Genomic DNA, 60,948 nt, shown 5'->3' with positions numbered 1-60,948 from the left:
AAATATAAAACATGGAACTTAAAAGTACTGCCTTAAATTGCACTAATATTTCTTGGCTGCTTTATTTCTCCCTGCATATTCCTTTCTTTTCGAGTACTTATTACTTCCACGTATGTACAAGAACCACCGTCTGTAACATTTATTGTGAAACTCCAGACAGGAGGCGCTCCTCAGCAGTGCGCACTGGCTCTTCCCCGGTGCGCACTGGGCGCAGTCTCTGTGCGTCTGTCCGGAGATGAGCGCGCGCCGGTGCCGGCTGCTGCAGGCGTGAGGGGCGCCGAGTGCACCGTTTATCCCCTTTTATTCAAGTCTCCTTTAAAGATAATCATTAAAAGAAGAGTACCAATATGCTGAATAAAGTGGACTAATCCTCAAATAGTGCTTTAAATCGCGAAGATGCTGGCAGACATGATCGTGGAGGAGGAATTTGAAATGAAAGAGGAAGAACCGTGGTACGACAAGCAGGACCTTGAACATGGTACAGTTTCCTTCCACTCTTTGTCTCAGAAAGCTTCAAGAAACGTAACCAGGTTAAAGCTGCATTTGAGAACATGCTGCTCATGCATTAGGTTGCATTTATTATTCGTTATAATTCAACTCCTCAGCCTTGCTGTTTGTGCATTTATTAGTGAGGATTTAACGCAATTTAAATTCATGTATATTTCTCTGCAGCCTATAAATGGTTTCATAGTGAATCTTGGAGGGGGTTTAAAAAAAAAAAGGCAGGAGTCAGCAGGACAAACAGATATGCGGCAAAGTGTAGAAAAAAAACCTGTCAAGCTGTACTGCATGATTTTACTCTAATATCAATGAACATACATGTGTAAACTGCCTCTTTTATATTTTGGCTTTTCAAGCTCCATTGTTTCATTTTAATGTTGTGCTTTTATGACATGGTAGATAATTGAGGGTCACATGATGGAAAGATGGAGATTCAAAGGTGCAATCTAAATACCTGCATTCAAATGAAATGTTTGGGGTTTTTTTTTAAACGAGATTTAAAAGTGAGTTTCTGGCTGATTGCCAGTGTAAACCTCACAGAGCTGCTTGTAAGGTCCCGGTCTCTCCAATCAGTGGTGCCATAAGCAGTGAAGCACTTGTGGTTCTTCCATCTCTCCCCTGCAGACCTGCAGCTGGCGGCCGAGCTGGGGAAGACGCTCCTGGAGAGGAACCGGGAGCTGGAGCAGGGTCTCCAGCAGATGTACTCCACCAACCAGGAGCAGCTGCAGGAGATCGAGGTAAAAACACACGCCGGTCGTCAGCGTCAGACCTACGTTAGACCAGGGCGGGTTGGTTTTCTTCATGTTGAATTCAGTGTTTCCGTGGAGCTTCAGAGGATTTGTGCTTCAAAGCGATGCTGCTGTGTGATGACAGAGGTCCTACCTTCCTCTTTCCACACAATTTCAGTGGAATGATGAGTTCTTTTCTGACCTTCCATGAGAGAATATGTGGAGGCGAAAAGCTTTAAAATCGCTTTTCTTGTGATTTTGTTCTCTAAACTTCTTTTTCTCAAACATTTTGCTTCTCGATTTCCAGCTCATTCACTGCCAGAGCTTAGAAATTGAACTATTCAAGGTAAAACTGATTAAAAGGTGATTCAGCAACAGTCTCGGCAGTAAATGAAGGTTTAAAGTGTTTTTTCATTTCGTCTTTAGGTTTCATTGTTTTTAACATCAAAATAAATGTGGAAATGCAGTTTGGACTGTCAACATGATCACTTGTATGTACTTGGTTTTCTTTCTTTGGTGTTCTGCAATCAGACAGCTAAACAAAACCTATAGAAACAGGATCAGCTGGGGGGGTCAGACTCTAAATCTATTCTTGCATGTTGATGCTGACACACAGAATTAATCTCTTAAGAGCTGACGTGGACACTTGTGACGCCACTTGTGACTGTTACTGCTGATTGCTCAATATAACCAGTTTTTAAATAATTAAATATGAAATAGGCAAATAGAATAGTAAATATCAGCATATAACTAAACAGTAAATACTTACAGTATGATATGTACACAAAGAAGGGCTTGAGAGTAAAAAGTAAAAAGGACTATTTATAAAGAAAGGATAATGTTTGATGGCAACAAGAAGGAAGAATCTCCTGAGGCGTTCTATTTTGCATATCGGTGGGATTATCTGCTCCCTACCAGTGTGAAGGTCTTCCATTTGAGTAGAAACACAATAAAAAACATCTGTAGATACAGAACTGAACTGTTTGTACGGCTGGACACAGAGTTTAACCCTTTACACTTTTCAATGCTTGACTTTGGAGAAATCTCGCAAGTACCAGGAGTGTTTGACACGCCTCTTCCCTCGTGTCTTCTGTGACTCTCATTAACTCATGAGTGTGAGTTTGGTGGAGTGTGTGTGTGTGTGTGTGTGTGTCTGTATTTCCAGCTCACAGATTAGACGGCGAAAGGTTGCAACATGTCCCAACAGTTGATAAGATAAACTGTCCTCAAAGGAAGTGCTTGTTAAAGCAGTTCCATGAGGCGTTCAGGTGCCACTGCGACACACAAATGTTCTGTAGTCATAATCCCATAATATTCACAATACAGCAATAACAATAGCGCGGTGAGAATTCTGTTGACAGGGAAACATCCCAGGCTTGTTTCTTTCATTTATGATCTGTAATCTTGTGAGGAGGAACCAAAGGGGCAGTTTTCATGAGAAGGTCATTGTTCCTCCTCCCGGCTGGTCTCCCGGCATCACGTCTGTCTCTCTTCCAGTACCTGACGAAGCAGGTGGACCTCCTCCGGCAGGTCAACGACCAGCATGCCAAAGTGTACGAGCAGCTGGACGTGTCGGCCCGAGAGCTGGAGCAGAGCAACCGCAAGCTGGTGCAGGACAACAGGACGGCCCAGCAGAAGATCCAGGGGTGAGACGTGATTCATGGAACTCGTTTCTTTCAAAAAATAAAAAAATAAATCTACAAAGATATCACAGTTTGTTGTTGAGTGTTTATCTTTTCCCGTGCAGGCTGGCGGAAACTGTGGACCTGTTGCAGACGCAGGTGGAGGAGCTCCAGCAGCAGGTGGAGGACGTGAAGCTGACTCCTCGTCATCCTCACAAGCCTCCGCAGAGTCGCGGCACGCAGAGTGTGTCCTGTCTGCAGGAGCTGCAAAACACACTCAGGTGAAGAACCTCTTGCCACTGTTGGGCACATTGGTACAAACATAAGAAGTTATTTACGGCTTTTAGGCAGTCGGACGTGAGGATCTGCTGCAAAGACCTGGTTCAGTTCGAAACGCATTGTTCTTCACAATTTTGTAGACTAAATAATAACAAACTACTTGAATGTCACATCCAGAAAGTTGTGTAGTGGTTCGCTCTCCCCCTTCACTATGACAAAATGCCCGGTTCGAGTCTAGTGTACCTTCCTGTGCAGTTTGCATCTTCTCCTTATGCAAGAATGAGGAAGAGCTCATCAGGTTCCGTATTATTGTCCAAAACTATTTATTTCAGGTGAATTCATGACTCTGAATTGCCCGTAGCTGTGGCTGTGTTTGGACCGGTGCCTATCTTCCTATAGTCGGCTGGAAAACGGCTGGAGCCTTGGATGATTGAAGTTGAATATCTTTTGACTCTTTGGAGTGTTTCTTGGAGCTGTGGACGTTTAAAGGAATAGTTTGTGCATTTTAAGAAACAAAGCTTCTCATTTTGAATTTGCAGTTTCATTAACAGGTCCGTAGTGGCGCTCATGTCTGTGTCTTGATGCATGAAGACTCGACACAGCTTGTAATAACAATCTAATCTCTTTTAAACTGTGTGATGCAAGTCATAGCAACTCAAGGTCAGGGTCATGTTTATACTGCGACATTGACCGCCTTCAGATATTGACTGAATTACAGATAATAACAGTGTAAAATAAAGGAAAAAAGGAACCTTGTCGCCGAAGGTCAAGAAACTGTTACCTTCTCTTCTGAAAGAGCTCGCCACATAGGTGTGAAATTCACATTATTGAGTCAAAATGCATGAATTTAATCAGTGCCACCTTTGAAAAGCATTTAATTTACAGTTATTGTGATCTATATTTGGCTCAAGTGGAGTAAACTGGCCTTCTTTCTTCACCATGTTTAGAAATTATCTTGAAAAACAGCCGAAGGGAGGGTACAACTTACAAAAAGATGTTCCTGCATTCTGGGGAGGATGGCAGAAAATTACGCCCAAAAATATTTTTCAAAGTTTTGTTGTTTCTCCACTGCTTCAGAAGCTCTTTGTAACCTTCATTTAATCAGGCAGTAAATCCTCCTCAGCTTTATCTGGCCTCTCCTCATGAGCTAATCCTGCTCCTGCTGGCAGGAGTCCACCTCTTCAAGAACCTGCAGGTTACGTACGGCGGCTGTGGTTGTAACAGGCTCATTCATCATCTCGGTTTAATCTGAGCGGCGAGTTTAATCCCGTTTGGACGACTTCCTCAGTGCATCCAGGTCAGAAGCTGGGGGGGGGGGGGGGAGGATCGGGCTGATAAAGACTAGAGTGTGTCCTGAGGCGCAGTCAGAGTGCAGCGCGGACGGCGGGGTTGGAGGGAAAAAGGTCAAAGTCTGAGGAGAACGGCTCAAACACGCCTGGATATCTCTCTGAAGCCGATTGACTCTAATCCAATCACCTCTTTCTCCATGATAACTTTAGTTCCTCGGGCTGCCTTTCTTTTTATTTCTGTTTCTATCTGACGTTTGTTTTGGTTCAAGTCAAACGTGAACAAATCCAGCAGACAAAAGATACGTGCCAAATTTTTTCTTTCCTTTAATGTCATAAAATACTATTTTTAATTCGATTTATGGCCGTTCTGGCAAATTTTGAATGTAGGAAATCTGTTTATGCATTGCATTTTTCAGATATTTATTGTAATTTCACTAATTTTAACAGAATATAAAGATTTCTTGTCATTATATTTAAAAAAAATTCCAAAATCATTCTTGTACATAATCAATAATACCAGATGATTTGCTGAAAGCAGCGACATTTTGGAAAAAAATCTATTGATTTCCAAAACTGGCTGATGCCCTTTTCTCGTCGCTGGTGTCTGTTTGTTACTGCTGCTTCTTCTCGACACGTCACAGATAAGAAAATGAAGGCTGTGATGTTTGGTAACAGATTGGCAGTGAAAACAGACAAAACAACTGATTGGAAGTCTTCTTATGTTCTGAATCTCCAACGTTTGGGGGATATCAGCGGTTATCTTTCAGCCGCTGACGTTTCAAGGTTCAGCACGATATGACAAGATCCTGAACCGAATTTGACACAAAACAGTTTGTTGCAACAAATTTCAACATCTTTAGTGTTTTTCCGTCTTAAATATCGCAATCAGTCATACACACATTAAAAAAAAAGAAAACATGCCATTTTAAGCCATTAAATCAATAAATACATGTGGAAACTCGTGTCTTTGTCTTTGCAGGCATGACCGCGATGCTGCCGAACACCCGGACGACCTTGAGTCCGCTGCAGCGTCGTGGCGCGAGGAAGAGCAGGCGTCACTGCGACAGTCCCTCCGTGCCCTGCAGACCCAGTTCGCCACTGAGCGCGCTCGGAGGGAGGAGGCGGAGCGGGAGGCCGAGCTGCTCGCCGGAGAAAACGCCGCTCTGGAGCAGCAGCTGACGCAGATGGAGGGATGCCAGGTAGGGCCGACCGTCGCCTCGTGAGGCCTTGGATGTGAATGGAGAGAAAGGCCTGAAACACCCGCTCGAGAAGAGTTTCATTCACTGTAGCAGCTCAGAGAAGCGGTGTGGCCAAATATTAGTTTAAAATAAGAAAAAGAACTTTTATTTTGAGATTTCTCCAGACTAAGAGTGACATTTTTATTTTATTTTTTTCAGCCAGTCAAATCTCAGCCAGTGCTGGAAACAGGAAGTTGATGAAATCTGACCTTTACTTAACATGTAACCATCTTGGTGTCATAGACTAGATTAACTTCCCGCTACAGGATCTGATTAGTACAATAAAATCCCACAGTATCTCCAGTTTGATTCAACGTTCAGTAAAAATATAAAAAAGTCTGTTTATGGTGTTGCTCTAAAATATATAGTTGGTTTCTGGTTTAGAAAAATCTTTTGAATTCATTTCAATAGGCTCCAATCTGATCTAAAAATAAAACACGTCTTCAGACATGCTGTCGTTTCAGTTCCCTGAAAGTAGGACTGTCAAACAATCTTTGTCCTCCTGAAATCATCATCCGTTCGTCTTTTATCTTCAGGCCAGATTGTCTGAGCTGGAGTGTGAAGCCGAGGAGCTCCGTCAGCTCTGGAAATCCGAGTCCTCCGCCAGGTCGACCCGGCCGGACGTCATCCACGGCCTCCTGCCGGACTCCATGTTCCTCAACCCGGAGGAGGACAGCGGAGGAGAGGCGGCGGTGGCAGCGAGAAGCTCGGTCGCCCTCAAGCGCTGGGGCAGCGAGCAGATGATGAAGGCCATGAAGATGGCCGACTCCCCCGACAGGGTGTACGATCACGAGTGCTCCTGCGTGCGGCGGGCGGAGGTGGTGAAGTACCGCGGGATCTCGCTGCTGAACGAGGTGGACGCTCAGTACAGTGCCTTACAGGTGAAGTACGACGAGCTGCTGCGGCGCTGCCACCAGGGGCCGCCGCCGGAGGAGGAGGAGGAGGAAGAGCATGACGGCCAAAGCCACAAGTCGGTGCAGACTGCATCACTCGCCGCCGTCTGTCCCGTCCTCACGGACATGGGACACTTTGAGGCTGACTTTCACCAACCAGAATACAAGGAACTTTTCCGGGAGATTTTCTCGCGCATTCAGAAAACCAAAGAAGACCTGATTGAAAACAGGAGCGTGAAAAACGTACCGACTTCACATTAGAAGAAGAAACAAAGAGAACATTGTCTTCCACTTAGATATTGACATTTGGACTTTTATTTTCCCAGAAATGTTCACACAAGCGGTTCACACATTAAGAGTGACGTAGAAATCAGAAGTGCTCCATGTCTGGAATGTGGCTCATTTTGCACAGGAACAGCAGTGCCTGACGCCGCCGCCGTTGCCGCCGCCGCCGCCACCACTTTAGCCTCACTCTACCTCACTGTGCACAGACACGACGAGGACGACACATGGTCCCACTTTCACTCTCACAGGGTCCCTACTTTCTGTAAAGGCACAGACAATTTGACTGCAAATATAGAAGATATGCATTTTATTTGAAGTTACTTCAAGTAGCAGTTGGAGCAGTGGGTCTCTGGCTTTGTGTGCTGAGATCCTTCAAATTTCTTCAAGAAAACTTGAATAAGACATTTTTTACTATTTGTGGAGGACCTGAAAACCTGCACATTATGCTTTTTGTGTTTGGCCTCATTGTAATCTTTTGGCAAATCAGAGGTTAAAATAGTAAGTCCTGAGACTTTCTAACAGGCAATCTAGGGAAACCCAGAAAGTCTTCATATTGTGCACAGTGAACAAATATTGATCATGATGGAAACTTCCAAGCATCAAACTGCTTCATATCTGCAGCTGATAAAATCAGCAAATAAAGTGTCTTTTGCGTTTAAATATTGAAATAATGGAGGAAAACACTCCAAACAAAGTCCACAGAGAATAAGAGGAAGTATTTTAACATTCAGACGACCACCATAAAACCTTGTTGTGGGATTGACTCTCGTAGAAAATAAAGAAAACTCATTTTAGAGACGCTGAAGTTGGAGATTTTCATCAAAATATCTCTTAGAGGTAATGCAGTGGACTGGAATGGAGACTAAATATCGCTCCATCTACCTGCAGTAGTTAAACGTGTTCGTTCAAATCGATGCTTTGAACACAGTGAAGGACCTAAAGCAATAAGATGACTGATTTGTCCGCTCAACAATGATTTGAAAACGACTCCAAAGCGCCCAAAAGTTTAGAAAAGCCGCAAGTCACTATCATGAAAGTAAACCGGGATATAAAAAGAACAATTGCACCACTTGATATGCTTTTTGTGCTTCCCTCTTATGTAAATACTCGATAATTAATTTTATCTTTGAAACTATTAAGCAAACTAGTACATTTCTTAGTGATAGCGTTGCCTGCGCCCTTAAGAGCAACCAGTGAAGGTTGACTGATGTAGTATGCAATGTTATATTGGTGAAAACCAGTAATTCAAGGTGCTTAAATTCACAGATTTTCTTTTTAATTGTAACATATCTTTCTCAACAACAATACTTGACTGTGGTATGTTAGGTTAGATGGCGGGGAGTGAATGTCATAGTAAGAGGAAGGTCACCAATATAATAACTTATGTACTTTATAATGTCGATAATGAGTAGAAGCTTTTCTCAGCGGCAGTTGTGTTGCGATCGCTGCCTGACGTCCTGGTTTAAGGGAAACCGTGCACACACGCTGTTATTTATCTGTGAAATCACAATGAGATGCACTTTAGAGTCGCACATACATTATTAATGTTCCTCTGACACTTTACGTCGCTCCTGTATGGAGTCGATGTAAAGTGTGACGTGCTTACCTTTTCAAGTCTACTGAATAATCTGCAGTATGTATGTATGTATGTGTGTAATGGTTACGACGTGTTTTCACCTGTTTCATGACTGGACCTTGTGTTGTTGCTCTGCGCCATAAAACATGAAGCAAGATTAAACAGCAGTTCGTTGTCTTTTTCTTTCAGTCTGTCATCAATTTTAAGAGTCAAAAAGTGAATCTAATCGCATGTTTTTGGACCGTAGGAGGAACATGCAAACTCACAGAACAGAACCCCAAGTCTGGGAATACGACTAAGAGTGTTTTTGACTTTTAAAATTCTACAACACAAACAATAGATGATCTCACTGTGAGGCACCACTGTGTGGCCCTCAATCAAAGAAACAAACATCTCAACTTAACAGGGTATTTTAAGTGTATTACGGTAAAGGCCTGTAGATCATTTCCGGTTTAGTCAACAAACCTAGCCGATATATAGAAATATTATCATACCTGCTTAAGTCATATTTCATGGTGTTCATAAAAGATAAAACAATATATGACTCTATGAAGAGTTTACACCAAAATACTCGTTCGTATATTTCTACTCTTCAGAACAGGTTTAATTGTATAACACTGCTGGGGTATGAGATGAAGAGATGAATATTCATGAAAGTAGGATTTACTAGAGACATCATGGAAATGGAAATGTCATGTTACTGTTAGTTGTGGAGAAAAAAACCCATCAGAATACTGACAAAAACACAAAGATCCCCTCACTTTTTGAGATTATAGAATAGTTTTCAATTCACATGAAAAACATACAACTAAATATATTAAAGTAAAATATTTAAGTGAGCTTCATGTAGAAGTTATGGATGAATATTGGTATATCATGTGGGAAATACACTTGTCGACTGACAATTCATGAATTTGGAAAATTCTCCTGGACGAGTCTGGTTTGCGTCTTTATGACACCAAAAAAAAAGAAGAAAAGAAAGCAACTACATTGTCATCAAATCTTACCGACGAGACTGTGGAGAATTCACATTATTTAGTTCTATTATTTTGTAAAACCCCCAAAAGATTAACAAACATCGAATGAAATACAAAGAAAGCAATAGCAAGGAATTGGGGAAAGAAAACTTGTGATTGGTAAAACTAACACACACCCTGCCAACAAGCACAAGTGGAGGAATGTAGATTCTCAGGGTTCGATTGGGAATATATGTGCATGTTTGAGATTAACAAGGGGGAAAAGATGCCTTTAGTGGCTTAGAAAACTGGATCGCTGCATACTCCTTAATGTTTCAATTTAAACGTCGTCTTCGTGCCATTCTGGCTCTACAAGATGACAGAAAACTTCAGACCAGTCAACATTAAAGAGTTTATTGAGCAAAAATAAACAAACCAATGAAAAAGAAATTCACCTGCTGGTGTTTGTTGGGAGTCGTAGGAAACTTTTAAATTCAGCCTGCAGTGCAGAACACCTTCCTCTTAGTTCTACAATTCAACGTCTCGACGACGTGTTGAAAAGACGCATTCCGGGGGATTTCACAGCGTTTCGTTTGCGAGCGGGGCAGTTTGTCCTGAATGTCGTGGAAGACAGAGGCACTTTGACGGCGGCAGCATAATCACCAGCATCGGCTTCCCCTCACGCGGCGGCCGCCGGTGTTTGTCTACCTGAAGTTTAGAGATTAAATCCCAACAGATTCATGCGCAAACTGTAACAAGACTTTAATCCAAATGACTTTATTGGCTCTCATCAAAATCAGTCACTCCAAAGTTTCTCTCATAAAAGGAAAAAAAGAAAAATAAAGAACTCTACATTCAACCCAGACAAAAACCCAAACCTCAGCATCAACCATCGAATCCTCGCTCTTCTCAAAGAATTGAAGAAATGTGGGGAGAAAGTGGGAAACAAGCCACATTTGATGCAGCAGATTTCAAGTTTGTGATTGCCAAAATCATGAGAGCGAGTTAATACTTTTCCATACATTTTATCCCTTTTGGATGAGTTTGGCACTTCCTCAAGTGCCTCCACACATTAAATTCAAGCAACTGATTCCTTAAAGCTAACCTTGTCCAGAGGGCAGTATAAATATCGTACTCAGGTTTGATATCGAGTAACAAAAAAACGTCTTAAAATGAATGGGAGTGAAAGGAAATCGTGTAACAAGGCCTTTATCTTTGCTGTGTTGATCATGAAAGTAAAAAGGAGAAATGAGGAGCGCTCCGGTGCATCTGGTGGAAGTTCAATTCAAATGTAATCCAACATCATGTCATAAATGCAAGAATGGGACAAAAACGCCCGACTGATAAACCGTATACATCTTCTTACGTCTTCATTTTTGTTTACGTGATGTTTGCCTTCAGACTGTCCAGCTCAGAGTTTGTGGGGACTTCTCGTCCTCCGGTTGAGTCGGAGCGCTCACGTTAAGGTCAGATATGCTTCAGCTGAAACGAGGAACGCTTGTCGCTCTGAGCTCGGCAGACGTCTCCGTCCTCTCAGAGTTGGGGGTGGGGCTGGGCGGCGAGCTGCTGGGTCTGGCTCTCATCTCTCCGCTGCCCTCCCGCCGGTCACCTGGCAGAGGGGTGGACTGGCTGGCGGTGGCCGCGGGGGGCAGGGCTCTCTGGGTCAGGACTGTATCGTTCCTTTGAGGTACCACATCCCTCCGTGGCTGCTGCAGCACTCCTGAAACCACAGCAGACGTTAGATCGGTGGGGGAACAGCTGGACGGGGGGGGGGGGGTTTAGTCGATGTGACTCACAGCGAGGAGCCGGTCCACCTCGGCTTTGGGAACGTCTCCCAGCTCCTGTGCCAGTCGGGTTTGGATGACGTTCCTTCTGACCCGGTAGTTCCTGGTGAAGATGTCGTACAGCAGCTGGCGGTGCTGCGGGAGAACGACGGCAAAATATTTCAATAAACTGATGAAACATCGAGGATCCACGTGTCAATTAACAGCTAATATCAGACAAATGTAGACTACATATATTTATAAAACAGTGTAGACGAGAGGGAAAATGTGCATAAACTGTGCAAGGCTTACCTTTCTGGTTGATCATAGTTGATTTATAGTGTTTCTACATAATATTACATTTTAAAACAAAGGCTTTGGGCCACATTATAATTACACACCTGGCTTTAACTATACTAAGACTTTCCTGACGTTATACTCACATTACCCATGAGCCAGCACTGTATTCAGAGAGGCCAACAAGCTCCTCCTCGCATTAGGAGTAACAATCTGACCTACACTTGAGTTTTTGCAGACTAAATCTGATGTAATGAGCTTATTATTAGCCTGCTTGTTTCAGAGTGAATACAGAAGCTGCCGACTGCAGTTTCACAGCTAAACTAGAGAACATCGGAACAGACCGTCAGTGTATGTCTGAATATACATATTAACAAAAAAGTGACTCATTTTGTGTTTCCGTCACTGACGGCACCGTGTCCTACTTCTGATTCGCACAGTCGTGATGAAAGTAGTTTGAAGTTGTGATCGCTGGCTTGTGGTGTTTAGAGAGGAGCTTAGGGAGTGTTTACCTTGTCAAAGTCTTCTCCAGTTTCCCACAAGCCAAACACTTTCTGTTCATCGGAGGCGGCAGTGCTCTGAGCAGGAAACTGAGGTAGGAGTGAGAACAGAATCAGACCGGGTGACGTGAGCTTCAGTCTGCAATGTAGGCTTCCTTTCTGGATCGACCTTTTAATAACCAAGGAGTGAAATGAAATCTCTGCAGCGCACAACAATATGCCAATTGTGTTAAAAAACATTTCCACAAGTTACAAACAATCAAATTACAATTCTTCTCACTTCGGACACTTTCACTCTGCAACTTTATGTCAAACAAGCAAAATTCTAACCGTTTTATAATGTGCAGTATTAACTAATACTTCAAGCAAAACAGACACTCGCCACATATTTCATTCTTATTTACTGGTATTTTCACACCACACTGTTATGTGCAGTATTTTTTATTCATTTTCCATTTATTTTGCTCACTTACTTCCACATTCGTACTTCAGTCAAAGGTTTATTGTTAAAATGTTTTATAGTAGAGTGTTTATCGTTTCCTGTTTTTTGTATATTGTATATTCCGCTTCTTTTTTTTTTTTTTTTTTACCTTTTTAGCTGCTGAAACAAGTAAATATCCCCATTGAAGGATAAATAAAGTCTAAGTTAATATAATGTAATCAAATGAAGCAATGACTCCACAGATTATGAGAATATAAGTCACTTTTGTGCAGAAGCCTAAAAAACAGGCTCAATTTCAAACGGTAAGCCTAAAATCAAAATCATTTAAAGAGACTATAAATTTCTTGTATTGTAAATAAAATGGTTATTTCTTCCCCCGCAGTTTTTATGAATTCCAAAAGCATTACCAAACTGGCCTCAAACTGCAGCTTTTTGTTTTTTGAAACACCAAACCATCGGAAAGAAATGTTGAAAGACTAATTATTACACGTGGTGTTTTATTTATTTCATAAATGAGACATGGGGGGGGGGGGGGATCCACTAAAATCTGACCCGTCTGCAAAAAATAAATAAAATCAAAAAACACTCCTTCTGTGTGGCGTGAATGATAGGTACAGCACTTGTAAGTACTTTTGCAGTGTTTGAACATTTAAATAACAATACTGGGATATCACGGATCACTGTACTCCTTTTGGTCACGATGACATCAACGATTACAAGCCGTCATAACCACGCTGGCCAGACAGCGCGGGCAGTGAGGATCCTAGCTGACTGGGCAGTGACCGATGACCGGCTGGGAGGACGACTCCAGCAGATCTGGAATCAGCAGAGTTTTGTAAACAAGCTTGAGGCTTAACCCCTCGCTGAGCGGTAATGAGCTTAGCTTCCAGGCTAATAATCTGTTGCATAACGAAGATGGCATTGGCCCACGGCCTCCACCCAGGCGGGGGTGGGGGCCGCTCAGGGCAGGAGACGCTGTGGCACAGACCACGCCGCTACAGCACAGACCACGCCGCTACAGCACAGACCACGCCGCTACGGCGGGTTGAAAACAGACCACTCCTGTCTATATTAAGCACACAAACGGAAACACAAGCCTAAACACACAACAGTGCCACAGACGGAGGTATCAGGTGGCTCCGGAGACGATAGAGCAACCTGAGAGCCGGGTCGGCACCACTTCAGTGCACCGACTCCTTAGCAGGCGCTCACAAGCAAAACGACAGTTAAAGTCGTTATTCTGAGGAAGAAATCCGATAGCGAAGCCCGAGAAGAGAGAAACCCCCTTCACTCGGCACCGGATGGCCGTTTGAACGACGCGGTAAGAGGAGCGGCGAGATCGTCGTGTTACGATCTGAGCTCCTCTGACACACAATCAACCACCAACACTAGAAGTTGCCACGGTTCCTGTTGTGCGGCTGCATCGCTCTGCTTCATGTGCTTCTTCCTTCTGCTTTCAGTGATGTGGGAAATATCCTTTCAACATCCTGCTGCAGCAAATTTCAAAATCTGCCGCTTTCCTGGTTTCTCACAGAAAACTAGAGACGATTTCTTCACTAAATGGTCTGAAAGAAAGTAAATGTTTGTATCAGAGTAACTCATCATTTTAGATATTAATCCAGTTTTGGTTTCAGTTCTTGATTTGTAAACTTTCTTGTTTTTTCTTGTTAACCCAGCCCACTGTTACCTCTAATGGACTGGACCAGGAAAATAATAGATACTAAACTTTGAACGACTCCACATCTTCCCTTTGTTTTCCATAAGAGTACATCCTATAAAAAGTCAACACTGACTGAGCTTTCAACATGCCAGCTGTTACTTTTATGAAAAAGTTCATGTTTTACCATATTTATCTTATAAGATCTGCAGAATTTCACAAAAAATAATATATTTGATTTCATCTGGAAAGTAAATTTGGGGACGCTGAGCAACTGTATAATCTTTAGTTGTGGTTATATTTAATCGTCATTTCGACTTTAAGGATTGAGGGAAGTGAAAAGCATCAACTGATCAGAGCATCAGGAGATGATGTTCGGTAGCGAATACTCACAGGCACCATAATCTGTTTGCAGTGGCAGAGCAGCACGGCGTCCTGCAGCATGTGGTCGGAGATGGAGGGGAAGACGCTGCGTCCCGCCGGCATGGAGGCCAGGTGGAGGTTGAACAGCCTCTTCAGCTCGTTCAGCGTCACCACAAAATGCTTCCGGAAAGTCTTTAACACAAAGTCCTGCAGCTCCGCGGAGGCCGCGCTGGCGGGACTCCCGCCGTTGCCGTTAGTGTGATCGAAGCCGGGGGAGGCGGCGCTGGGGTAACCGTTCACAGAACCGTTGGGGATGATGGATAAGGAAGAGGAGGAGGAGGAGGTGTCCATCGGCTCCTCGTCGCCGTCGTTGACGGGCTCCTGCTTGACGTGAAAGCTGCTCTCGGCACGTCTGCCGTCGAGGTCCTTCTGTAGTGACGGTCGCTTCTCCTGAGCCCGCTGCTGAGCCATCTTCAGACGCTGCTCGCCGCTCACGTGGACGGGCTCTGGAACGACAGACGTCAACGAGTGAAGCCAAGTCACCGCAGCAAAGAGGTTAAAACTTTTAATGAAGGAATCTCACCTGGTTGAGGGGAATTCTTTGGCATGAAGTCTTCTTTAGAGAAATTAAACACTTTTTCCAACCTTCAGGAAAAAAAAAAAAAAAAAAAATGATTAAAACAGAAAACCCAGCATCTGTACTCCATTACATTAGCTGCTTCTAATTTCAGGGGTTATTGTTATTTGTACTTCTCTGAATCTGTACTTGTTGACTTTTATGCAAGTAATTTGTACTGTACATCTGCACTTTTTTACCATAACTAAAGGACACAAGTACTTTTGCAACTTTTGACCCACGAAAACACTCGGCGGGATTTAAACACGTTGGTAGGAAGTTCAATATGTAACCTACTTGCTCTGAATGCCGAGCCACAGCATGTTCTGCCTGTGGGCAACATCTGGGTGTTTCTTAATGAAGTCTCCGTCAGTAGGCAGCAGGAACTCCCAGCCGCGGTTGATGCGCGGCACTGCCACTTGCTCCAGGAACTCCTTCACGTCCTCTGGCGGAAGCTGAGGGAGCGAGATGTCAGCTGTGAAACAAAACGCTGCCTCGGCGGTGACGGGACGGCGGTGACGGGACGGCGGTGACGGGACGGCGCAGACGGGACGGCGCAGACGCTCCGGCCTCAGGGCGGAGATTACGAAACACTGTGTCGCGGTAGCGACATTAACAAGCAGGGATCATCACGACTGTACTAACATCCTCCGACTATGTGCTGTGTGTGTAACCTCCTTGAGGGACTAATTTAAAAAGCAACGAGCCTCTCCACTGTGTGCAGAAATAAAACCGTTTACGCAACGACTTCCTATTTAGAATCCTTCTTAATTAGCAAACTCGTGGGAAAATTCTCATCCATCCATTAATATTCTGTTTGGTCCTTACTTTGATGATGGATGTAATCTCCTTTCTCATCACAGAGCGTTCCAGAGTGAATCTCCACATCTAGATATAGAGAAAAAAAACCAGGACATATTTACAATAATGATCAAATCCTGAAGCGCACCATCAAAGATTAGATTCTGTGTTAAAAAGGTACAAAAACCTTTCCAGCTCACCACAAAGTCTCGGCCCCGACAGAGGACTTCAGCCGGGACGCCGCTGTGAGGACTGCACGTGTTTTTTGGATACAAGACGTCACTGTCGGTGTGAGAAATACAGAATTAGGCTCGTTTAACATAAAAGCACAAGTCAATTCAGCCGTTTCACAGGCGTCAACACAGCAAATCAGTTACTCTCACTGCTGCTTTTCACAAAGGACATCTTCCTGCCGGGATTCAAACCCGGACCCATCCCCACTCAAAAAAGAAAACTGGTGCATCACAGAAAATGTAAAACAATGGAACTTCTGATTTTAGAAATTATTCTAGTTTTTTTTTTATATTCCCTATGATTCTAGCATCTCAAAATATTAAAATGTGATGTTCTTCCTATTCTTAAAAAAAAAAAAAACAGACTTCCACAAAAACAATTAAAACTTAGGAGCATGAAGTCTTTACTTTTCATGCTGTGTGAGTGAAAAGACATTTTTCATAAACTTTTTATGAATTTCTTCTGAATTACATTTTTCCTTTCTAATCGTCTCTTAGACGTTGTGGTTAAGCTAAACATACCATACATCTGTAACGTCCAGGCTACTATACTTCTGAGTCATATGTCAAGTCTCACCTTTTCACAACCCAGTTCCCCTGAACCAGCAGCGCCACCTGCTGGATGCAGCGTAGTACTGAGGTCGAGTCGGTGCCCGAAGCGAGAAGGCCCATCAGGTTGGCAAAAGGCATTACCTTGACTGAGGACAGAGAGAGGTTTCGATAAAAAAAATAAAGGGGGGGCAGATTTTAATTAAGAAAAGGACAATCAAATGTGTTTAAAAGTAAGAAGATTTTGTGATATAAAACTAAAGTCTAAAGAAAAGCTTGTAAACAGACAAGGCCTCAACCAAAAGGCTGATTTCTGCTAAAAAGTGAAATAAATAAAAGATGCACCACAAACATTTGAATATTTATTCAAACGTTTCATCGGTTAGTTCTACACTGATACCAAATAAATTACGTTTCAGAGCTTTATTGATAACCCTAACCCTCTTTCTTGCTCAGGAAACCTAAGTAGTGACCTGCCAGCAGCAAGATTTGACCCCTGGATCCCAAGTCCACTTCTCTAACCTCCAACGCACAAAACAAAATTTAAAACAGCCAATACTAATAAACAAATATTCTGAGATTGTGTACGTTTGATTTTTGTGACTTAGTTCAATTAATCACAAACAGAACAAAAATACTTTGGCATATACAAGTGTATGTGTGATAAATAGAAATGTGGATTTGAACCTGTCGGATTAACATGATTGAAAAAAAATAAACATTTTAATCTAATTATTTTAGATGCATCTGTATGACTATCCTGGAATATAGCAGAAAAAATGTTGGAGCCTTTACTTGTTGAAAAGAGGGCCTGCTTTGACCCATACGTCATCACATGTGATGTCTATGTTATATCTGGTGCAATATAAATTGAATTTATGAGTAACGAGTGATCAGTCTTCGTCGATGACCCACCGTTCTTCATCAGGGCCTTGATTTGGTCCCCCAGTGGGAGGGTGCGGAGTTGAGCCATGGAGAAGACATTACTGGGCCCTACAGGCTTTATACTAAACGAGAAACGCAGAGTTAGTGACAAGCCTCATGAATACACACACTGGTTAAAAAGAGAGAGGGACTCTTACACTTTCTCTTCAGCAAGAGGAGGCATCAGCATTGTGAGGTATTCCCTGAGGAAGTGAGAGGAGACACCAGGTGTAATCAGCATAATTTTATAGTTAAATGTCATCACAACATTTTCAGTGGGTGGGTGGATAAAGTAAAGAGTGCAGCTCCAAGTCCATGTTCGTATCACAATGAGATAATTCAAATGTTTAAAGTGTCTTTCCTGGATACTCACTTTGGAGTTTTGACTAGTTCAGAGTTCTGCGATGCATCCGCTGACTGACAGAACAGGTACTGCCTTTCATGCTCTGAGCGGCTGTCCTGAATTCAAACACAAGACGATTCATGAACACGACGAACATCTCTGATAACGGTTACACAAGAGATACTTTCAGCCCGGTGAACACTTTCTGTACCTTCACGCCGTGGTAGTGCAGGTGAACCCAGGGCTCCTCCGCTTGCTTCTTCTGGAGGAATTCATACGACTGGATCCTCCTCTGTCGGGCCTGCTCCGACTCGGGCCGAGCAAACCTCACCTAGAAGAGTAGAAGAAGTGTGTTGGGATTGGCAGGCTGAGCTACGTTCACGAGGGGAGTTTGTAAGAGTCTTTACCGTGATGGCCTTGGCTTCTTCCTCAGCTTCGTCCTGAGAAGAGTCTCCACCTGCAGGCGGAAGAGTCTGGTCATATACAAGCAACCAACAACCTCAATATCCATCAACATCCAAAAAGAATTGAAATCAGTCATAAACATGATCAGAAATTGAGATCTGACGATGACACACATTGGATCGAGAAAGTTTCTTAGGGACAGAGATATCTGATCTTCATGACTGAGTGGGAAGAGGAAGTATGGATGGAAGAAGCGAAGCAGACAAACCTTCATTGGCTGCCTCTCGCTCTCTGGTCTTGTTGTCAGCTTTGTCCAGGTAAGAGAAGCTGGGCCGCATCTGAAGGATTCCTGTCAGAGGCGTGATGTGAAGCTCACCTGGTGATGTGAATCAGTGGAATTACTTTGCTGTGGTTGATCACCGGCATCGAGCAGGACGACTGTAATTTGTTTAGTGTATAAAAATCCCAATTTATTGTATGATAAGAAGGTACAGATAACAGAGGAGTTCAAAAACAAGCTGGTCATGGTAGACTTGGGCCTTTGTCTTTGAGAGTGAATGGCTGTACTAAAGTAATTCCTACAAGGCCTTCTGGACATGTGGTGGTCATAAAAGTTGAGTTTACAAGAGGCAAGGTAAAACCACCAACGCCTGTAAACCAAACCTTATAGTGTGGACTGGATCAACATTATCTGGCTAACAATGTAAACACACGGCGGGATGGCTGAATGCAGCTCAACGGTGGAAGATAAAGAGAGGACTCTGAACAGAGCAAAAGACCTTTGAGTATCTACAGCAGCACTGTCAGGCCAAACAAAAGCACTGCTGGACAACGTAAAGCAGCTCAGACCTTTGCGAAACACAGCAGCAGCATATCTGGAGGTGTTGGTAGTGGCCTGGATGGAGGAGAACGTCTGCTTATCCATCATTTTGCTGCAGAGGGAAAGTAAAAAGAAAAACTGTGAAATCAGCAGCCGGGCAGATAAACTGCATAACAATCCAGTCAAAAACTGGTTTCTGAACATAATTCAATCCTGAAAGGGGGATTAAAACTGAGACTAATTCTTACTTGATAAACGTTACAAAAGTTGCCTTCAACATTCGTTCAAGGATAAAAAAATATGTACGTACGCTGAGTAGGTGCTGTTCTCTTCGTACGTCGAGCCGTCCACATTCAGAGCGATCTGCTCGCCTTTACTACGACAGTAGTTTGGACTCACTGTGTTGATGGCCATGTCCAGCTCCACCTGTGTAACCAGGAAACAATGATGACAATAGGCCGAAGCTTATATTACCAACAAAAGTAACACCAAAGGACAAAACATAAATCCACATTCAGGGTTAAAACCGAATGAGAAAAGACGTGAGGGAGGCTTTTTACCCTCTGCTGCTTGGGTTTGATCTTCGCCGCTAAATGATTGATGTCGTCGTAGGTCATGATGGACGGTCGAACGGGATACTGCGTCAAGAAGCAAAAAAAATACAAACAAGAAGAAAACCTCAATCCCACCACTAGAAGGCCAGATATCTTTAAGTCTGAGAGAAGCAGTAATTAATCTGATTGTTTTGGTGACATTAACCTGAGTTTTGCTTTTCTAACAAAATGTTTAGGAAAAACAAATCTCTGGATTTCTTTGCACATTTAAAAAAAAAAAAAAGCTATTTAAAGACATATAAGCAGATGCAGGAAATAATCTCACCTGGAAGAGATACAGCTTTTCTGCAAGGCTTTTGGCAAGATACACATCAATCTAGAAGAAATTGAAACGGACATGAAAATGAATTCACAAATACATTTTTCAGATTAAAATTTTTTTTCCAACAAAGTTACAACTCAAGCACAGCATTTTAATTATCATTATTCTTATTACTATTACTGACAGTTGATCAGTTTTCTCATCCATTTTTACTCATGCACAGTGACTTCTTTTACCGAGATAAATTATACTCAGCGTTATATCCAAAAACTGTTTTACACCAACAGTTACTTTCTATCACTGAGTCCGTGTCACCCTCACTAAAAACGAACTGCGGGCAAAGATTATCTAGTTTATGACTGACTATCAAAAGTAATGCAAACAGTAAATCGACATGCTGTTGAATCATTGTCTTTAAAAATAGTTTGTGCTTTTATGTTTACTGCGTGTCTCCTGGTGGTTGTTTTGCGTCTCTTGATCTTCTATCAACTCCACCACTGACTTGAAATAACGTATTTTCAGACTATGTGACAAACATAACAAAGATCAGTCACACAGCATTTATCAGTCTCTATCTATATGAAAATGTGAGAAACTGAATTTTTAAAGATGTATATTTCTCCTTGATATCCCCTCCCTCCTCAACTGTTACACCAACCATCTCCATCTTCAATGCACCCATTGATCTTCTGGGATCCATCCATCCTTTGAATGATTAATCCACTGCCACTAGTCACCATTTCAATCTGGCCTCTTTAACTTCAGTCAGATCTCTTAAAGCAGTGTAAGTTAGGTAAAGACGCATCTATCCAAAGATTGCAGCTAATCTATTGAGTATTCCCTTTGACACAACCGTAGTTGAACCACATGTAACGTGTATTTTTGGATAGCGATGAGAGCTACAACAAGAATCTTTTTAACATGCTTCAGCTGTGAAAGATAGTCATTACAGATGGTAGGATTCTTCATACCTCCTCTATGATGGGGTCATCATCATCCCCGCTGGCCATACTGATGTGATCAGAGCTAGGGTGGGTGAGAGATCTCAGGGATCCAACCTACACACACACACACACACACACACACACACACACACACACACACACACACACACACACACACACACACACACACACACACACACACACACACACACACACACACACACACACACACACACACACACACACACACACACACACACACACACACACACACACACACACACACCAGTTACTGTAAGCTTGTGGCTACACCCAGACTGTTAACAAAGAACACAGATGACATGCAGCTGGTGCAGTAGGAAAATGATCCAGCTTCACATTTAGCTCATAATCCATTGCAGATCAGTCGAGGTGTGTTTAAATATCTCTTTGCAGAGGGTTTTGGCCGAGAATGACTCATTAAAACAGGCATGTGGCTCTTGAAAGCAGCCATGCAGCCTGTCAGTGATGCTTTCACTGACACAGGTAAAACTCACATGATGTAAGACTCAGCAATCCACATTAAAAACCAGTTTGACAGACAAACAATTTGTCATAAAGAGCGTGTACGTTGTACACATTAAACTGCGTAGTCAGACGGTCATGTCACAATTCACAGAGAAGTACTTTTAAAACAATTTCCTAGTTTGTCACAGCGTTAGCCTGGCTAGCATAGCTAGCCAAGCAACCTTTGCGCAGTGTGATAGAAACCTGAGCTTCAATGAAGGTTATCAGGACATCAAAGATAAACACGTGAAAAAGAAAGCTGCACCAAGGGCAACAACATGAGAGCCTCTAAATCTGCTGAATAAACGACGGTGTGAGCGAACGGGCTGTTAACCGGTGGCAGTTAGCCTAGCTTCGGCATGCCAGTCAAAATAACAGAGATGAGCCTGGCAGCGGGCCTCGATTAAACACGTCTGTTTGTCCACGACAGACACGCAGGAGTGCACTCCGTCCTCACCTGCACACTTCACCGGACACTTCTGGCTCTCTCATCCGTGTGTGGACAGTCCCGCAGCGTGAGGCACAGGCAGGACAAGTGAGACAGTCTCAGCTGAGGTCTGCCGCTGAGGGGACCATGTTGACTCCGCTCACACAGACACGTGGGGAGGAGCCCGGACCCACAATGCACAGCGAGTCCACCTAAACGATTGTCTTTTTTCTCAGTCATTTGATTCTTACAGTCGTCACGATGAAGGGAGGATGATGGTCTTCGATATTGTGAGGTGACCATTATTAAAGAGAAAATCAAAAGTTTCTGGCAGCGGTGGGATTCGAACCCACGCCCCCGAAGAGACTGGAGCCTTAATCCAGCGCCTTAGACCGCTCGGCCACGCTACCTTGGTGGAAGTGCATGCTGGGTAATTTGCTTCTTTAATAAATCACACATGTTTGGACGTGAGATATGATGAATATTGACGATTATTATACTGTACATCTAACTGGGATAAACGGGCAAAAAACATGCATTTTGTAGATATGCAACCCATGATACCAAGAGTTATTGAGAACACACATATACAAAATACAAACCTATTTATCTCCACCAGGTAGCGCCACTAAACTACAAACGTAGGCACAAGGAATCAGGTCAGCCGATTGACGCATGGATTAATGAACAAGTTGCATCTTCTATGGACAAGTTGGACCTACTAACCAACCATGTAATTCGCTTTGACGTTGGACCGATCGCAGCTCAATCAGAATGCAGATAAATCGGACCTGAGAAGGAGGGCGTGGCCTCTTACATGGTCATTATGCACAGAAGTTGCATTCAGGGGCCAGCAACTTCGAACGTTTTCTTCACCTTGATTTTAGTCTGTCGAAGTTCCTGTTGATTTAACTTTATTTTTTATTATCCCATCGAATGGATTTTAAATGAGCTTCTTGTATGCAATCTAGTCATCATGTGGTGTTAATATAAAACAAATAAGGTGCTAATTAAGATTAAGTGAGAATATGTCATAGATTCTTCAGTTTTCATTTGCGTCACATTTCTGTCTGTTTTTCATCTGTACCATGTGTACTGTCATGACACATTCTACAACACACATTGTGGGTTTCCAGACAACAAGCTGTTGTCAATATACTTTGTAAATCAGCCTGTGCCGTCCCGGAGACTTGACTGGCCGAATCCACTAAGGCGCCGGTACTTAAGGGGGGGAAGAATGACGTCACCCGTGGCAGAGTCGTTTAGAGGGGGGTGGCCATCCTTCTGCGTGTGTCAAGGTGCATAAATAAAGCATTGTGTTGCTTTGGCGTGAAGTGAGCAGCAACTTTCAAATCTTTTCTCTTGCTTATGTTTAGACAGGTAGGCAAGTACTTTGTATTTATTTTACTCGTTTGTTAGGCAAGTTAGACCCCTGAGATAAGAGGGTGATTTTGCATTTATCCCTGATTTATTTGTAGTTATGACGAGAGCACTTTGTAAATAAACTTTTAAACAGCCAGTTTTGGTCTGGCTGTTTGGACCAGTGAAGGATGGCATTTATGTTGCATTCCAGCAGCTCCAAGGTTGGGGCTTTTTTATTTTTATAGATCATATATTGATTCTGTGCTGAGCCTCTCTCTTCTCTGCTGGTTTAGTAACCTCAGCACTGGGCTGAAAGTGCACTAAGCAGTGCAACAAGGACCAGCAGTAAGTATGTGGAAGTTCAATAGTTCTGTGCCACCAACAAATAATCAGGAACGTTCCAATAGCTTACATGCTGCGTTTCAGCTTGAGTGCCTGTTGCTGTGGATTATATCAATGAGACACACTTATCCAGTTGATAGTTACCTGTAGAAAAATACTCACTGGAGGAATAAATGACTCAGTTGTAGACCTTTAATGTAAGAGCCCTTTCTTTGAAGAAAACAGGAATAAATATCAATACAAAGCACGCTTTATTTTACAATTTTGAACATTAGTTTCTCACATCCATTCTTCCAACATAAGTGCGTTAAACTCTGAGGCAAATTAAGAAAACATTTCTCTCATTTTGATTATTTAGACTTTTGTTTCATGCAGACACATTCACTTAGCAAAACAGAGGATTATGGGAGAATTAGGGGAAGAACAGTAAGAATGACTAGCACCACAGAGAGAAAGAAACCTGGGGATAGATGGGATGCAAATGTTTGAAAGTTGAATGCTCACGCTCACACTAAATAACTGCCAACAGCAAAAAAATTCTGTCGTAAATATGTAAACGGTCACCATTCAAGGTCGTACCCAGAATGTGTAGAAATCCACCTCACACATCGACGACTACGTCCTCAAATGGCTTCAATATTTATGTTCATGTTTTACTCCTCCATCAGCGCCCAGGCCTCTTCTGCTTTCATGTAGTACTGATTGGCCAGGCGACCTTTCATGGCTTCCATCGCTGCTTCTGCTGCTTCTGTGAACAGGTCACCTGCACAAACAGAGGATACCTTCTCATTACACAACTGCTGATGTTTAAAAGTTCTCTTCTCGATTGCGGTAAAAAAAAAGAATTGTCTGTGTATAAATAGTCTGATATCCTACTTTAAAATTTAATTTAAACCATTGTTGAATTCCATTGTTATTATGATCATGTTGAGATTGGAACTTTTACCACTTTTGACAAATAGTCTCTTAAATGCTCTTACTCCCATTACATCTACCTTTTCAGAAAGGTGTAGTAGTTTTCCATCTATCTACATCTTGAACCTCTTTTTGAGATTTGCAGATGACAGAACTTCATGTATTCTTCCTGGCATCCTCCAGTTGATGTACCATCACCACAAACAACTGTTGTCAAAATGTCAGGGTTGTATATGTTATGTACTACAAGTTTAGACCAATATTCAAAGCGCTTGTCGCTAAAATAAATGAAGAAAATAGGCATTGTTAATCATGCCGATGTCTCACCCGCTTTCTGTGGGTCTGCGGTGAGCTTGTGGCCTCCCTCTTGGTACATCTCGGCCTCCCGGGCCAGCAGGAGATAGCGAGGTTCATCCTGCGTTCCGTCGAACTCTCCCCCCTCGTCGTAGTCCGTCATGTTTAACACGGTGTCGTACCAGTGGATCGCTTCCTCCCAGTCCTGTTTTCTGTAGAGGCGAAGGGTGAAAGTATCATTAGTTGTGGAATAGAGGGAAAAGAAACAAAAATAAAGAAATGACGTCATTGGACATCAGTATGTCTTTGCCAGTTTCCATTGTAAGCTTCTGAGCTTTATACTGAGCCGTGGTCATGTGTTCTAATGTTACATCTCAAAGCAACTGCGCTGGTGCTGAGGTTACCAAACCCAGGTTGGGCTACGGGGAACATCTGCTGGGAGTTTGCATGTTTTCCTGTCACATACCGGTAATTATTTTCTGAGTGCTCCTTTTAGTCCCCAGAGTCGAGAAATGTGCATTTGAGACTAATGAGTGACTTTAGAGTACCTGTAGATGTGTATGTTGGGTGTGCCCCGTCTTTGCAATGTTCTAAAACCACCGGGGCCGGGTTGCAACATAAAACCATCACCAGTTAGACCAGGACAGGCGTGTCAGCTTGACCCAGCTCATCTGGTTTTGATTCAACGTTCACTGACCTTTCAGCCGACAGATTGATCCCAGTGTCAAAGGCTCTGGCCACCGTGATCATTGATGACCTGTCGCCAGCCTCAGCGGCCTGCAGCAGATACTTGAAACCCTTCATCCTGTTACCGGCACAATTCTGTCAACAACACAAACACGTCAGAGTGTGAATGCACAAACTGAGAGTTTGCGAGAGAACCACAAACACACACAGTGCAGCGTACCTCCACCTCCATGTCGGACAGAATGTGATGAGGCAGCTGCATGTAGCACTGTCCCAAAGCCACGATGGCCTCCAGCTCTCCGCACAAGGCCGCTCTCTCCAGGTGGAAAAAGGCCGAGTCCTGATCCCACTGCTCGTCTTTCTCACAGAAACGACCTGCTTCGTGGTATCGCACCATGGCCAGGTGGACCTGGAAGGGGAAACACGGTTTTTGTTGTTGTTTTTTTTTAACCTACGAATCCATGTCAAGACAAGACAATCTGACACGAGTAAATGTTGTGCTGTCGCACCTTTCCGAGGATTGACTGGCCAATCTTCTTTTGCAGGAGTGTGTCGAGTCGTTCCACCTCTGTGGCCACGCAGGACGACCGGTGGACGTGAGCACGAGACGAGTGGTAGAAAGTCCATTTCTCCTCCGTCAGCTGAAGCAAAACAGACGCCATGCATTACAACACAAGAACAAATCGTAAATTCAAATGTGATCTTGATGGGATGAAATGAAAAACAGATCAAGGCTGAAAAGTGAAACTCTGCTCGGTCAGGGGGGTATCGATCCAGAAAGGGCTGGTGTACTCTGAACTAATATACGGGATAAATGTAGGCTCGAGTTCAGAGAGGCAGAAAACCATCACCTGAGCACCAACATACCGGATTTATCTGAATTTCTTCACTGTACTCTTAACTGTAAATTATGAAATGCTGTGATATGTTTTGGTTGTGTTCAAGGAGTACGCCCCTGTTCGCCAGTCTTTCAATGAGAGAAATTTACATGAAAAAATGAGGAAAAACTGCACCACAAAGCACACACACAACGTTACTATGGGGAAAAAAACAGGAGCAGGACAGCAGAGGCAGTAAACTGGAGGTAGATGGTGTTTTAATTCAAACTGTAGCTTTTTTTCCTTTTGTGCATTTTTGCATTTTGTTTGTTTTCACTCCGCTGCAAACGGGAAACAAAAGCAGTGGCAGTCGGCTTAATAAACGGCACAAATCTTCAGCACGAGCAAGAAAGCTTCTTGGAGGAAAGCCTGCAAAGCGCTGCACAGCAGGCCCGTGAGCCTCCATGCAAATAATCACCCATTCGTGGTCAGGGGTGCCTGACATGTCATGAGTGAGGATTGCAGAAACTCTCGGAGGAGCTACCATCTTCCTCTAGTGAGAGGGAAAGAGAGAGCAGGTGGAGCTGAATTAAAGAAAAAGGTGAGGAAAAGATAACAGGGGAAACGATGAGGGCGATAAAAGGACAATCACAAAGTGACTCTGGGTGAGGAATGTCAGAGGAATATCATTTGTTTCCAGGGAGGAAGATTATGATGGAGGCGAGCAAGGCATTTACAGTATTTTGGTTTGTTTACCCGTCTGAAACTGTCGTCATCCGACTCGGAATAATGTCTCTGGTAGCGGTGGTAGGCCTACGTGATGATACAACATGCATTATACAACCAACCAAGTTTAACACATAGTTCAAACAGAAAGAGCTACAAAAGTTTAACATGAAAATCAGATCAGATGTTCCACCAGTCTGTTCACTAATGCATTTCAAATAATGAGTCCCCCCCCCTCAACCATTTGCAATATTGGTGAGAACATAAGACAACTCCAGCGTTTCAAATATAAAGTAAGTTAAATGTAATTTGAACCCCAGAAACATAAACGGAACGTTTGCAAATGTCAGGATACAAAACTGGTGGTAAATATATCTTGCAAGCAAATTCTGACTGACCTTAGTATTCAAAATAAATTCATTCTTACCCCATCTACATGGTCATTTGGATCCCCCTCGCTTCTCCGCTCACTGGGGTAGCCGCTGTCCCCGCCACTCTCCGATTCCTACAAACAGAAGTCAAATGAGAGCGTACATAAGCCTGGACGAGGCCTGATACTTGAGAATCCAGCAGAGAGCGTGACAAAAAAGAAAAAAGAGCGACCAGAGGTACTTGTAGACTTTTTACTGTCTGATCTGTGACTGGAGAAGGAATCGATGCCAAAATGTCAGTGGGATATTTGGAGATGTTACACTCCCTTCAGTCTCAGTAAGTTCTATTTGTGGGCTTTCTCTCTTTCTTTGGGCACTGTAATGTGGCTTCACACTTATGCCAACAATAAAAGCCACATGAGACACAATCTGTTCTAATATAAATACAAATTTACTTGCTTTTGAATACATTTGTTCAACTTATTTAAACAGGTGCATTTTTTCCACATAATTCAAATATAACATTTCTTAGACCAGTTGACATGTTTCAAGCCTTTTTGACGTTTTATTCTTTATGGCCTTAAAAACCATAAAATGCAATAATCTGAATATTTCACAACATGAGAAGATGTTGATGACATTCATATTTTTTAGATGTGCAGGTAAATTGCTTGCATTGCTTAAGGACTCTTGTTTTTATTACCATTTTAATTATCATCACCTTTGTTTTCTTCTTTCTCCTGTTGCACTTTTAGAGATGAAGACTTACTATTTGTATAAATAGTCCTTTGTGGCTCTTGGTGCTTCGCGGTGAGTCTGTGACTTACCTTGTGTTCACCTGTGTTGTTATTGTTGTGGAGTCTGTCGTGTTCATACATTCCAGTGAAAGACAAGCCTGTGAAATGATGTGAAGAACCACAAACGTCATGCTTTCTTGCAGACAACCAGTCATTTGACATGTCAGCGATGTGTGCATCAGTCGGCGACTTGCCAAGAGATCCACCGAGAGTGAGCGGGGAGCAGGGGATGGAGTCCACGTCGCTCATGTTGTCGTCGGCTGACGAGGTTTCTGACAGGCGCGACAACAGCGGGGGAGCCCGGCCCGTCGAGAAGGTCCGGACCCGTGGGGAGCCACACTGCTCTTCACTGCCCCGCAGCACCGTCTTGGCTGACTTCTGAGAAAAGAAATACGAAAAAAAGGAGATTTAGAGGCAGTTGATGCCAAAGCACCTATCATCTTGACTGAAAGAAAAGATCCTCGGATTTTTGATTTAATTCATTACTTTCCACCGTTTCAAGCTGCATAGTTAAGTAAAGTTGCTGCCGATTTTAGACCCTGATTGACAATTCTAATTGCTCATATTACAAAAATGTTGAAATTACTAGCAGTTTGTTGGTGCAGTCCAGCTGAGACTTCTCCCCTGGAGAAAGGTCGAACGGCGTCAGGTCCATGCTCTTGCAGATCTTGTTACACAGGTGGGAGTGAAAGAACAGAGCCATGCCTCGGACACCTGGAACAAAGTTCTTATCATGATGGAGAACGTACAATAACTTCCATTCAGAGAACACACACACACACAGAATGTCAAAGTCAAGGATACCTAGATTCCCATCGCCAAAGTCAGTCCCCTTCTCAGTGTGGATCTGAGGGTCGGTGTAGAGATCTCCGACTCCCTGGATGTCGACTACGATCAGCTGATGGCCTGACCGCTCGAAACTGAAGTGACTGAAGGCCTGGAGGAGAGAAGAGTGGCGTTACGCTTCACTGTCAGCTGAGAGTGTTTCAGTCACTTGAAGAGGAGCGACGCCGGCTCACCTGCGGAGTGAGTCGGATGTTATCGTCCCTGACAAAGCCCGAGTTGGAGTTGTACTTGATGTACTTGCCCTCGATGTAATGCTCCAGGTGGAAGAGAGGTTTGCCCGGTCTGTCGATCATCTCAACCACACACATCTGCATGATGTCCACCTGGTAGTTTTAAAACATTCATTTCATGCATTTGTCTCACAATGGGGAACAGAGAACTGGGGTTATGGAAATAACCTTTGGTCAGATGCAGTACAACTCATTCAGTATCTACACACTGCAGATGTAAAAAAAAAAAAAAAAAGGGGGGGGGGGGGGTATTTTACTCATAAACAATAGGTAAATTCAAATGTAATTATAGTTTCTCTGAAAACAATGTGAAATATAAAGTAAGTTGTTATTATCAAAATAAGTACAGAAAATACAAAACGTGTGTTTGTTGAATTATAATTATTTTCTTTATCACCAGAGAAGGTTTGGCTAATTTTGCAGGAATGCAACCGACAGAGCTCTGCTGCACAACTGACATGCATTTTTCTTATAATTAAAGCACCACTTAAAGGGGAAATAAACATCTACCAAACACAAATTTAATTCATTTGTGTGCATAGTTTTCAAAACCTTATATACTCCTGCTTTGCTGAAGGATTAAGCTCAGAGATACAGCTTTTCTCTGCAAATACATAAACATTGCTATTGCAGTCCTATATAAGGATAAAAACAAAAAAAAAAAAACACCACATCAACATGGTGGTTTCAGCTGTAAAAAAGTTTTTAGTTATTCATGTCTGAGAATCTTAATGTGAAGGAAAAGTTGGACATCAAGTGTCAAACTGTTGGTCTCATTAACATTCCGTATTGCACATCCAAAGGTTTTGCATAACAAAGCATTCGACCCATATTTACAGTTTTCACAAATCTTATCAGTATCCTGAAAAACTGTTATCAGCAAATTCTCGTCACGCAGACAGCAAAAACGAAATCGGAAATTGAAGCTGTTTCCGTCTCCAGTGTCGTAATGCACTGCGATCGTTTGAGGGATTATCTCTGGTTCTGTCTCAGCCCGTCAGCGGAGAGCGTTACGTTTCTCCCGTACCTGTTTTGGAGGTTTGTGACGGTTGTACTCCTCCCCCCACAGTTTGGCCTCCATCTGTAGCCTCACGTCCTCGAAGTAAACATCTCTGTCCACCGTCTCCATGTAACGCTTGGCCACATAGTTCGATGCAGACTTCCAGTTGCTGCTGTGGGAGAAATTCGACAACTTCTTCCTAGAAATTAAAAAAAAAAAAGAAAAAAGAAGTGCTTAATGATGAGGGGGGGGAGGAGGCATGTGTCAGTAAAATGTATACATATATGGAAACTTTAGGGCTGGAGAAAGTATAAACTGTTATCGTTATCAGCTGAAAGTGATGGCAGATGTACCCAGTGTGACTGGTTTCACCCACAAGAATCCAATCCCAGCAGGAAAACATACCACAATACAGAATAATTCTATTTTAGGAAGACATGTTTTGGGATTTATTTATTTTTCTACTTTCTGTGGGATACTGAGGAAAAAAAGCCAAAGTGTGGGGGACGTGAATAGATCCAGTTTTTTGGGTTTTTTTTGCGTTTCCCACTTTACTATTAAAGACTGACAATCATTTCATCATCTTTCACTGTTTAATGTCACTAAAGCCAGAGCACAAGGGAGCAGCATTAACGCTGTGTACAAATTGTTCTCCACCTAATCAGTAAACATCAAGTGAGTCCACACAATCAGAGGGGAGTTAAAAATAAATGTCCATGTACTATCGTGGGAGATTTCACAGAGCTGAGCTGAAGTCCATCAGCTGCTCTCCCCACGATTAGGAGAAAGGGAAGAGGACCTGAACCTCTTTCAGGCTACAATCGAAGTGAGACACATGACAGCGTTTTGTTTACAGCTTCGGTTAGGAAACCTGGAACAAACACGAGACGACAAGTGATGAATATGGAGACGAATTTCAACGTACGTTCTGAAGCACTCCCTCATGGCTCCTTTCCCAAACGGCTGTGAGAAACCAAACAGGAAGAAATATGTAAGAAGAAAAAAAACCGAGATAAGACACAAGACTCCACAGTGACAGTTGTAGAAAGAGAGAAATAAGACCTGTGCAGCCATCTTGACATGGATCTGGTCTTGAACCCACTCTCCCGTCACCGCATTGTACCTGTCGAGTTGAAATGTTGCATCTCATCAATTATGTTCACTTGTCGAACAGCACAAACATAACAGTCATTTCCTTTAAGAAGTTCTTGTCAAAGTCGGCACAGTGAGGATGTCTACAGTGATTATAGCCTTGAGGGGCCTTTGTGTGAAGAGTTTAATTGTTTTCAACTCAAAAAGGTGAATCTGTGACTCTCGATTGTCTGTAGGTGTGAATGTGTGACTGTCTCTCTCTCTCTGTTTGCCCTCTGCGGGACTGGTGACCTGACCAGGATGTACTCTGCGTTTAGTCCAGGGGCAGATTGGAGCCAATCCAATCTGCCTCTGGACTAAATGCAGGGTACATCCTGCACACCACAACCCTGAGTTGGGCAAGGCGGCATGGAAAATAGATGGAAAGATTGTGTTCTTGTCAACACAGTGTGAACTTGTAAACAAAGTTTAGCTGTGGATCACTCAAACCTGCAGAGAAATGTAAGAAGAGTGGAAGATGGGCTGTTTAATTGCTTTATAACAGCTTCCAGATCTATTTTAGATAGTCAGCGAATGACCTCAAAAGCATCCATCTATCAGGTTTTATCCAGATTGAGATTTGCCGGGGCTGTGGGGACTTTCCCAGCCAACACTGGATGAAAGGCAGCCAATGATTTAACAGGTTAGCCGTGCATCAAATGACTCACACCAAGAGGAAAAGTCACTTTTTACTTTCAATAATTAACTTTAACGCATGTGTTTGGAATGTGGGAAGAACAAGAAGTTCCAAGACAAAACCGACGCAGGCACAGGGAGAAAAAAAAACAACTAAAACTTATCCAACATGTTCAAACTGCACCGCACATTGGAGAACGAAACACATTAAAGCAAAGCCTCCCGTATATAAAGTAAGTAAAGACACAAATCATCTCCTCAGTGTTCAGTTGTAGCACATTTAGCTTTAACTTTCGGAGTCAGCTGCGGCTTTGCGGACGTGCAACGACACAGTTGTTGGTCACTCGTTTGTCAAAGAGCACAACCTTTGACCCCGCTATACGCTGAGAGAACCCCACTCGTTTTCCTTTTTGGTTTTTCCACCTGTTGCATTGTGAACCACTGACACAAGCCTGCCGAACCTTGACCTGGCTGTCTTTTATTTGTTTTTTTTTCAAAAGCCTCTGCTGTGCTGTCAATAAGTCCCAATACATCCAGATAACAGATTAAATTCATCCTTACTGAAGTGCAAACACGGCAGTTTTTTTTTTATCTCATTCACATGACGAGGGGATCAGTAGGAATTCAGTACAAGACAAAAACAGATGCGCAGTATAAGAAAGCCGTACGTGTTCTCATTGTCAAACAGAAGGCTTTTTTTTTTTTTTTGGACTGAAACCATTTCCTTCCCCCAAACTGGTGACATAAAGCACATTGTGTGTCTGGGTCAATGTGTGTGTTTGTGCCCTGAGTTAATGGATAAATACAGTAGCTGCAGCTGCAAGTCTTCACAGCTGAAACCTGAGTGCTGCCAGACAGCCCGCTCTACTTTTCCACTCGCGTCTCCACAAAAACAAGAAAGAAAGAAAACGGCAGCAGTCCTCTCCAGCATCTAACTAATCGCCTCTCTCCTCTAGAACACTTCCTAACACGAGTCCCATACCATCGAGTTCCTGCCACGAGGGGGGCAAGGAGGAGTGAGGTTACGTGTGGGTAAAATTAGCACACGAAAAGAGAACACCAAAGCAAATCCAAAGCCTGGAGAGTCCCTCCTCCCGCTGGAGAAAAGTACAAACCCCGTGTGTTATATAAGAGCTATTCATTAGGCTCCTGTTCTTTGCCCATTCAAGTTGTCTTGCTGTGTCCCTTCCTTGAAGAAGTTTGTGAAAGGCGTTGAGGGAACTGCCGTGCCTGTTGTACAAAAGCCAGTAACCCACCCATCCAAATACCAGAGGATGGTGCCAAAGCACGGCCATGGTTCCAGTGCCCATCAAAAGTCATGTTTGTCAACAGTTAAGTTTAGCGCCGCCCCACTGACCAAGATATGGGCCAATAAGGCAACAAGAGGCCAGCGGCCAAGACCATGAGTGTTCCAGAGCGATGCAGGCGGATCGGTCTGTGTCAACAGAAACCTTGACCTATCAAACACTGAAGTAATCTAAAGAATCTTCAGGGGCAAAGCCACAGAGAACCACCGCCTCACTATGCAGTTCATATGGAGAGACAGAAGCAAAGCAGTTACATTTTGTTTGATAAATCCCTTCGTTGGTCGAATACTTTCCTATAATCCTAAAGTGTATTTGCACGAGCGTGCATCTGGCAAAGGTGTGTAAAAAATGACCAAAATGACATATATTCCATCGAATATACAGAAATTCTCAACATGAGAGTTAGTTAAATATAATAATTATTACTTGTATGACTTATTGTGTTACTTGAAGTATTCTGTGTACAATGCACATGGTCCAGCACACATTTTCTTAAGATATTTGCATGAACTGGGAATTGGAGTATTTCTGTGTAAGTCAATTAGAAAACATTGTGTTTATGCCATTATAAGAAATAATCCAAGAACACTACTGAATTCAATAATTAGTATGAGTGTTTTTCTTATGGTCTTGTATTTGCTTCAATTTACCATTGTTAAGTTAGAGGAGAGACGTGTACAAGTTATCAAATGTGGACACGTACTGGACTTGTATTGTCCGAATAACAATGTCATTTGTACCTGTAACGGACGCAGGGTTCAGTCACAATGTCCTCCAGGTGAAACTCCGCCCAGGGGTCGGGCATGGCTTTGGCCTTTTCAATGGCATGGAACCATGCCGCCTGTCGCACAAAACAACCGTATTATACATCAGTATTTGTTTTTAATCATGCATAAATGATTAAACTCCTAGAGCACACAGGGGGAGGAGGAGTAGGTTTGTTTTCCATGCATGGAGTTTCAGTGCACAATATGAGTATTTTATAGACGACTTTATTATCTTTTCTTCCCACTTCAGATTTCCTTCAATGGCAAAATGTGTTAGAAGTGTTGAAAGTATGTGCTTTAACTAAAATTGAAGTGAGAGAATGATAATACTAAGAGATTCTTATGTCGGATGCCGTTCCTGCTGCAATCTGACTTGCTGCCCATCTGCAAAAACAAAATCAAAATAACATTCCTCCTCCCGACCTTTAATCAAGCCTCTGTAGTAATCTAAATCGGATGGTGAGTAAACCAATCCCTGTCCGGCCCGACATAGCAAGCAGCAGCAGCACGTCTCCCTCGTACATCACTGCAGGAATGCTGGACATGTATATATAAATAGAGTGTAGCATTTACATGAGAAGCGAGTGTTGCGTCTGAAGATGGAGGGCAGACGATACGTCCTACGTCAGGCCTCATCTAACTGCTGGGACTCTGACGTGCTACCAGAGACTTTACAGTCTGCTGACTTCAAGATCAAATTGCTCGAAAGCATGGCCGGTTGCAAAAATGTATATATTTTTTTTAAAAGCATTTATCGGCAGAAATACTGTCATCTTTCTAAACTATGTTTAAAGAAGCAGTAGAAATATTTTAGACTCCTGGATATTGATATGGTAGCAAGAACAATTCATTCATAAACAAAACAACAAATCAAGAAGGAAGTGAGCATGCAGGAAGGGTGTCAGACGGAAATGAGAGAGGTCAAACGTGAAGAGAAATACCAAAATGGAAAAAAATGGGAAGCAAATTAGAGAGTGAAGAGGATGATCACGGGTGAAGAGGGAAATCAATACAGTCAGATCTGAAACTTACCCGTGCACGTTCAGACAAGACCTTGTACGAGCGAGGTTCTGCCTTGGTTTCTGTTTCGCTCTGTGCAGAAAGGTGAAGAAAACGGGCGGCTTTCCATCAGCAAACAACTTAAGCGGCATCATTACAAATAAAACAAACATTAGTTTCATAAATGCTCCAAACAGAGAGCTGCTAAATAGTGTGCACTTTATGCTGCTGATCTGCCGTGTCAGTGTTACAAACATACTTGTTTACATTCACCTGAGGTGAAAACCACTCCCTGACACTTCCTGTACTCATCTCAGCGTTCATATGATTGGCCAACTTTCCACTTGAGTAAACACACAGAGAATACCCAGGCACACACACACCTAAATGACACAGATATTGATGCGTCTGTGCAGGCCATCTTTCCTTATACGGTAAAGGGCTGTTCTCACAGAAATTTGCAGAAGTCCACTTGTTGTGCTGATGCACGAGCAGATCTGATCTAATTCCAGCATTTGATAACAACATTTCTCTCTCGTTGAGTCTTTGCATCATGCAGTCACAGAGGCGGAGGCTCACCCTGCACACAAAGTTGCTCTTGGGGAGAGAGTTTGACAGCTGCCGTGTGTACACCAAGCTTTTCAAATAGTGGCAGACTTCTTTGGCAGAGTCGTCAAGAATGGGAGCAATGAAGTGATCATCATCGTCGTCGTCCTCACTGGGGTTGGCATCACTTAGGGAGGATGCCCGGTATTTGAGGGCATTTCTCTGAACTGGGGGTCTGGTGGCACTGCCGTCTTCCTCCATGCGGAACATGAGTTCGTCCTCCATGTTGCCTGGTGTGCATTTGACAGGAGAGAAGGTAGAGAGAGCAGTGAATGACTGTGGAGCAGAGACTCAGGCGGCCATTAGAGTACGTGATCACAACAATCCTGCATGATGGCTGCAGTGTACAATGTGACCCATGCGTGGGGGAATCCTCTTAGAGTGGCTGCACAGAGGAACAACAACAACATAGTAATTCCAGCCTTGGGACTTGATAAACATACACATCCCGCCATAATGCACATTGAAGTAAACAACCTGAGCATTATCTGGTTATTTGGTGTTACTGAAGGAATACAAGCACCGATCTGTTCGACTGTTTGGGATCATTTAAAGGATCAGCTAGTTGATAGCGTGGAATGTAGGAATATTCCCTGCTGGTGCAATGTGACCAACACATTGTGAAGCACACAGCAGCAGCCATGAGGGCTGTACATGATATCAGTGTGCAGCATTAAAGCCATGCACAAACACTGAGTTGTATCTTTCCTGTTTAATAATGCAATAATACAAATAAATATAACCAACCTGAAAATCGGATGCACCAATGAATGGCAGAAAGTTGACAGAGTATCCGCTCCTCTTCCGTCTCCCTGCAGCTCCAGTTTGGAGTTAAAAGGTGGATGTTTAAGTAGCTTCGGATAAACACGCCTCCAGCAGCCGAGCGGACGGGGCGGACTGACTCGGTCCCGGTTCTCCGGTGTGTCCTGACGGTCCGGGGACGTGCCTGGCAAAAAGGGGTTGGTGGTGGTGGTGGCGCGATGTACTCGTTTCAGTCCACCACGACGCGGAGCTTCTTCTGCACGTAGCGCACCACTCTGTGCAGCTTAACCCCGCCTCCGGCTGCATTCACGGCTGTCGGAAATCGAACGCACTCACAGTTGGACAATGCAAGAGCGGATATTCAGTGATGCGTTCAGGCGAACTGGGAAACGGGACAGATCCCAAGACACAACATATCTCTTTCAGCACCTTATTTGTTATTGCTTACTTTTGTCTTAGTTTAGTTTATTTCAGTTATTTATACTGTTTTTGTTCAGTGCATTCATTTCCCAGGCAACACACATACTCACACCCCAAGAGGCAAAACTGAAAAAAAAAAAAAGACTATATACAAGACTGAGAAGGACAATATGTACTTTATTATCAACCATGAACAATGTACAAACATGTCCTTAAAGCTAGTATGCACACCACTTTATCAAGCTGGATTTCTACGAGTCAAACGATCCCCAATTAACTCAGTGGCTCCCAAACTTTTCCTGCTGGGTCAGCACTTTTACAAATACCAACATTAAATCATATTGCCTCTTCAACAGAGAAAATCAAAATATGACAAAACTATCGCTCCATTTTAAAGTTTTAGAGGACAAAAAAAAAAAAAAAGATTATAAAGCCAGGATAAATCTTTAATTTCTCTCGCAAAATAATTACTGAAAAAAAATCCCTCTTTGGGGTTTTATTGGCGGATTAGAACCAATGCTTCTCTAACATTCCCTCCCTCGGTTTGTGAGGGTAGTAGAGCCACTCACAAGCCAGCCTCATAAAAAATAATGTCTCGAGCAACAATAATCAAATAATATTCTGTACTAAGCAACAAATAGTTGAAATGCCTATATAACGGTCCTTTGAAAAACAGTGACAATGAGTATGTAAACGCCCTGTGGATGTGAAAAGGGGACATGTCTGGGCAAAAGAGGACATCTGGTCACCCTAAATTACCTCAGGAAAAACTTTGAAGATCTTGAGATCAGATTTCAACTTGGTCACCAAATCAGTTCATGTTGTTTTTCCAGCATACAAAAGTGGTTTGATTATTTAACTGATTCATACATAAAACCTGCGATCATGTTGCCACTAGAGCTTGTTTTATTCGACTCTTGCATGAAATGTCATGTTATTCTGTACAACCAGAAAGAAATAATGCACAAGCAGCTTTACTGGTCATGTCCATGCTGTTTTCTGTATCTCAGTTTTATGACAAACTGGAATGAACCACACTGACTTCTGTGACGTTTCCAGTGTTCTGTAACGTTCATTCATACCCAGAGTGAATGTAACAACAACTTTTCTCGTTATGAACACGCTGTTTTCTGACTTGGAATTATGTGACATACTGTAACACTAGAAACATGTGTTTGTTTTTTTCCCAACTAGTTAATGTTACACTAATCATTTTGAGCTCTGAGGCAATTGAAACTCACCACAAGAAGCCATTGGAACATGTGGCTCAACAGGAGGATCAGGTTTTTTAGCTGATGTAGTGTGTAATAAACAAACTGTCACAAATAAAGTAAAATATAGTCAGGTATTATTAGTATATGGCCCATGAGGTGAACAAGCTCCAACAACCTGCAGTAAATCTCTATGAATAGAAACATTATCTATGCAATATTTTCAATACTGACTTTTCAAGCATGAACAATTCATCATAATTTGGTATATATGTGTGATATAACAATGTTGTTTTATTTTATTGGCAGGTTTTCATGAGGCTCACTATTTGGCTGGTTGTTCTTGTCACGTGATCTCTCTTAACTGGAAAATTCCAGTCCATTTCTTGTTGTTAATGAACCAAGATACCATTGGTCTTCCTCAAGCATCCTTTCACTCCACCACGCAAGGCTCTGTGTGCTTCTTGTAATCTGGCCAAACCATTGCAACTTATTTCTGCATGCAACCTCTACAAGTGGCTCATATCCTGAAATGTATTTTGAATCGTCGTCAAATTTCCTCATTGTTGTTTCCAAGTTATTCCAAGATAATAAAGGAGTAGTAAAAGAATACGAACAAAAATATTAAATATAAAAAAAAAAATGGCAACAGTAAACAAAGGGGCTTATTGCTGTATTCCATGTAAACAACACATTATAAGCGTTTAGCGTCATCACGGGTTTAGTGATGACACGTCAGCACCTTACATCGTAACCGTGGAAACAGAACCAACCATGTCCGGTTCGCGATGTATGCTAAAAACGGAAGCCACTGTTGTTGATGCCGTAATGGTATTATTCGGCACCCGCGATTAGATGATTCTTTGTTAACTGACAGTAGCAGGAAAGAAAATAATCGCCATATGAAGGAACTAGTTGTATAAATTGTGATGTCCATCACGTGGTTAATGCGCGGTAGCGTGGCCGAGTGGTCTAAGGCGCTGGATTTAGGCTCCAGTCATTTCGATGGCGTGGGTTCGAATCCCACCGCTGCCAGCTTATGTTTTCTTAGAATTTTAGCAAACAGTAAGTGTTATCCTTCCTGTATTTATGGGTTTCATATGTTACAGAAAAAATGACTGTTCTCCGTATTATGCCTCATGTAGAACACATTAAAATTGTGATGGAATAGTGCCATCTTGTGGCCACACAAGATGGTTCTCCTCAAATCTGAAATCACTAAACAAAGTGATCTTAATTGCTCTCCACTAAAAAAAATGCACACAGTTCTAAAACATCATAAATTTTCTTAAAGATGGTGTTGAGCTGAACATTGGTACACTGTGATGTCTGTTGCGCTATTTACTTGCTCTCGATAATAACAAGGATAATAACAATAGACCCCAAAATCCTGGAATACATTTGACATAAGACAGTGTTTTAGTAATTAGTTTTATTGATTGTGAATTTCAATAAAATTATCTGGACTAAATTAAAAGTACAAATCTGGCAACACAAAAAGTGTGTTTTGTCCATTGTTGGAGGCTTCCCTCTGTTTTAGATCATGTTGTGTGACTATTGTATGATCATTCACTATTGAACCACACATTCTAACACATCATGTTTCACTGAGCTTTCACATTTCTTTCTTTCATGTGCTTAGAGGCCACATATTTCAGTTTTCGGATCGCGAGCTGGGTGTCTTCAGTAGATATATCATGATGCCACACAGCCCTGACCGAGTTTCCAAAATAGGGGTACATAAGAACACTGACACCCTGCCCCAGTGCGGCCTCCTCTTCCTCATCAACCTGACCCATGCGGGCGCAGAACTCGGCGGGAGTCAGACTGGGATCCTGCATACGGAATCGTAGGATGTTTGTCTCCACAGCAGCAATGTCCACAGCAAACAGAGAAGGGGTGTAGTCTGTCACAGCTGAGAGAAAAGATAATTCCAATAGGACGGGTATAATAGCCAATGACTTCTAATAATAATCAGAGGAATGAACGACTGACCTTGAGCAAAGGTTTTGGCATTTTGGTGATCTTTTTCCAGTCTTCCTACCATTTCCTGTAATGATATTTTTCCAGCTGCCGCTAGTAATCCAACTTGTCGCATCCCTCCACCCAGAGCTTTACGACACCGGACCGCCTGGGCTATGAAGTCCCGAGGTCCGGCCAGCATGGTACCCGCGGGGGAACCCAAGCCCTGATACAGACCAAAATCAATCATTTTACATGATGCAAGTTTAGTGGTATGTTCTTCTTTACGTCTTCTGAGAGAGTTTATGTTTATTAGACCCACCTTAGAGAGGCACACACTGACGGTGTGTGTGTGCTGCAGGATGGTGGATGCAGGCACCCCGAGGGCCACAGCAGCGTTCATCACCCTGGCTCCGTCCATGTGAACAGACAGACCATATCGATCCGCCAGAGCACGGACCTGAGAGGCACAAATAAACTGCTTTTTTGCGAAAATGCTTGGTCCTTTGTTATTTTTTGGGTTATTTTCATGAGGAGGCCAAGTTGATAGAAAAATGGTGGAAAACATCACTTTAGCATTAAATAAGTCGTTACTTTGACATTAACCAGGATAATGTTGATACCAAGATATATAAGATATGTATCACATCATTGTTGCACTGCTGAAAAGTGGTGTAGGTAAATGTCGAGCCACTGATATACATTATGTGGCAATTATCAGTCAATATAGTATGTATTGCAGTATGTCTCGCTTGTCCAGCTCTTTTGAAACTTTGTCAGGAAAGTTTGCCTTTAAATGAGCAACATCCATGAGCTGAAGGATCCGTTATGGTGACTATTCAATCTGACTTCTTATTTACATTTTTTTCAGAACTAAAGGCAGAATAGAAGTTGTATGTACAACACTGGACAGCCCAAGAGAAGCTAAAAAAAAAAAAACATTCTTTAAACATAAATTCAAACACGCTGATGCATTCACACCTCCTGCAGGAAGCGCAGAGGCAGCACACGTCCTCCCTGTACATTGTGTGTGTTTTCCACACATATGAGGCGTGTCCGAGGGTAGTGGGCGTCTGGGTAACCATGGCGAATCTTCGACTCCAGCTGCTCCAAGTCAAATGTCCCATCAGGAAGGGTTGTCACTGTGGTGGAATGGACACCCGCCAGCTGTGTCAACACAACAAATGTTCATTTCTTTAACATGAAAATGAAGGGCTGAGCATCATGCCTTCCATTGCGGCCTGCTCACCTGGGCACTGCCTCCCTGCTCATAAATGTGTAAATGACACATGTCACCCACGATCATCTCGTCGCCTCGCTCCCTGCAGTGCACCATCACTGCACGATGAAATGTTCAGCAAGTTTAAAACCACCCTGGACTCGTAAAACCTGACTCTGGCTCTGGCCCTGGCTCTGCGCGATCAGCATATGGCTCACCTGCAATGAGATTGCTCATAGTCCCCGTGGGGACAAACAGGGTCGCCTCCATTCCAAACATATCGGCGGCAAGTTTCTGCAATTCTGTGGGAATCAATGGAGCACATTATGAGAAAAGGCTGTATCTCGAGGTGGGGTCAAAGGACAGAGGGCATACATAAAGCACTTTACTCAAACTCATGGGGTAAAAATTGATGTTTTGCAGATGGCAGGATGATACTGTCCTTTGATAAAAATAATATGCTCAAAACAGAAGCACAGCCTGATGTTGGTGAGGGGGTGGGCCGGTTCAAGAACCTCCGTGTATGCATTAAGTTTCTAACACGGTCCCAAACTATTCATTTGTGATTTACTGATGATTGTGAAATTGCCTCAAAGTGTGAGTGTGTGAAGGATTGCCATCACTCAAAAGTCAGTTCCAGGTCCCTGTTTTCCTCCAATCTGTGACTAAAGTTACAAAACAAATACAAATGCATAATGTAGTCTGGAGTTACAATGTGATGAGGGGACGAGTCTCAGCTGATAGGATCTAATTATTGTTAAGACGTGGCATGTCCTGAAAAACCGGGGGGACAACTGTTGAAAACAAATTCAAAAACCAAAAATCAAACAATGGAAGAAGCAAACTCTCAAACTAGATGTTATCCACCTCTTTTACGGACTTTTAAGTGAACTGCAAAACTGTGCTTTTAAATGTAACTAAGAACTTAATCCTCTGTTTTAAAGACTGTGTGCTCAGTCACCTTATACATTTGATAAAACCATGAATTAAAGTCCCCCCCCCCCTCTCGCTGGTTCTCACCGTTAACCGAGGGGTCTTCTCCCATCACATCATCCCCCACCTCAGACACCAACATGGCTCTGCGCATCTCCGGGGTGGGTTTGGTCACCGTGTCGCTGCGGAGGTCCACCACCCGGCCGCGGGTCGCGTCTCCCGGCCAGGATTGCCTGTGGTAGCCTCTCCTGTCGGGGTCACGGACTGGCAGCGCGTGCGCCGCGGCTGCAGCATGTCGCACGCTGAGCGGCTTCCTCAAATTGAGGAGCGTGAAGAGAGTCCTGCACGGGGCTGCGCTCAGAGACATGGTGGAAGCCTTTCTGTCATTTCGCTCCAGGAGATTTGAACTTTGGACCGGTAATCATTCCCTGAGAGAGGAAGTAATGGGTTACATATCGGTGCGCCTGCGTGCAGTGAGCGAGTAGGACCTCAAGGTGGCGCCACCTGCTTAAGAAAGTGACCATTCACGTCAGTGGAGTTTCAAACAAGCAGGAGCCTCAAACTCAAATGAGCTGGGGTCCACAATATTTCATCAAAATACTATCTATCTATCTATCTATCTATCTAACATGGAACAATATATATATATATATATATAGATATATATATATATATATAGATATATATATATATATATAGATATATATATATATATATATATATATATATATATATATATATATATATATATATATATATATATATATATATATATATATATATATATATATAGATATAGATATAGATATATATATATATATATAGATAGATATATATATATATATATATATAGATATATATATATATATATATATATATATATATATATATATATATATATATATATATATATCACTGTAGTAGATCGCATCACACCTCAGTTGTTGATTTACTTTGTCTGAGTTTATGGTTTTTACTAATTCCACCCACTTTTCTTCTGAAATTAGGTATTGTCAAGTTGGGGATCTCTGTAAAGATCATCTCGGTCAGTGTTCCTGAATTGGCTCTGTAATAAAACAACAATCTGTAATCTGTGAATGCATTAATGATTCTGTTACTGCAATCCAGGGAATGATCGATGAGATGTTCCCAATAAAGAGTTTAAAATCCAAGATTAAATTGCATTTGGGAAAATATACACACACTTTTTTCGGCATTCTCCAAACAAAAATGGAACAATGAAAACTTAAGATTAAGAAAAGCTGACAATGTGTTTTAGTGGTTGAGATGTTATTTTATTATGTCTATAGGCTAATCTTTATGCTCAACATTCCTCAGTTATTTCACATCAGAAGATATTTGGAACATCTGCATCTTGAAGATAATAATATAATAATAATATGAATAAATCTCATCTACGCACGCCTGACGGTGAGGCAAGTCTAAGCAAAGCGTGTGTCTATTTCAGTGTGCAGAGTGTGTGTACTCTGTTTTGTAGACAGGAATGGTGTGGAATGACGATGACACCTCCGGATTCTTCAAGGGTCACTGCCTGGCTTCTTTTTTTTTTTTTTTAGCCTGACCCTGATCGCTGAGCCACCGAGCTAAATGTGACTGACACTCATCCTCCGTTTATTGTAGAGATCTTTAAAGGTGGTGAAAGCCACCGCAAGCACAAACACACACAATCACAAGGATTGTTCTCTCTCTCTTTGTGGGTGATAACACGAGTCCCTGAGAGCAAGTCAATATTTGGAGGTGAGGCCTTGTGGGAATTTCTCCACATGGCCTGAGCTAGACTATGAGGGAGGTGCACTCGTGACAAAATAACTCCCTCCTCACCCGCACACTCACTTTTGCTTCTTGCCCTACAAATGCCATGACTGGATGTGCGCGAGATGCAGTGTTTACCCTCCCTCCCTCCCTCCCTCCCTCCCTCCCTTCACACACATTTCCCACTCGCATGCACGCCATATTCTCTGATGTTAATCACTCGATAAAAGTCCCAGTGTGTGTTATCAGGACCGCACCGTGCTGTAGTTAAGGTTTGCCGGTAATAGAGCCACATTTATGATCCATAACAAGTCTTCATTAAAAGTCATTAGCAAACATCGGCATCGTAAAAAGGCCACAGTTAGTCTCGAGAGCCCCACAAGAGCCGTGAACAGAGAGAGATGCAGATGCAGAGGAGCAATGGATGAGTGTGATGAGATGAGGAACGTGGGAGACAGACGTCCCGAGTTGAAGGGGGGGGGGGGGGTTACCGGATCACTGCTGGCACTGCTCTAACCTCACATTTTTGAGTGTGTGTGTGTGTGCGTGAGTGTGTGCACTCTGTGTCTTTGCGTGTGTTTTGTTTCTCCCGCATGCCTTCCTGCATTCCTCGCCCGTGCACCGATGGTTGGAGTGATGTTTTGGAGAAAATATTGAATTAGAGAAAAAACAGGCAGAGAGGGAGAAATGAAGGAGAGGAAGAAATATTGACTCCTTCTGGGAAGGAGCGAGACGGCAACGCCTTTCCAATAACCATAAACCCACTGGGCTGAAAATAGACGGGCCGAATGAATAAACGAATGTGTTCATCCCACACGAGCGCTTCTATTTCACGGGCAGAGGGGAATGGAGGTGACCCCCCCCCCCCACGCCCGCCCACCCCCAATCCTCTCTCCTTCTTTCTCTCTCCTCTTTCACTGAGGCCATTTCTTCACCAAGTGACGAGAGATATTAACCGGAACAAAACAGGTGTTTATGGGAAACCTTCTCTTTAGTCAGGCTGGTTCAGACACACACACACACACACACACACACACACACACACACACACACACACACACACACACACACACACACACACACACACACACACACACACACACACACACACACACAAGCTGCAGTGTAAAGGTGTCGACATCAGTGCCTGTGAAATGAGAGCAACATCTGTTTCACATTTCATAAGTCATGGGCCATGTGGACCCGCTTCACTTCTGTCTCTCACACACTCAGATGTGTTTCCATCACTTCAGAGGACATCGCAGCACTTTTCCTAGAGACTTGAATCCAGCACTCGAGTAACCTTCGTACACGTCAGCATTACCATAACCTTCACCCTCGCAATTTTATGTCACGTTTTATTTCCGCCCCCGGCTCAAATGAGGAGAGAGTACCCACAGTGTGTAACCTGTAAACAGATTCGTGTCCCCACAACACAAGCAATTCACACACAGATCGGCGGGTGTGTGCGACCTGAGGAGGCATGATGGTGTAGATTCCTCTCATTTTTCAAAACCAAACAGGGGGAAGGCCTCTGTGCCTGTTTTTCAGCTCCATAAAGGGTCAGTTCACTCTTTTTTTCTCCCACTTAATAAAAAGTTTTCTAACTTTTAGTGGGAAAAAGTCCTGTGATTTAAAACACTTTGCTGATATGTGATGGTTAACCATACATTTTGAACGATGGATGCTAATCCAATTTTATCAGCTGTACCTGCTTCAGTCAGAGACCAGGGTCCTGCCCAGCATATCGGGTGAAAGGCAGATTACATCATGGGCAGCTCACCACAGAGAGAGACACAATCACGTTCACGCCTACAGCCAATTAAGAGATACCAGTAGTAACAAGTCTGCCAGGGGGTTTCCCTTGGAATTTTTTTTTCTTTTTTTTTACATTCACACGGAGAAAACATGCAAACTAACCCTGAAAGTCCTCCGTTTTGATTTTAAACATCATCTTCTTGGCTAATTATCACATCACATTTTGATTCAATTTGCACTTAAGTTAATTACGTTTTCTCACACATTACAACAGGCTCTGACTCTGTAAAGCAAGCCCAAAAAGTTATTTATTTGGGTTGACGATGCTAAATGTACAGCAACACGTATTAGCTTGCCACTGGTTCATACTGAGCCTCAACAGACACTGTAGTTCTATGACTGTGACTAAATTTTGCAGACGACAAAGCAAACAATGTTTGATGCATTTCCAGCTTCAGTTATGATGCGTCTCGTTTGCGTACATGTTGCCTGACCTTTGGCCTACATGGTAACTCTAGCACATGGGTTGATCAAGACAACTTTCTTCATATTCAGGATTTTGTCTGAATTGTTGTTGCCACATGATAATCTGGCTTACAAATAATAAGTGTTTAGAAGAGGAACGAGGACAGATCTATGAGCAGTCTGGGAGGAATCTCCAACAAGATTAAGGGAGGGTTGTGTTGAAACCTCCCTCAGACTGTTTGCCACAAAGCTGCGTGGACAATATTGTGTCCAGTATTATTGCATGCTGAAGCAAAGAAATGTCTGTTCATTGGCAAACAACAGTACAGTGTGCCCACATGCTTTTGGCTGTATTGTTTATTCTTTGGTTGTATTTGCTAAGCTCTGAGAAGTCCCCCTGGCTCCACCTCGATTGTACGGAGGAGGGGAGGAATTCAGCTTGTGGTTGAAAAATGACATTTGAAAAGAATCAAACTTCACCACGTGTTTCCACGGAACTTGCAGCGAACAGTTTTTATTGGAAGCACTTTCTAGACCCAAACAGTCCCAAAGAAAACCCATTTACAGTGAAGTCTGGGGATTGTAGTAACCAATAAACTGCCTTTGAAAAAAATCATATGGAGGGTTTTTAAATCCCTTGATTACTCGTACTAAAATCTAAAACCATTATGGTTTAACATTCAGGGACTCCTCAGTACACATGCGATCTGCCAGTTTGACGTCACTCGTGGGGAAGACATTTAGCTTTCCTTTGGGACGAACAGTCCCTTCTGTATTGTGGCAGGGATAGCTGTTGTGTGACAGTACGAGGCAGGGTTAACCAGACCATCAAGATCACCCACCGTAGTAATCAGCGGCAACCGCTATCGCCTGTGTGTACCCATTCATCTCGTCCTTCATTCATCTCACTCAGTCATTTCTCATTCTGTTCATTCAGCTGTAATTATAGACCCCGACCAGCCTGTGCAATTTCACTTCCGAGAACAGCTCCTTCAGCCAGACCCACACTTCACCCCTCACAGCGAGCTCGTCACCCTCCTGACCCTCTTTTCACTTCTCATCTGTTTCTTCATCGTCCCTTCCCACAATTCCCTCTCTCCATTCTCTCTCTCTCTCTCTCGCTCGTTCGCTCTGGGAAGTCATGTGACTTCTCTGAAGCTGAGCCCTATAAACCAGCAGTACTTGGGGGGCTCAGCGTCTGCACTGCACCGTGATTGGCTCCTGCGTTCACACAATGTTCACACACACACACACACACACACACACACACACACACACACACACACACACACACACACACACACACACAGACCAGACCTGGGGGGGGGGGTGTTTGCATGTCTCTTTTGCATCTAAAAGGGCTATTCAAATTAAAGCAATGATTATTGGCCTTTGGTGTGTGAGTTTTTCTCACAAGGTGAATTCAAGTGCAGGCCCATACACACAAACGCCTGAGCAGTGTTTTCAGTTGGGTGAGATGTGTGCTGTGGCCGGGCCAAGACCTGAATGATCTCAGTTCACAGGGCTCAGAGTCGGGATCTGTTTAATCCAATAAAAAAACGACAAAACAGAGGAGCCTGTCAACCATTGGCAGGAAAGTGCCACTGTCCATATTCAAAATCCCCTGTTTGGATTGAAGGCTCCTGCCGAGTGTAATTTGCAGTGAAAACCCTATAAAATCTAGGCTATAATTTGAAACAAACCCCAGAAAGTTGTTTTGGTCTTAACTCATCCCAAGAACCCAAGATTTCCTCTCACAGTAATATTCCAGCTGGCAAAGGGAGTGCAGCTTCACCGAGGGAAATAGACCTTTCATGATTTCATCCGCAATCGTGGAAACCAAAACGGAGAGAGAAATGATAAAGACAGAGTGAAAGCTGTAGAGACTTTTGGTGTTTCTCACCTTTTTTTATTATGCAACTGACTGAGGACAGAGTCCAACTTTCTCCCACTAACATTTCCTACAGCTGTCAGTTCATTCAATTGTAAAATAAATGGGCCCTCTGTGTGTGTGTGTGTGTGTGTGTGTGTGTGTGGGGGGGGGGGGGGGGGGGGGGGTGCACGCACATGCACTTTATGGTGTTGTTGGCACAAAAGTCTGTTGACAGACTCTCATCTGTTTACCATTGTGGGGACAAAATTCACAAATATCAACTTATTATAATGAAACTATTTCATTATTTAGAGGAATTGATGCTTGTTTTAAAGTTACACTAAGCTCAGGGTTAAGCTAAGGACAGGCTCGGAATAAGGATTATGTAAGTAGTTATTACAGCTTAGCCGGGAGTACATATGGTGGAAACAAAATGTGAGACAGTACAATGTCCCCCAATGGTATTACAACACAATGTGGGTGTGCATGAACGTACCGTACTCAAGGGAAGGCTTCCCGTAAACACCTGTTTTGTTGCGGTTAATGCCCCTCTTCATTAGTGGCAGATACTTTTTGCTGTTGCGGGCTGTCACATGTTTGGTCCTCTACATTGTGTTTCCTTTTTACTCACTTACATTTCTCTAAGTGACTCCCCACACAGTGTCAAGTGAACATCTGTCACACCTGTGTGCGTTCAGCGTCCTTCTGGTGTGTGTCTGCGGGTTTTACGCTCCTCCCCTTGCTCAACGCCACACCCTTCATGTCACACTTGTGTCTCATTTTCCCCTCCTTGTGGAAAAATAAGTCTATGACTGCCCTTGTGTGTTTGTCAGCTCATGTGTGTTACCTATCTGGAAAGCTGTTTTAGTACCTGAGAGTAAGTTTAGTAGTTCATTTCTATTCTTTGCATGTGGTTCCTATCTCCTGTTCTCGTTGTTACTTTGATTTCTAAGGACTCTGAGTTGATTCTACTTCTGTTGTGAGTTTTGATTTCTGATTGTCTATTAAACTGCACATTGTGATGGTACCTCACCTGTGTTTACATCTGGCTCCTCCTTTCTAGAACAAAGAGGGAAAAAAATCACATTCTATGAATCTTACTGTAATTATTTTTTCATTTGACATAGTTTTGGACAGTTCTCATTTTAAACCTGTAATGTCTGTTCTGGTGGCTGGTTGCCATCATCGGTTCAGGACATCCTGTGTGTCAATTGGCACTGAAAGACACTGTAAGGAAACTTTCCAGGATGAATAATAATGTCGGCCTTACAAAGGCGCAGGGGTTGGGCTTTTTCGGAGTTTCCGAGGTTGCATGCTCTCTCTTTGTGTTGTGGGTTTTCTTTGGGCACAGGATTCCTGTCACAGTCCAAAAAGTCATTTGAGGTTAATTGATGAATCTAAATTGACTGTCTCCTTTGTGTTTACACTGTGAAAGATCCGAAACTCTCCAAATTTGAGATAAAGGTACATGTGGAGACGTTCAAAAAAGTCTGGTTTTTTAGCACCACTTGTCCAAAATGCATCAAAGTGAATATAATGAATATACAGTGAATATACAGTTTTTTTTAATTTTGGGTTTGCCACTCTGGATCATGTAATTTCTTTGTTTTACCCTGGATGCCCATCATGACACAACCTGAGCAGGTGAGGGTTGAAGGCCTTGCCGCTGTGACCCATCGGCGGCGAGATTCAAACCGGTGAACATCTGGTCACAAGCTTGTTTTCATATTCCCTTGGATATTCCACCACTTAAACAATTACACTTAAATGTACAATGGGTGTTATAGACTTTCTTGGTTTTTCTAATTACTATCTTTCCCCTCATCTTCATCTTCATTTTCTTTCTTTTTTTCCTTTAATAATGAACAAATGTTAAAAGTTCAAATTTATGTATTTCACACTCAACAAGTGTTTTTTCCTGCACGCCTTCCAGAAACATGTTCAGGGTGTTGGTACTGCACAGGCATTGCCATTCATTCGTGACTAAGAGCCCCTTACTCACCACATATGTATGTGCATGTGGTAGTGGTTGAACTCATGTGCGTGTCTGTTACCGCTCTCATGTTCAGATATTATGCAGTCCTGTTTGCTGGCAGGAGGGACACGGTGACACCTGAGATTGTTGGTGGGTTTGGTCCGAGTCCACGCTGTTACAGTAAGCCATTTGGCATCCGAATTAACACACACACACATACACACACCGCGTGTGTGTGAAAATCCTCCCCGACAAAACAATGCAACTGTATTACAACATGCCTCCCAGCAAACAGATAAGTGCTCTTTTCAGGTCACCCCTGGAGGTTTTTATTTGTTCTCCGCAGCCAGTAACCGCACGGCCACGCCCATGTGCTAATCTGTCCAGGTGTTACGGTAAAACATTCCCACCGACCATTTACGTGAAAACAAAGTTAGTCACAATCAGGTTCAAAGGCTGTGCAGAGGGAGAGAGTGTGTGTGTAAAAGGGCCGAGGGGTGGATACTCAGCCTAGAACAATATTGCGGTTTTGAGTGTGTGTCTTGGTTTGTCACAATGAGCTCGTCCGTGAGCAAGAGTCAAGTCCTCACAGGCGCGTGCAAACACTCAGACACATGCATGCAGGCATGGCTTTTGAATGCGTTCACTTGTGTGTACATTTCCCCATATGGTTTTTATCGATCCATGTCCCTGTTACACCCCTCTCTTTCTCTCCGTCTCTGTCTGTGCGGGCTGATGTTGAAGGAATGATGGAATGCTGGAGGGTAAATCTCTGGTTTCCTGGAAGCTGGTCTGGCTTTATCAGAAGCGGCTGTGACAATACTTGTGCTGATGGGCCAACCAAACATCTTTCCTATAAGCGCCGATCAGCCAACAAAAAGCCTTCCTGGAAGAAATAATCATCAAACCGGAGGCCCTTCCTGGAAGACCACTGTAGACTCCTTGTTGCAGGGCATATTCCTAACCCTTTAATATTTTTCCACCTTGTATCCTTGACACAGCTGACATTGGCCAGAGTCCAAAGATGAAGTAAATTAAATACAAAAGCACTTATATTTCAATCAGACTGCTGGAACATCATTATTCTCACTTGTAAAATATCCTCACGCACTCCTGTAAGAAAACCCATGCTGGAGCTGAATATTTATGTTTCGATAGTGTCAATGTTTTCATTGTCAAAACAAACTCCGTTGTGCTTGGCCGGGACGCTGTTGACAACCGTTGAGCTGGACACAGCAAGTCATAACCCGAAAAAATGAATCACGGTGGAAAGACTTTCTGTGAGTGTGTGAGATTCATGAGCAGAGCGAAGGATATGGGCAAGATATTCCAGCCCCACTCACTAGGCAACTACGGGGAACATAGAATGAGTCACAGTGAGCTGAGCTGGCTTATTTAGACAATGTGTTTGTGTGCAAAACTGGATCTTTCTGGTCGAATTTTGGGAAACAGGCTCACTCATTTCTGTTTGTCTCTTCACCTACGTCATTTTTGTCTGCCGGTGCCCACTCAGTTTTCCCTCCCATAAACAAATAGTGTCATTCAGACACACACACAAGCGTGCACACATTTTTCCTGTAAGTGTCATAGCAAAATAAGAAACCATGGAACCGAGTTTTTTGAATCATAGTAATTACCTGACTTGAGGTAAGCTCTAAAAACTGTTATTAAAAGTGATCCTGTTGTTCCCACAGAAGTTTGGGGTTGACCCGTATCCAGAGATGTGTCTGTCTGTGTGGTAATAAAGGTAATGAGCTATGTATGTGTCTATTGTCAGCGGCAAAGTTTCACAACACAACTCAGATTTTCAGAGGTGGGACTTACCAATGTTTAGTTATCGAACTAAACAAGGTTTTCTTTTAAGTATCTGCACTTTACTTGACAGTTTGATCCACGACCTTTGTGAAACTATGTTTATTTTACTCATGTCTTGAAAATGGGTTGCTCAAGTTGGCGTTTCAAATGAGTGGGTGTGTGTTTGTGTCGTAATTGAGGTAATAAGCTACGTATGTGTGTATTGTTAGCAACTGAGTTTCACAACACAACTCTGAGGTTGTCAGTCGGATTGGAAAAATGCTTAGTTGACTAGTGTCTGCAGAATCCATCTTTCATGCTGTTTTATTGAAGTCAAACACAGATAAACAGACAATCTCACACACGCTCAAACCTACAGGCGGTTCAGGGTCAACGATGAACCTTGAACATGTTTCCGCACTGTGAAAAGAAAGTTCCCAGAGGTAACATGCAAACTCCACACAGAAAAGCCTCGAACCATTTCACTTTAAGTGAGACTGTATTTGTTCAATAGATGTGATTTCTACACCTTTTTTCTTTTTTTTCTTTAACACAACCCTGATGTTCAGCTGTGAGGACCACAAATCCTTGGTTATTGAGTATTTTCAAGTGATGCTACTCCACTTGTTTTGATAGTTTAACAGTAATATCAATTTTTTTTAAGTCTCCATAAACTGGTGAATTGGTTGAAGGAATTAGGTTGAAATTTTCAAAATGGGTTTAACAACACGGGAAACATGCGTTTGTGTGTGTTTCAGTGTGTTTTGTGACGTAAGCGCAGAGTAACGGTGCCGCCTTCTACGTAACAAGGACTGAAAGTGACAGAACGTTAAGCATATAACATTTATTCAAGAGAAAAGTTTCACTTTAAAGAACAGAAACAAATTTTAAAGTGCTTCTAAGTGTGTCCCAAGTACATTTCAGGTGGCTGACTTTTACTTGACTACAGAAGCTGAATCAGTACTTTTTTCTCCCCCCACAAGCATCGGTACCTGTGTTTATTTTTGCCACCTCTGCTCATGTTTTTATTTCAACCTGAACTCAGTGCTCCTTCATCATTTTGCTTGCTGTTTAATCCTTTCCTTTTCAAGACCTGTCTATGGTACAAACACAAACACACACATATACACATACACACACACACACTCACACACACACACTCACACACTTACACAGACACCTCATTCGCTCCTTCTCATACACACACTAACACCAGGCAAGCCGTAAAAACTCAACTCAATTAAAGTGCCTCTTTCCTGGAAGCCAGCCTCAGACAGAGCACAAGGTATGCAGGGAATGGGAACCGTGTGTGTGTGTGTGTGTGTGTGTGTGTGTGTGTGTGCGCGTGTGATGTAGAAATGAAGAAACACAGCTCCTGCTTAAATTTACCAACAGCAATCAAGCCTGACCAACCACTTACATGCACACACGGCGTGCACACTAGAGCCACAGACCGTCATAAATCTCCTCCACGTGGACCCTCTCACCTATTTGACCTCACACACACACACACGCACACACACACACATACACTCCCGAGAGGGCACCATCCTCTCTCAGCCCCTCAGGCAGGATGTATAAAACCCAGATGCATTCCTTTCCAGTTAAGTCCAGCCCAAAGTGAGCTTTCTACACAGTAACTGCTGTGTCAAAGTGTGTGTATAAGTGTGTGTGTGTGTGTGTGTGTGTGAGGGTGTTGACCCAAACACTGTGTTTCTGGGAATCCCTTTGTTTCTGTGTGGCGTGTACATCAGCAGTGCCCCCCCCCCCCCCCCCCCCCCCCACCCCCACCCTTTCCTACACATTCTCTGATGCCTATGGAATTTACCCACAATGCTCCGGTACAGAAAATGAGAAGTGAGGATTGCAGCAGTTTCTGTGACGACTGCGCGCTGTCCTCACGCCGCTGCTCGTCGCAGCCGGGCACGGCTCCTTCAAAAGCCAGCCGACTGTGTAAACACGGCATTGTTTAACTAGGAAATCCCATTTGTAGGTAAATAATGGCATTGTGATGCCAGGAATCGCTGGAATAGAGACTTGTTTTACAATACATGACGGTAAGTTAAGAGTTTATTGAGTCAATATTGACTCAAGTCGAGAGAGAGAGAGAGAGAGAGAGAGAGAGAGAGAGAGAGAGAGAGAGAGAGAGAGAGAAAGGAGGAGTGATGGAGTCAAAGACACAAACAGTGAAGTGACACACAGGGCAAATGCTTTGACTTTTGTAAAAATAGTGCTCTTTAATATAAATTATTGAAATATTTTAGAAATATAAATATGTGCAACGTTCCGTTCCATTTATTTTTTCTTTTTGTAATGCTTTGTCATTTCAGATATTACAGCTTGTATTTTGCCAGACTAGTGGCCAGCCTTTTGCAGGAGAGTCTTTATAAAAGACAAATAATTCACATACACGTGGTCCACTGGTGCAGCACATGAAAAGACTTGGTGTTGATGTGAAGAAAAAAAAGGAAAACCCAGATTTGAACAAAGGAAAAAAAAAACAAAAAACAAACCAAACACACTGTCGGTATAATTTGGTGGCCTTCGTCTCACGTGGCCACTTGAGCTCACTGACAATCTGCGAGGCGAAAAGACAACCGCTCCAATATGGATCACAGGTAATCATGAGCAGGGCTCCAACACTGAGAAGCTGTCGATCAAATCCGAGTCTCGATTTACAAAAGGCATTTTTTTGTTGTTGTTGTTTTTTTTTGAGAGAATCACTGAAGGGAAGTCTTGTGTTTCCCTTGACATTCAGAGACTGAGCGGGAGAAAGCTCGAGGTCTGCTCCTGATCCAGAGGTAACGATGGAAGGTGGTGAGGAACCACAAAAACAAAAACCTTTTCTAAAGTTACAGGCACTGAAATCGCCCACATAACAGCTCGTTTCCGCTTTTATCTCCTTCATGAATGGTGATGTGAGAACAGCGGGATGGAGGGAGGGAGGGCTGGAAGACACACACTCAAACTCACACTCAAGCAAAAAGATGGGAGATGATGCTCTAAAAGGCAGAATTAAGACGAAGCTATAACTTTCTTTTTTTTTTGCACAGGCTGGTATATTTGCTGCAGCAGCATCCTGTTGAGCTCCATCATTTCCTCCAAGTCAATCAAATCAATGTTTTTGTTTAGCTGTATACCGGTATGTCTCCTCCCCTTTCTCGTCTCCCCTCAGCAGTACCCCCTCCTCCTCCTCCTCCTCCTCCTCCTCCCGTTCTCTTCAGTTTCCCTTTTCCTAATCCCATTTCCCGCTCTTCTTCCCCTTCTTCCCACCTCCCTCCTAACACTGGGATCATCATCGTCATTCCCCCAAGGAGCTTTACAGTGTCGCTGACATTTTTCCAGCCAGTCTGGATAAAAATAAGTTCTGATGTTTTGTTTGGTCCCTCGCCAAGGCTTTTGTCTCAGTAACAAGCTTTTGTCTTGGCAACAGCAGTCTGTTTTCTGTCACCGTCAGAGCACACATGCATCTCTCTGAACCCCCCCCCCCCCCCCCAAAAAAAAAACAGGTGGGGGTGGGGGGGTGTAATTGAGGCGAAACAAGAAACAAACAGGAGGAGGAGAAAATGCTCTGTAATGTATTTTCTATCCCACGCAAAGAAAACCCTCATGTGGGCCTATACCTGCATGCGTGTGTGTGTGTGAGTGCAGCTAGTTAGCACGCCTAACCCCCCCCCCCCCCCCCCCCCCCCCCGCACCCCCCACCCACCCCCATGAGGCAACATTTGCGGGAAGCAGCAAATGGAAATGTGTGCGCCACCACAACACACACACACACACACACACACACACACACACACACACACACACACAAACAAACGGTGTGCGTCCTCAGCGTCGGGCCCCTCAATTGGACTTTGCATTCAGACCATAACTCCTCCTTCGCTCTCCCTTTCAGCCTTTTCTCTCTTTTTCTCTGTCCCGGGTTTCCAAAGTGTCGTAAATGTCATGCTGACTGAGAAGGTTTCTTTCTTAAGCACATTAAACCCCGCCGAGCTCACCGGCGGGGGGCATCGATCAACACCGGTTGGGGCGAATCTTCTACGAGGCACTGCTCTGCGTCGGGTGTCGGTCCCGGGACACGTTGACCTTTGACCTCTGGCTTCATCTGCCACTCACCCTAGTGGTCAGTTTTTGCAGGGGAAGGACGGACGAACGAGGTACTGGTTGGTGACCTAAATAGACTCCAGGTAATTCTGACCACTGAGAGAAACTGACCTCCCATTGGCGCCTACAACTCGGCCTGGTCAGGTCTCGGAGGGCACGGTCACTCTGCACTGGTCTGGGCCGTCCCTCACACACCCGGCCCACGTAGCTGAACATATGCAGGACCCGTCAGTCATATTGGAGCGTCGTACTCCTCCAGAAAGTCCCTCAGCGTGTGCGGCAGCTGCTCGGTTCGCTCCGACCCGACCAGGCCGCCGCTGTTCAGCGTCCGTCTGCACATGTGCTGCAGGGACGAGAGCGAAGTCAACAGGGGTCTCCGCAACTCCAGGGGGATCTTCTCTCCGCTGGTGTGGATCAGATAAACATTGCGCCCCTTCATTTTTGCCTCTCCTGAATTGCTCCCACTTGCCCCCTCTCTGGTCCTCGCGTCCGTGGGCCCTTTCCCCATGTAGTGTGCGATGAGTTTCAGCACGCAGTCAAACTGTGGGGGCTCCTGGGTGTTTTGGGGGTCAGGCTGCAGGAAGAAGCCCCCTCTCTCGCTGTGGATGCGCAGATTCTTGGTTCCTCGCGCCGTCTGGACAGACAGGGTGAAGAAGTAATGGTGGTCCGAGGAATCGCGGATCAAGAAAGTGCCCGGAGATTCGGACCGCAAAAGAGAGCTGGCCTCTCTGCCCCCAACAGCCCCCCAGTAGAAGCCACTCTCCTGGAGCTTACGCAGCGCACGCATCACCTGAAACAGACAGGAAATGGGACGTTACCACGTGTTTACCTTTCACCCTGCACCAGGACAAAGCTCTTTCTGTGAAGACTCAGGCTGACTGACCTGCTGGTAGTGTTCATGCGAGCTGAAGGGTTTGTAGTGATGTGGGGTATAACTCGACCCCTGAACCCGGCCCTCTGGAGGGGTCACAGCGCTCATGGCGACGGGGTTGCATCCGCCAAAGGCTACCATGGCGCCATGGCCCCCTGCCTCTGCCTGCTGGTGGAGAGGCAGGGGGCCCAGGCCCGGGACGCTGGGAGGGGCAGGCGGAGGGGGACTGTGTGGGGCAAACGGAGACGGGAGAGGAGAGGGGGGATAGGGTGAGGGCGGCGGGGTCACACACCGGGTCCAGGGCCCCGGGGTAGAGGAGTCTGATGCATCCAGAGAGGGGCTGGTAGAGGGCACCTAAACACAGCTGCAGAGAGACAAGGGACACGGATTAGACATGACTATTTATAATATGTAGACTGATGAAATGGAAAAAAGCAGCAACACAAATGAATGAACACTTTGCCACACTGGAGCTCTCAGTTCGTCCCCATAAAACGCAGCTATGGCGACGGTATAACATATGTATATGGCAAGACGAGGCGGGTTATATATAGGTTAACTGAATGTGTACCGAGGCTGCAGCTGCTGCACCGTGCAGCCAGACAGCAACTGGATCCTGATTGGTTTCAATTGTCTTCGATCGGGCGGACCGCAACACGGGATTTCTGAATCGGGGTCACTGTGAAAGAGTCCGGTGCGCGTTCTCCTCCGTCCCCCCCCTTTTTTTTCCTTTCACAAAATAACTCTTTATTCCCTCACCGGAGGCCCCAGTCTCCGGTTTCACAGGGGGGGAATAAAGGTGTCCCGTCTGCTTTAGCTCGGCTCTGCTGCTGAACGGGAATTAAAGTCGGCTTTACCGGACAGTGCGGGGATGAGGGATGAGGGCTGAGGGGAGAGGAGGAGGCGCCATAACCGTCCAGAACCGCTGCCGTTCCTGGAAGTGCTGCCCGAAAGCACTGCGAAGCCACCCGGCAGCCTGTAAACCCGGCGCGCACCCGGTGTCCACCCGGTGTCCACAGCGCATTGTGCGCCCGCAGGAGCCGCTTTTCTCTCCCCGGGATGAACTTACCTTGCGGATATGCTCAGCCCCGCACCGCAGGCGCTCGTCGCCAAGGGAAAATATATGCAAACTACCCGAAAGTAGTGCTAGATGGATGATTAACTCAGGCATTAAAATCCAAAAACCGAAATAAAGATATCCAAAAAACGTGTGTTTGTGGGGGTTCCTTCCCGGAGCGAAGGAATGCTGGCGGAGAGATCCCGTCCGTCAATGAGCTGAGGAAGGTTACTGGAGGTTGTGAGTAAAAAAGCCCGTCGTGTTCGTGTAAAGCTCCGCCCCCCTCCGTTCACTTCTCCTTCCAGTAAACACACGCGCGCACGCGCGGGCCGTGCAGCGCACCGCGCGCGCGCGCCGAAAAAGAACCGAGACGCGACCGTGCGCGCGCTCGCCCGTGGCAGATTGCCAATAATTTCCAGCGTGACCTTTTCCGGGATGTTTCCTGGTACTGCTGGGTTCCCTTCTCGACAAGGTGAAGAAGTTAAGAGCTGCACATCTGGCACGACGAGGGCAGAAAATCTCATTCTGCGCGAGATTCATATTTATGACACAGCATTTAGAGGCACATTCTGCCCTTTTTCTTGCTCTTTTGTAATCTACTTTTCAGACTTTTTTCCCCCTTTATAATGCCCTTTGTTAGCATTTCATCCAGCTTTATAGATACGTAGTTAAATAAATTGTTACGGATAAATAAATACAATATGTTAGATTATTATCAAACCATAATACTGCATCAACTAGTTTCAAAAAAAGCTGCAGAAATGTAGGAGTTACATGGAAAATGAACCTCTTTTGGAGTGCAATGCAGTTTTCTGAGTGATATATTTAAGCTTTGAATTTATGGGATGTCAAGATGTTTTTTGATTAATTCAACCATATGGAAAAGGAATCTGCACATAGCAGAGAAGATTTCCAGATTCCTCTAGACTTTTTACGGAAAGTTATCAGTGAACAGGGTCAAAACAGATACAGAAGCTGCCGGCTTAACTTTGAATAGTGTTTAAAATGATGGGAGAGTTCACGATACATTAGTTGTTTCAGAAGTTTTGATTAGCTTTTTATTTAAATTAATAAATAACAGAAACACATTTTAGATGCTGTGAAAAGTCAAATTTTCTGCAAAATGTGTTAAAGTTCTAATGTTATTTCATCAATAGGTCAAAAACTGCAGTAATACATTTCATTTGCATATGCATTGTTTTAAATAAGATATCTACGTTAAGAATTTTACCTGCGTGGCACTATAGTGTTGCTCGTTTCCTTTTTGGCTCCTTCAGCTAGTTAGACCACGTCCCTGCCAAGGTCCGTACCTTAAAAATGTTTAAGTATTTTGGCATCACAAGCCCAGCCCTTTCGATCGAGTCTCCACTCCCTTCCTCCACATGACAAATTATGATTAACATCTAACTTACAGTATGACAAGCCAGCTAATGTTTAAAGATAAGGTCCCTCGGGCCACCAGGTTGTGTCAGGAAGCATCTGAGTTACTGTAAGTGCTCTTGAGCAACAAACAGCCCTGTCGCTCTGCCGCTGAACCTGACCCGAATTGCTCTTTTCCATTCAAATGGCCGGCAACAAAAGCACAGCTATGTATGTGCACATTAGTAAGCCAGACCTGACTGAGGGAGTCTGTTAAAAAGAATTAATGCAAGAGTTTGTGCACCAAGTAACGAGAAACTTTTATTTTCGATAAAGTGTTGTAATGTGTGTCTATATGGAGAATAACTTTCATAATCATGCAGAATAACAATGGCCCACGTTATATCAGTTCTACAATTATTATGTAACCAGTACCAGTATTCTTCCTTTTAAAACCAAGCCTATAAATGGAAGATGGTGAACAAAGACCAACATAGTATCAGCTCATAGTGTTATTATAATAACACCCACTTATCATAACTGATTAATGGACAGCTCATACTGCCAACAGCGTCAGGAATCATCCTCAGGGTGTGGCTACAAAGGGTGAGGATCTCATTCTGACTAAAGTCACTTACTGGCTCAAGCACACACTTATGTGCTGCATGATATAATATCTGCTATCTGTTTGACAGCTGTAGTCACACCTCACAAATTCAACGTAAAGTGCAAAACCAAAACAAGCATTACCAGGAATCTGGTAGCCAACATTCAAGAATGATACTGTATGTGTATGTGTATGCCACTGTGACACATCTATACAAAACATATAGAATGTTTCCATTTTAACTTACATTTCTTTGAGTTCCACGTGCATATAACATGATTATTTCAGGGTGAGGCATTAGTTTGTGAGAAGCATGTAGCTTGTATGGTAAACCCATTTACATAGTATATCAGTGCTATTCGATAATTAATCGGGGAGGAAATATGTTTTTCACTTCTTTATCAAATTTTTAGTTCAGGGTAATAAATCTAATGATTTTATCAACCTGAGCCCAACAACAATAAATAAACAGCTTGGCATTGGATTAAATAGTTTTGAAGCATTCATTCATTCATTTTCTTCCGCTTATCCGTTTTGCGGGTCGCGGGGGTGACAGTCTGAGCACTGTTACCCAGATCACAATGCACCGATTAAGGACCTTCTTGCAGGTGGTGAGCCCACGGGAAGGTGACGCCCGGCGTGGGACACAAACCCACTACCCCTGAGATTGTTGTTTTTTTTTTTTTTTTTTTTTTCTTTTTTTGCCCTTGTCCTGTTCGGCAGCTTGGGCCAACAATATGATGTGATTGAGAGCCTTCGGAGTCAGAACAGATTTTGGTCTTGCAACAGGGAGAGACCTGGAGTCTCCTCCTGTTGCCTTCTCCGTCAGAAGATGGCATGGCTGCCGTACACGACCGGGGGGGAACGCTCAAAGAGAGAGAGAAGAGAAAAGAGAGAAAAAGGTTGAGGGAGGAGGGAGGAGGGGGGAGGGGGTAGGGGGATAACATACAATATCCTTGTTGTGCTACATATATTATTTGCAGTTATCACACTGATCCAAATATTTTCCAACTGTATTTGGATTAAACCAGCCTGAGCTGCTCTAGCTAGACAGTAAAATGATTTCTTAGATTAACCAGCCTGAGCAGCTCTATC

At 43.5% G+C, this 60,948-nt stretch overlaps 5 protein-coding genes across 8 annotated transcripts; 1 reads left to right on the top strand and 4 right to left on the bottom strand.

Annotated features, from left to right (window-relative positions):
• Nucleotides 1-210: 210 nt before the first annotated feature.
• On the top strand, nt 211-8,588 carry LOC308106694 (cerebellar degeneration-related protein 2-like). Its single transcript, XM_080458582.1, has 6 exons — nt 211-478; nt 1,126-1,238; nt 2,727-2,875; nt 2,977-3,132; nt 5,399-5,618; nt 6,194-8,588. Exons 1-6 carry the CDS (start codon nt 397-399, stop codon nt 6,809-6,811), a joined length of 1,338 nt encoding a protein of 445 aa, XP_080314708.1. The 5' UTR covers nt 211-396; the 3' UTR covers nt 6,812-8,588.
• Nucleotides 8,589-9,760: 1,172 nt separating this feature from the next.
• polr3e (polymerase (RNA) III (DNA directed) polypeptide E) lies at nt 9,761-22,059 on the bottom strand. 2 transcript variants are annotated; one of them, XM_080484629.1, is made up of 21 exons: nt 21,904-22,059; nt 20,928-21,014; nt 19,960-20,010; nt 19,641-19,718; nt 19,391-19,506; nt 19,110-19,192; nt 18,529-18,636; nt 18,263-18,312; nt 18,067-18,186; nt 17,886-17,971; nt 17,671-17,715; nt 17,504-17,595; nt 16,617-16,737; nt 16,007-16,088; nt 15,834-15,893; nt 15,303-15,460; nt 14,973-15,034; nt 14,420-14,895; nt 11,940-12,017; nt 11,164-11,286; nt 9,761-11,087 (listed from the first exon to the last, which is right to left on the bottom strand). In XM_080484629.1, exons 2-21 carry the CDS (start codon nt 20,964-20,966, stop codon nt 11,031-11,033), a joined length of 2,085 nt encoding a protein of 694 aa, XP_080340755.1. In that variant the 5' UTR covers nt 20,967-21,014; nt 21,904-22,059; the 3' UTR covers nt 9,761-11,030. The 2 variants fall into 2 exon arrangements, with proteins under 2 accessions (XP_080340755.1, XP_080340756.1); XM_080484630.1 differs by lacking the exon at nt 20,928-21,014 and having other exon boundaries at nt 21,904-22,052.
• Nucleotides 22,060-23,809: 1,750 nt separating this feature from the next.
• eef2k (eukaryotic elongation factor 2 kinase) lies at nt 23,810-36,777 on the bottom strand. 3 transcript variants are annotated; one of them, XM_080472267.1, is made up of 20 exons: nt 36,455-36,777; nt 35,681-35,937; nt 35,135-35,194; nt 34,076-34,176; nt 31,324-31,384; nt 31,187-31,224; nt 30,289-30,460; nt 29,205-29,354; nt 28,990-29,122; nt 28,772-28,899; nt 28,380-28,563; nt 28,216-28,283; nt 27,445-27,522; nt 27,048-27,104; nt 26,770-26,844; nt 25,983-26,114; nt 25,694-25,882; nt 25,484-25,608; nt 24,820-24,998; nt 23,810-24,340 (listed from the first exon to the last, which is right to left on the bottom strand). In XM_080472267.1, exons 2-20 carry the CDS (start codon nt 35,930-35,932, stop codon nt 24,231-24,233), a joined length of 2,292 nt encoding a protein of 763 aa, XP_080328393.1. In that variant the 5' UTR covers nt 35,933-35,937; nt 36,455-36,777; the 3' UTR covers nt 23,810-24,230. The 3 variants fall into 3 exon arrangements, with proteins under 3 accessions (XP_080328393.1, XP_080328395.1, XP_080328394.1); XM_080472269.1 differs by lacking the exon at nt 26,770-26,844; XM_080472268.1 differs by lacking the exon at nt 27,048-27,104.
• A 2,744-nt stretch (nt 36,778-39,521) lies between these two features.
• On the bottom strand, nt 39,522-42,642 carry tha1 (threonine aldolase 1). The gene is made up of 7 exons (XM_080459712.1): nt 42,302-42,642; nt 41,500-41,583; nt 41,312-41,400; nt 41,044-41,229; nt 40,385-40,522; nt 40,096-40,288; nt 39,522-40,015 (listed from the first exon to the last, which is right to left on the bottom strand). Exons 1-7 carry the CDS (start codon nt 42,579-42,581, stop codon nt 39,705-39,707), a joined length of 1,281 nt encoding a protein of 426 aa, XP_080315838.1. The 5' UTR covers nt 42,582-42,642; the 3' UTR covers nt 39,522-39,704.
• A 13,031-nt stretch (nt 42,643-55,673) lies between these two features.
• socs3b (suppressor of cytokine signaling 3b) lies at nt 55,674-58,152 on the bottom strand. Its single transcript, XM_080471564.1, has 3 exons — nt 57,900-58,152; nt 56,843-57,194; nt 55,674-56,749 (listed from the first exon to the last, which is right to left on the bottom strand). Exons 2-3 carry the CDS (start codon nt 56,969-56,971, stop codon nt 56,192-56,194), a joined length of 687 nt encoding a protein of 228 aa, XP_080327690.1. The 5' UTR covers nt 56,972-57,194; nt 57,900-58,152; the 3' UTR covers nt 55,674-56,191.
• Between the last annotated feature and the right edge of the window lie 2,796 nt (nt 58,153-60,948).

Source organism: Lipophrys pholis (assembly GCF_963383615.2).
Source record: "Lipophrys pholis genome assembly, chromosome: 1".
Taxonomy (NCBI): domain Eukaryota; kingdom Metazoa; phylum Chordata; class Actinopteri; order Blenniiformes; family Blenniidae; genus Lipophrys; species Lipophrys pholis.
This window is presented reverse-complemented; position numbering and strand designations above follow the sequence as displayed.

What these genes read in the sequence shown, in the direction of transcription:
- LOC308106694 (XM_080458582.1), top strand. Translation starts at nt 397, where the DNA reads ATGCTGGCAGACATGATCGTGGAGGAGGAATTTGAAATGAAAGAGGAA. An exon ending in AGCAGCTGCAGGAGATCGAG is followed by an intron (nt 1,239 to 2,726) that starts GTAAAAACACAC and finishes TCTCTCTTCCAG; the next exon opens with TACCTGACGAAGCAGGTGGA. An exon ending in CGCAGATGGAGGGATGCCAG is followed by an intron (nt 5,619 to 6,193) that starts GTAGGGCCGACC and finishes TTTTATCTTCAG; the next exon opens with GCCAGATTGTCTGAGCTGGA.
- polr3e (XM_080484629.1), bottom strand. Translation starts at nt 20,966, where the DNA reads ATGGCCAGCGGGGATGATGATGACCCCATCATAGAGGAG. An exon ending in GTCGGGGCCGAGACTTTGTG is followed by an intron (nt 15,894 to 16,006) that starts GTGAGCTGGAAA and finishes CTCTATATCTAG; the next exon opens with ATGTGGAGATTCACTCTGGA. An exon ending in AGATTACATCCATCATCAAA is followed by an intron (nt 15,461 to 15,833) that starts GTAAGGACCAAA and finishes TCGCTCCCTCAG; the next exon opens with CTTCCGCCAGAGGACGTGAA.
- eef2k (XM_080472267.1), bottom strand. Translation starts at nt 35,932, where the DNA reads ATGGAGGACGAACTCATGTTCCGCATGGAGGAAGACGGCAGTGCCACC. An exon ending in ACAACACAGGTGAACACAAG is followed by an intron (nt 27,523 to 28,215) that starts GTAAGTCACAGA and finishes TTCTGTTTGTAG; the next exon opens with GAATCGGAGAGTGGCGGGGA. An exon ending in CGCAGACCCACAGAAAGCGG is followed by an intron (nt 24,341 to 24,819) that starts GTGAGACATCGG and finishes CTGTTTGTGCAG; the next exon opens with GTGACCTGTTCACAGAAGCA.
- tha1 (XM_080459712.1), bottom strand. Translation starts at nt 42,581, where the DNA reads ATGTCTCTGAGCGCAGCCCCGTGCAGGACTCTCTTCACGCTCCTCAAT. An exon ending in AGAAGACCCCTCGGTTAACG is followed by an intron (nt 41,584 to 42,301) that starts GTGAGAACCAGC and finishes TGATTCCCACAG; the next exon opens with AATTGCAGAAACTTGCCGCC. An exon ending in CTCTGCGCTTCCTGCAGGAG is followed by an intron (nt 40,523 to 41,043) that starts GTGTGAATGCAT and finishes TGTGCCTCTCAG; the next exon opens with GTCCGTGCTCTGGCGGATCG.
- socs3b (XM_080471564.1), bottom strand. Translation starts at nt 56,971, where the DNA reads ATGGTAGCCTTTGGCGGATGCAACCCCGTCGCCATGAGCGCTGTGACC. An exon ending in CGCATGAACACTACCAGCAG is followed by an intron (nt 56,750 to 56,842) that starts GTCAGTCAGCCT and finishes TGTCTGTTTCAG; the next exon opens with GTGATGCGTGCGCTGCGTAA.